Source organism: Rana temporaria, chromosome 10 (assembly GCF_905171775.1).
Source record: "Rana temporaria chromosome 10, aRanTem1.1, whole genome shotgun sequence".
Classification (NCBI taxonomy): Eukaryota; Metazoa; Chordata; class Amphibia; order Anura; family Ranidae; genus Rana; species Rana temporaria.
In genome coordinates this window covers 81,344,222-81,416,310 of record NC_053498.1, presented here as the reverse complement: position 1 = coordinate 81,416,310, position 72,089 = coordinate 81,344,222, and the positions used below count along the sequence as shown (strand labels likewise).

The 72,089-nt window shown below is 42.7% G+C and overlaps 1 protein-coding gene across 1 annotated transcript; it reads left to right on the top strand.

Annotated features, from left to right (window-relative positions):
• The first annotated feature begins 43,222 nt into the window (after window positions 1–43,222).
• Window positions 43,223–62,029, top strand: LOC120915242 (germ cell-specific gene 1-like protein). Its single transcript, XM_040325590.1, has 5 exons — window positions 43,223–43,634; window positions 48,623–48,670; window positions 49,154–49,306; window positions 53,335–53,446; window positions 61,644–62,029. Exons 1-5 carry the CDS (start codon window positions 43,310–43,312, stop codon window positions 61,972–61,974), a joined length of 969 nt encoding a protein of 322 aa, XP_040181524.1. The 5' UTR covers window positions 43,223–43,309; the 3' UTR covers window positions 61,975–62,029.
• The last annotated feature ends 10,060 nt before the right edge of the window (window positions 62,030–72,089 follow it).

The window sequence follows — 72,089 nt, the reverse complement described above, 5'->3', positions numbered from 1 at the left end:
GGAAAGGTTATATCCCTGTCAGTTTTTTTTTTGCCATCTCTGTCCCATTGCGGAGATTTTCCTTAACTTCCTGTCCCATAGACAAACAGGAAGTGAAAGGAAATCCCTACAAATTAAAGGAAATCATTGGGGACCCCCAGGTCACCAGAACTAGTATCCCCATTTTTTTTTTTTTTTATGGAGACAGCCCATTTTGGGATTTTCTTTTACTTTCACTTATAATAACAATGGTAAAGAGGACAAATAGAAAACAGGAAACATTTTAAATTTTTTATTGAGTTTTAGAAAATTACAAACAGTTAAGAGCAGCATAACAGTTATGCTTCATAAAACTAAAAAAAACAACAATCACCAGTACATATGAAGGTACAGTGAGGGATAAAAAGTATTTGATCCCCTGCTGGTTTTGTACATTTGCCCACTGACTGAAAGAAATGATCAGTCTATCATTTTAATGTTAGGTTTATTTTAACAGTGAGAGACAGAATAACAGCAAAAATATCCAGAAAAACACATTAAAAAAAAGTTATTAATTGATTTGCATTTTAATGAGTGAAATAAGTGTTCCTTATCAATCAGCAATATTTCTGGCTCCCATGTGTCTTCTAAGCAGATAAGGAGCTGAGATTAGGAGCACTCTCTTAAAGGGAGTCCTCCTAATCTCAGATTGTTACCTGTATAAAAGACACCTGTCCACAGAAGCAATTAATCAGATTCCAATCTCTACACCATGTCCAAGACCAAAGAGCTGTCCAAGCATGTCAGGGACAAGATTGTAGACCTACACAAGGCTGGAATGGGCTTCAAGACCATCGCCAAACAGCTTGGTGACAGGTTGACAATGGTTGTTATGATTTTTCGCGAATGGAAGAAACGCAAAATAACTGTCAATCTCCCTCGGTCTGGGGCTCCATGCAAGATCTCACCTCATGGAGTTTCATTGATCACGAGAACAGTGAGAAATCAGCCCATAACTACACAGGAGAATTTTGTCAATGATCTCAAGGCAGCTGGGACCAAAGCCCTGAAGAAAACAATTGGTAACACACTACGTCACGAAGGACTGAAATCCGGAAGCACCCTTAAGGTCCCCCTGCTCAAGAAAGCACAAGTACAGGCCCATCTGAAGCTTGCTAATCTGAATGATTCAGAGGAGAACTAGGTAAAAGTGTTGTGGGCAGGTGAGACCAAAATTGAGCTTTTTCGCATCAACTCGCTGTGTTTGGAGGAGGAGTACTGCTGCCTATTACCCCAAGAACACTGTCCTCTACCGTCAAACATGGAGGTGGAAACATTATGCTTTGGGGGTATTTTTCTGCTAAGGGGACAAGACAACTTCATTGCATCAAAGGGACGATGGACAGGCCATGTACCATCAAATCTTGGGTGAGAACCTCCTTCCCTTAAGCAGGGCATTACAAATGGGTCGTGGATGGATATTCCAGCATGAAAATGACCAAAAACACACGACCAAGGCAACAAAGGAGTAGCTAAAAAAGACGCACATTGAAGTCCTGGAGTGGCCTAGCCAGTCTCCAGAACTTAATCGCATTAAAAATATGTGGAGGGAGCTGAAAGTTCGAGTTACCAAACATCAGCCTCAAAACCTTAAGGACTTAAGGAGAGGATCTGCAAGGAGTTGGACAAAATCCCTCCTGAGATGTGTACAAACCTAGTGGCCAACTACAAGAAACGTCTGACCTCTGTGATTGCCACCAAGTACTAAGTCATGTTTTGCGAAGGGTTTAAATACATATTTCACTCATTAAAATTCATTAAAATTCAAATCAATCTTATAACTTTTTTTAAATGCTTTTTTCTTGATATTTTTGTTGTTTTTCTGTCTCTCTGTTAACTGTTTCCGAACCGCCAACCGCATATATACTGTGTCAGTGCGACCAGGCTGCGCAAAATCACGTACCTGTGCGTGATTTTGTGCAACGCGATCTAGGGCTGGAACTCTGCTTTTGCTGCGATTGGACACAGCGGGAGCCAATCAGGGGGTCCGGCAGACACGATGGCCGCTGGGACCCACCGATCGTTTATGGGAAAGGCAGAACGGCGGTTTGCCTGTCAGAGAGTAAATGCAAGATCTTGTGTTTCAGCTAAGCTGAAACACAAATCTCTCTTTTCCACCAGTGCATCCAATCCCCCCCACAGTTAGAATGCACTCATAGGGAACACACTTAACCCTTTGATCGCCCCTGGTGTCAGTGCATTTTTTTAGCACTGATCACAGTATTGGTTTCACTGGTCCCCAAAAAGTGTCACTTAGTGTCAGACTTGTCCGATGCAATGTCGCAGTCCCGCTAAAAATCACTGCCATTACTAGTTAAAAACATAAAAAAAAGGTCAGTAAATCTATATCATAGTTTGTAGACGCTATAACTTTTTCGCAAACCAGTCAATATACGCTTATTGGGATTTTTTTACCCAAAAATATGTAGCAGAATACATATTGGCCTAAAATTATGAAGAAATACAATTTTAGATTTTTTTTTTATTGGGAATGTTTTATAGCAAAAAGTAAACTTTTTTTTTTTTTTCAAAATTGTCATATTTTTTGTGCTTATAGCACAAAAAAAAAAAAAACGCAGAGGTGATCAAATACCCCTCATGTTATTAAGAATACTGTATATGTTGTCCGAATAACCACAGCAAGGCTATCAAGTCTAGAAGTACATTTGTAACAGATCAACTTGTGGTGATGGGGCTTTCCAACCATACAGACTAAATTTAATCAAATTTGGACCGACACCTAGGGTTGCCACCTCATCCCTTTAAAACAGAACACATATGAATTACACAGGTTCTGTGGCTGATTAAGCTGGTAATTGAACTCAAGTGGAGCCTTATCTAAATTAAATTAGCCTCAGAACCTGTGTAATTCATATGTGTTCTGTTTTAAAGGGATGAGGTGGCAACCCTACTGACACCCCTTCTGCTGTAAGCAGCCTTGTATAAAAGATGAACAAAACAGAGGTGGGGTTAACTGAATTTACCAAAGATTTCCAAACAGCTAGTGTAGCGCTACAAAAGCAATTTGTTGACCGCACGCCAAAGTGTAAAAGAAATTATGTGGTTAAGGTAACAACGATGCAGACATATATACCAGCAGAGATTGACGCGTTTCACAAATGATTTTTTTTAATCATAATCCAAGATACATCACTGAACGTAACATTTAAAACAGTACATACACAGCTGAAATAAGTGAGTGCTTGATTATGCTGATTTAACCTCATCTGGGGCTCCTACAATGAATCATGCCAGGTCCAAAGAAGACTTGTTTAAAAACAATATACAAAATAGAAAAAAATTAAAAAAGAAAGGAGAAGAAAAACATTCTTTTAATTTCTGCAGAAATTTGGCACTGATATAAGAACGTTAATAGTAACAAACATTTAATAGTTAGAGCTGCCCCTGGAGGAGCCGCTTGAGTATATTTGGTTCCGTACTCTGCCTCTCAACCCCAATAACAGTCTCAGCCCCCGTTGACACACCTGACAATAGTGTAAGTGCAAGGACCAAATGAGAAACACACACGTTATAATAAAACACAGAAATTGTTTTTGCTGCAATATTTCTGTGAAGAGTAACCGACAGTAACAGTAAATATACAAGGTTTGTAGAAAAGGAGAGTTGTGGGACTTTAAATGAGGCAGCATTCACAAGTAATCCAACTGGAGAGCAATAACTGAGATTAAGAGCAATATGGCTCAACCCTAAATTCAATTTGCTTTCAGGGGATTCCAAACCTGAGAATAACCCCAAGAGCAGAGGAAAAATACTCCAACAATAACAAAATCAGACCAGTTACCATTACATAAATTGGCTCTATGAGTCGAGGCCGGAGGAGAGCAGAGGAATGACCCTCTCTTATGTCAGACCTCTCTCTCCTATCCCCTGACACCACAGGCCCAATTACCAACCCTGTACCCAAATTAACATTCAATAGATCAGTTCCCAAGGTAGACTATCCCGCACACCTGCTACATATACAGAGCCCTGACTGTAGGGCACTAGTAAATTCAGTTCCTTGAAAGAAGGATGAGGCCTTGGATCTTCAGCTAGCCACTTTCGTTGGTGCAATTAAACTCCTGAATTGCAGAGTAAAGCAATACAACTGGCCCGGACTATCAAACAAAGAATTCAGGATCTTCCTCAGCAAGGGGAAAGGGCAATGGTGTCTGTATACAGTGTCTCTGTATCTGGATGGCTTTGTGTCCTGTTGCACTACAGATGTCAGCAAGGTGACTAAGAGCAATTATGTCTGTATACAGTGTTCATAAAGCTGGAAAGGCAAAGTGAAGTAACTCTGTCTGTGTGCAGTATCATTGTTTCCTACAAATGGGCAAGTGCCCTCTCACCAATCCTGCGGCCAAGGGCCAAACGAACATCCTGGAACAGGCAGGGACGTCCAGTGACCCAACTGAACAGAACAATGGGGTACTTTGACGCAGTAAGTGGGCTTAAAGCGGATGTTCCACCCCAAAAAAATATTAAAAGCCAGCAGCTACAAATACTGCAGCTGCTGACTTTTAATATAAGGACACTTACCTGTCCTGGAGTCCAGCGTCGTCCGCAGCAGAGCACGAGCGATCGCTCGTCACCCTGCTGCTCCCCCCTCCATCCACGCTGAGGGAACCAGGAAGTGAAGCGCTGCGGCTTCACTGCCCGGTTCCCTACGGCGCATGCGCGAGTCGCGCCGCGCCCGCCGATTGGCTCCCGCTGTAGGCTGGGAGCCGAGTGTTCCCAGCACACAACGGGGGGGGCGACGGGATGTGACGCAATGCCCGTCTTTTGCCCGTGAATGCCGGGCCGGAAGTGGGTGCAAATACCTGTCTTTAGACAGGTATCTGCACCCCCCTCCCCCCTGAAAGGTGTCAAATGTGACACCGGAGGGGGGGAGGGTTCCGATCAGCGGGACTCCACTTTAGGGTGGAGAACCACTTTAAGCACCATATACAGTAGCCATATGGTGTGACCAAATCCCCATTTTTTTTAAATGTTCAGGTGTTTTAAATAGCCTTGCAGGAGTTAAATGTAATTTTTGTATGTGTGCGCTGTAATATTTTGTTCTGTTTGAATGGTCTTATGGCTGCACCATCTTTAATGCATTTTTAGGGTCTACCCCCCAAGTATTTGTTTGTCCAGTGACCCAACTGGTCATCTCGCACTGGAACACTTCAAACCGTCGGTGCAGGTGCGCCTGGCTGTTCACCTGGAATCTCCCTCTCTCAGGCTGGATGTCCCAACTGGCTGTAGACATTTGGAACATTGTGGTGGACCGACCTGGGAGGCAGCATCTCTCCATTGCGTCCAGTCTTTCCCTCTACCTCGTTGTAACTAACTTCTCTCAGGAGACAAGATGGAGCCCTCAGCAACTCCCTTCAGTGCCATGCGGATCCCAGATTCCAGCGGATTGATTTCTTAGCATGTTAAGAAATTTTGATCCGCTGGAAATCCATCGCCGGGAAAAATATCCGCGGAAAAATATCCGCTGGATCGTACACACCAGGGGATCTATCCGCTGAAACCGGTCCGCGGATAAATTTCAGCGGATCGATCCTCTCGTGTGTATGGGGCCTAAGGGAATTCTCCCCAATTGGACACAGATAGCAAAAAATAAACTGACAATGGTTATGACCCTCTATTACTCTATATATTACCCTATAGTTCTACTTTAACTTTGAGTTAATTAAAAAAGAAAATTTGCCAGTAAAAAAACAAATCCTTTAAGGTTCTAATACCTTTGGTCACACAGATTTCAGGGTCAGGGATCTGAAGGAGATTCAGATTATTCTATAGCAGGGTGTGAAGGGACCAGCGGTTTGAGCAGGCCAAGGGAAGCACCTGGGTTTTATCCCATGCCTTAGAGTGATACTAAAGGTTCTTTTTTTTTTTTTTTTTAAATAACAAACTTGTCATACTTACCTCCACTGTGCATTTCGTTTCGCACAGAGTGGCCCCAATCGCCGTCTTCTGGGGTCCCCGGCGGCTTTTGCGACTCCTCCCGCATCAGATACCTTGCGGGTGCGCTGCTGTGTCCAGCTTTTGGTGTCAATAGCCGCTGAATGCAGCCCCCAGCGCCCGTGTCATTTAATTTGATTGACAGCAGCGAGAGCCAATGGCTGTGCTGCTATCAATCTATACAATCAAGAACCATGGAAAATTCTAGGGCTCAGGTAAGTAAAACGGGGGGGCTGGGGTGGGCGGTGACTGACAGAAGTTTTTTCACCTTAATGCATAGGATGCATTAAGGTGAAAAAACAGGAGGGTTAACAACCCCTTTAATGGTTGCTCTTATAGTTCAAGTGAATGGATGGATATAGGGCCCATGCCATGATACAAAAGGGATTGTAGTGCTTCATATAAGCCCATAACCATAGTCTCCGTCACAACCGATACTTTGTCTTTGTGTAATGTGAGTCAATCATTTGTGTGTATTGGTTTTCCAGCTCAGCGGTCTAACTAGAAACAAAGAGCACAGACTGGGGTTTGCCTAAAAGACTTAAAATACTGAAGTGGTTACAGCAGTGTAAAATTGATTGCAGCAGCACAGTTTAATCAGGCATAACGAGCCTAAATGGTGCATGCCTAACTTTTATTTTATCTTTGGGGATAGCGGGCTTCAGAGGATGTGAATGATATAATGTGAGGTGGTTTATGTGTACACCGTTCTTGCATTTGTCTTTTTCCTTTTTAAACGATGCAGAGACGTGCTGCAAACAAAAGACAACTCCAAGAACAGATGGTGTGTAATAAGTGAATGCTCTGCTTTGAGCACCATAAACTTAAAAAATGTCCCTATCCATATAAAATAAAAACCAACAAAAAAAATAAAATCCCTAGAATACCATCCTTTGAACAAAATCCTACTTTTTTTTTAAAGGGGAGACTTACAGAAAAAATATCAGTTCAAACTACCGTATATACTTGAGTATAAGCCGTCCCAAATATAAGCAGAGGCACCTAATTTTACTACAAAAAAATGGGAAAACGTATTGACTCGAGTATAAGCCTAGGGTGTCCATCTGCATGCCTCACTGTGCCTCACTTTGCCTCACTGTGTCCGTGTGCATGCCTCACTGTGCCCATGCCTCACTGTGCCCATGCCTCACTGTGCCCATACCTTACTGTGCCCATGACTAGACTGACATTTAACATTGGAGTCTATGGAAGGGGTGCCCGGGTTTAAAAAAGTTCCGGGTCCAGGGGACCTACGACTGGCCAGTACCGGGTACCCAAAGTCACCGGAGAAATAACCATTTAACATGGGAGTCTATGGAAGGGGTGCCCGGCTTTGAAAAATTGGTTCTCCCCGGTCCCTCAGACAACAAACTTTGCACACTTGTAGAGGAAGAGTGGGGCTACATGTGTGCTAATAAGTGTTTGGGGTCCAGGGGACCTACAAAAGGCCGGTACAGGATCCCCAAAGTCTGGGAGATCAGGCGTTAAAAGGTGACTTGAGTAAAAGCCGAGGGGGGCATTTTCAGCACACAAAAAATGTGCTGAAAAACTTGGCTTACACTCGAGTATATACGGTAACATAAAATCAAAAGCAATATATCCTTCCCAAAACACCAACCCTGAAACAGTTTTGCAGCAAAAAAAAAAGAACAAGAAGCTTGCTATAAATGAGACAGCAGCTAAAAGTGACTGTTGACCTCAAATCAAACGCAAAATAAAATGAAAGACAATGAAGCACACATTAATAACCAAAAAGGGTTGATTACCAAAAAGCTAGCAATCAGAATGAACGTAGTTTCATATCATAATTGATCCTAATCATTTGCACTTTGTCAACTTTCCTTACAGCAACTTCCAATTTACTGGCATTACAGCTGGCCATACACTGATTAGCTGATACGCTGGTTCAGCAGGGACCAAACTAATTTCGATTAGTGTGTGGGCGTCCCCACTCAACATAAGTTAACCGTTCTGTTGAAGGAACATGCTGGAGAACTTTTGTCAATCCTGTTGTCAGAATTTAATTTCTCCTTCACCTACTTTATTTGTGTGGGTGGAGGAATGGAGGAATCTGCCCGCCTGCTTACTGCTTTAAAGCCCAATTGGAATATCAGTTTAAATCAACTAAATGCATTCTTTGTGTGTATACCATCTCAGGCCGCGTACACACGACCGGTCCAAACCGATGAAAACGGACTGAAGTTCAGTTTCATCAGTCCAAACCGTCCCTGTGTACACCCCATCGGTCTGTTGTCCTTCGGACAAAAATTAGAGAACTTGCTTTAAAATCGAACCGATGGACGGCTGACCGATATGTCAAAACCGATGGTTAGTACACAAAAGCATTGGTTCAAAACCCGCGCATGCTCAGAATCAAGTCGACGCATGCTTGGAAGCATTGAACTTCGTTTTTTTCAGCACGTCGTGTTTTACGTCACCGCGTTTTGACCCGATCATTTTTTAAACAATGGTGTGTACGCACATCAGACCATCGGTCTGCTTCAGCGGTGAACCGATAAAAACGGTCCGTCGGACCATTCTCATTGGATGGACTGGTCGTGTGTATACGGCCTTACACTTTTTTTTTTGGAAAGCACTCACAACCTGAAACCCACAAGGGTCCTTGTTCCCTGATGTAGACAAGGACCCTTTCTGTAGAAATAGTTGTCTCTCTGCAGAGGTCCAATACATTTGCTGCTTCGTTATGGCTAGAGCTCTTCAATCAGAAGGTACCCCAACTTTGAGGAGTCTGAGGCCCTATGGCAGGTATAGAAATTCCACTATACAACAAACAAGTGAGTCTGTGGTACGATCAGCTTCCTTGGATGGCAGAGGAGGGATCAGGGGTCTAATAGACTCCTGATCTTACCATAAAGAGTACCTGTCCCTGCCCAAAGCTATGTCACAAGGGGTCTTGTCCATCCCTGGTGATAGCAATAAAGCTAAATGGGGGGAAAAAAACTGTCAGGTGTCCCTTCTCTACTCCGAAACTGCCTCTGGGAGCCAATCACATGACTGGAAGTGTCCTGAGAATAGTTAATTATAGGCATTTTGCTTCTACAGGGTAGTTAGTATAGGAGTTAGAAGGGGGAGGGAGTCGGGTTTAAGCTTAATTACATTTAGCTAGATTCACAAAGAGTTAGGCAGTAGATACGCCGTCGTAACTCTGAATCTAAGCCGTCTTACATTTAAGTGTATTCTCAAATTGAGATAAACTTAAATGTAGCTAAGATACGACTGCCTGCGCCGTCGTATCTTAGCTGTCTAGTTCCGCCGGCCGCTAGGGGCGTCAATGCTGATTTACGCCTAGAATGCGTAAATCAGCGAGATACGCCTATTCACGAACGTACGCTTGCCCATCGCAGTAAAGATACGCTGTTTACGTAAGTCGTTTTCAGGCGTAAAGTTAGTCGAACAAAAAGCATTGTTTGCGTAAGTCGTCCGTGAATGGGGCTGGATGTAAATTTACATTCACGTTGAAACCAATAAGTCCTTGCGGCGTACTTTGGAGCAATGCACACTGGGATATGTCCACGGATGGCGCATGCGCCGTTCGTTAAAAACGTCAATCACGGCGGGTCATGGTTTATTTACATAAAACACGCCCACCTCATCACAATTTGAATTAGGCGCGCTTACGCCGGCCCATTTACGATACGCCGCCGTAACTTAGGAGGCAAGTGCTTTGTGAATACAGCACTTGCCTCTCTGACTTACGGCGGCGTAGCGTAAATACGATACGCTACGCCGGCTCAAAAATACGCCGCCCTACGTGAATCCAGCTATTAGAGCCTAAAATTTGACTTCAAATATACCATAGAATAATTGGTTTTCACAAAAAATGGCCCTAATAAATGTATGTATCTGCATGACTGTAATGTGAGAGGACCGGTGCTCATGGTTTAGGACATTGCAGAATATGATGGCACTACATAAATGTATATAATAAAAATGGATTTCCGTTTTCCTGGAAATCCCCTTTAAAGCGACGGTCTCAGCAGAATAAGGAGAATCCAGCAGCTGAGGTTATCTAATTACTTTTCCACTCTTGCAGTTTACAGTTGATGTATGTGAGACAAGGCTTGATCTGTAGCTCCAACTAGACTATTCATTATGAAGAGTGAAAGCTAATTAAAATGCTAACCAAACATCAATTTTATGAGAGATTACCAAAGGATTTTAAAAATATTAGCAGTGTGTCACAGTATGGGCAGACTTAATAGAAACCACAAGTAGACTTCCTTGGAGATTGCATTAAAAGAACACTATAGCAAAAAGAAGAGAAAAAAATAATATTGACATAATAAAATACAATCTGGACAAGTGTTTATTTTATATATTAATTTAGTTCTCCTCCAACATTTTACTGTAGCAGCCTACATTCAGAACGTTAAGGCTGTGGTAAAACAATTACAATGCCTCTATTTTGTATAATTATTTAGAATATAGGAGAAAATAATCAGTTCAGCAAAGGAGGTTTATAATGCTTCCTGCCTAGATACAAAAATGCCCTCCTGCCCAATCCTTTACAGGGAAGAGGTAAAGAAAGTCTAGTCCTCTTAAATCAGTTTGTTGCAGTGCATTAATGCATGGAAGTTAAAGTAGAACTAAAACTCAAACTTATTTTTTTACAATAAAAGGTCAGTTTATTTGTCATCTGTGTCCCTATTAAGGAGATTTCCCTTCACTTCCTGTCCCATAGCCTGAGGGTCCTTTCACACGTGCGGACCTTTTTTTAGATCAGTTTTTTATAATCAGTTGATACGTTTTTTCATCCGTTTTTCATCAGTTGTCATCCGTTTTTCATCCGTTTTTCATTAGTTTTTTCATCCGTTTTTTCATCCGTTTTTTTTTTTTTGTTAGAACTTTATTTTTATTACATATTTTGATGAAAAACGGATGTTAGCGGATCGGATGTTAAACGGATCGTCCGCTAACATCCGTTTTTCGTCCGTTCCGTTTTTTTGACGGAAGAAAAATAGGGTTTTCTTCCGTTCAAAAAAACGGAGCTTAACGGAGACGGATGTTAACGGACGTTAGCGGATGCTCATCCGCTAACGTACGCTATCCCATTGGAAAGCATTGCAGTCCGTAAACGGACGTATGAAAAAACGGACGAATGATCCGCACGTGTGAAAGGACCCAAAAGAGGAAGTGAGAGGAAGTCCCACCAAAGCATCACATGCCTGACAGTGTGATAATTTTTCAGTAAAATCTTTGGCCGATGATTGGAGATCCGTGGTGTGCTGTCGGATATGTAAACTGATCTGTGATGCTTCCAGTCTCCAGCTGTTCTTTTTCACAGGACCTGCTACCTTTTAGCTATTTCCAGGAACATGTGTGATGTGAATATTGATACCTTTTTCTATACAGGTCATATCATGTGCCAAAATTAAAACTTTTTTATTTAGTTTAGGCACACTGCATTGCATTGACATGCATTGTTGTGCATATTTGTGTATTGTGTAAAAATGCAGACATGCTGCATCGATATGTAACATTCAGCAATACACCCATATAGTGTGAATAGTAGGGATGAGCCGATGTTCGAGTCAAGCCTAAGTTCGGCTCGAACATTGGGTGTTCACCTGTTTGCCGAATAGCGAACCATTGGGGTGTTTGCGGTAAATTCGAAAGCCGCGGAACACCCTTTAAAAGTCTAAGGGAGAAATCAAAAGTGCTAATTTTAAAGATTATTATGCAAGTTATTGTCATAAAAAGTGTTTGGGGACCTGAGTCCTGCCCTAGGGGACATGTATCAATGCAAAAAAAGTTTTAAAATGTCAGTTTTTTCGGGAGCAGTGATTTTAATAATGCTTAAAAGTGAAACAATAGAAGTGAAATATTACTTAAAATTTCGTACCTGGGGGGTGTCTATAGTATGCCTGTAAAGTGGCACATTTTCCCCGTGTTTAACCCCTGCACAAAATTAAATTTCTAAAGGAAAAAAATGTATTTAAAACTACTAGCGGCTATAATGAATTGTCGTGTCCCGGCAATACAGATAAAAGTCATTGAAAAAACCGGCATGGGTCCCTCCCCAGTCCATTACCAGACCGTTTGGGTCTGGTATGGATTTTAAGGGGAACCCCACGCGAAAATAAAAAAAATGGTGTGGGGTCCCCCCAAAAATCCATACCAGACCCTTATCCGAGCACGCAACCTGGCAGGCTGCAGGAAAAGAGGGGGGACGAAAGAGCGCCCCCTCCTATACCGTACCAGGCCACATGCCCTCAATATGGGGAGGGTGTCCCCATGTTGCTGAGGACTAGGGCCTCATCTCCACAACCCTTGCCCAGGGGTTGTGGGGGTTTTGCAGGCGGGGGGCATTGTACCCCTACCATTTCACAAAAAAAGTGTAAAAAAATGTAAAAAATGCGCAGACACAGCTTGGGACAAGTCCTTTATTAAAAAAGAAAAAAAATTCCAGCGATGTAATCCTTCCACGACCCGACGATACGGAAAAACACGCCGCCACGATCTGATCCACCTCCATTGGAGGCGCCCGCCGAATGACGTGAAACCTGCTGTGACAGGTCTTAAATAGCTGAGGGCGGGGCCACCCGTGACGTGTGCGAGTGACCCCACCCCTCTGACGCAACGGGATCTATATTGTTTCAGCATTATTAAAATCACTGCTCCCGAAAAAACTTCAGTTTTTAAAGCTTTTTTTTTTGCATTAAGACATGTCCCCTGGGGCAGGACCCAGGTCCACAAACACTTTTTATCACAATAACTTGCATATTAACCTTTAAAATTAGCACTTTTGATTTTTCACGTTCATGTCCCATAGCCTTTAATGGTGTTTGCGTGTTTGAACAAATTTTTTGCCTGTTTGCTTTTTCTGCTGCAAACCGAACCGGGGGGGGGGGGGTCGGGGGGGGTTGGGGGCAACACATCACTAGTGAATAGCACCAATAGAAAACAATTGTTTTTTTATGTGTCCTTGCATTGAGTTTGTGTTGATCAATACAGTTCAATGAACATGGTGTAAAGGAGCCATAAGTATAACTGTGTAGTATCACACCTTCATGTTTGATCATCCACAATTAAACTCTGATACTGATGGAGTACTTCACAGAACCTTCAGTGCCACTCAAGCAGGACTTCAGACTTCACGAGCCAGCGCAGATCTTGTCCACAGCGAGGAGAATGCCTTTGGCTCTGGGTCTCTTGTAGAGTTGAAAGAAAGTTACCGCTCCAGGTGGATTGTGTTAGGATGATCAGTATGGTCTCAGGAGATCAAGGGTGCTGGCAATGCACAAGGCAACAAATGGAAAAAGAAAATATGGACAGCCGCACTCCAAAAAACCTTGATGATTTTGCTAGCTATGATTAAGCACTAATTTATAGTGCGAAACGCGTCAACTGTTTTACTCCTGTGTAGTGTGCTGTGACTTGTAGTGCATTTTTCCTTTTTTAAATAAAGACAACCATCAAGGTTTTTTGGAGTGCGGCTGTCCATATTTTCTTTTTCCATTTGTTCTCTTGTAGAGTTCAGGACTTCTTAGCTTATAAAAACTCAATACCAAAAAAAATTGTCTTTGGGTTCTGTGAATTTATTTCCACACTCCTGTTTCTGGGGTGCCAAATGAAATAAATATGGGGTGGTTTTGCTTCCCCCTACTTAAATTATAAATATGTATTATCTTGTCTGTTCCTATAGTTAGCTAGTCTATCAAAGCTCGATAATATATTAACAATATTAGCTATAAAAATAAACACAATGCTGGAATAGTAATATAGAGCATATACATTTTAGGGCAGAAAGTATACTTCTTCAGTGTTCTGTGTCTTTCACCTGGGCTCAATAAATAAGAGGGGCGGCCCTCATCATTGACCCTCACATTTTAAAACTTCCACAGACACAACCCACACAAACACCCTCTGCCTGCCCATGTAGTCCTCTGTCCAAGGAGCTACAATTCATAAGCCATACAGTGTTGTCCTTCCTAATCACCAGGAAGTATGGGCCAAATCCACAGCCAGCGGCGCAAAATAAGTTTTTTCTAACTTATGTCATTTAAGTTACGGCGCCCTAAGTTGGTGTCGTAATTGCCGTATCCACAGCGCATTTGCGCCCAAAAGTGCGCCTGCCGTAACGTAAATTCGGAGGCGTAAGGCGGGGTTATGGCAAGTGGGAAGGAAGTGGGCATGCTTCATTGTAATGAGCCGTGACCCCATGCAAATGAAGGTCCGGCCGTACTGCGCATGCGCGCACGAATCTGCTGCTCACTGCGCATGTGCAGAACTTTGCTTGGCGCAATCAGTGAGATAGGTAAAAGGCCAAGTGTACTTAGTTTGAGGATCGCACTGTGCTTAACTAGCTCCAGTCAAACACACTTCATTTGCAAAAGTATTTCCCTGTGTTCCCTTCCATGAGCAATTTGCTTCTGCTCTTAGTTTGTCAGTGTTTGTTGGTAAGTTGTGTTTGATAGAGAAGTGTTGGAGGAGTAGTAGATAGTAGTTGTTGTTTGTTTGTGATAAGTGTAATTTTTGTTTGATTGTTTCTGCTAATTTTTTTTTTTTTTTTTTTTTCTGCTTGGATTTTGTGTTTGGTTTTTGTGTGTTTGTATTTGACTTTGTAGTAGCTGTCTGCGTCTGTGTGTATTTTTGTGTATTTGTTTGGTGTGTATTTTTGTGTGTTTGTATTTGACTTTGTAGTAGCTGACTGCTTGTGTGTGTATTTTTGTGTGTTTGTCCTGTTTGGCTTCTTGTTGCTGGGTGGTGTCTGTGATGGCCCCCAAACGCAGGAAGCTGAATTTTTCACATGTTGAAAAGCAAATCCTAGCCAGGTATGTCATACAATATGGAAGATATCTACATGGGCCTGATAGCCGGAACACCTCCCCGGCCCAAAGGAAGAGGATCTATGCCAAAATAACAGATCACATAAATGCGGCGGGGGGAGGGGAGACGAGAACCCCCGCTGGCATTAAGAAAAAGATCAATGATCTGAGGAGCGTGGTCCGCAATAAGGTGGCCAAGCTCACTGCGCATAGGAGGGGCACTGGAGGAGGGGGACCATGCCCCATCCGGCTGACTGAGGAGGAATGGGCAGTGGCCGGGTGTTTCGAGCCAGAGCAGGTGGTGGGCCTGCCTGGTTATCAGTCTGATGTTCCTGTGAGGCCAGGTAAGGTTTATTTTTTATTTTATTTGGTGATTAGCATGTGTGGGTGGGGGAAGGGAACATGTGCCAAGTGTGTGGATCCTCAAACCTGTGATTGTTTGGTGTCTTCCACAGATGACCAGGAGATTGCTGGGCCATCAGGCCAGGCTGCTGCACCACCCCAAAGACAGGAGGCTGCTGAGGAGTCCCCAGGGGAGGGGAGTGGCCAAACCTCCCCTCATGAGGAGGCTGAGGGGGAGGAGGATGAGGGGGAGGAGGATGAGGGGGAGGAGGAAGAAGATCTCCAGATTGGCCGGGAAATCATTATTGCCACAGATCTGATGACCTTTGACGATACCCTTGAGGCTAGCCTTGAGGCTCCCCTTGAGGCTACCCCAGAGGCTCCCCTTGAGGCTACCCCAGAGGCTAGCACCAGTCAGGCCACCATCAGGGGTAGCCCCTCCCACTCCTCCCACAACATGCCACAACCCACAAGGGTCACTCTATCCCCTCCTACCTGGCCACAAGCCTCAGGGGCAGGCAGGATGGCGACCCAGGACACCAGGGTGGGGTCTGAGCATATGCCGGCCAGTCTGCTGAGGGACAATGCCAAGCAGACCCGCAGTCTGGGTGACATCAAAAAAACTATGGCCAAGATGGAGCACAGCCTGGATGTAATGAGGGAGTCACTCAGTGATGTGGCCACCAATTCATTGGGTGTCATCACCTGTTTGTGGTCCCTGCATACCGCCACAACAGGCGTGGGCCAGGAGGTGACTGCCCTCACCCGGGCTGTGCAGGACAACACCCGGGCTGTGCAGGAGAACACACGGGCTGGCCAGGCCAATACGGCTGCCATCACTGCCTGCCTGACCAGGATAGCAGTGGCCTTGGAGGGCAGGCCAGCCGGAGGTCAGACACCAGGGGAGGCTCCTCCCTCCCCTGCTCCCCCCCCAATGAAGATACTCCCTCCCCTGCTCCCCCCCCCAATGAAGATACTCCCTCCCCTGCTCCCCCCCCCAATGAAGATACTCCCTCCCCTGCTCCCCCCCCCGTGAAGATCCTCCAGGTGGCCGTGCCCGTGGCCGTGCCCGTGCCCCTGCCCGTGGGCAGCCTAGACGGAGCACTCGCCGCCGGACTTAAATACCAGGGGTACTTTTTTTTTTTTTTTTTTGCTTTAAAAATTTTGGTTATTATACTGTACTTATGATTTGGTTTATGTGTGTGAATGATGTGTGAATGTGGGGGGGTGGCATTCCTGACAAAATAAGGGTGTCACCCTCAGTTTTGGTGGAGAAGGGATCCCCAGGACCAGGGAGAAGTCATCCTAGGTTCCTGAATGGTGTATGAATGCACAGTGACATAATTGGAGCCGTGGCGGGGCGTTACTGCTCCCAAGTACCAAAGGGGGGGGTACTTGGATCTAATCCAATTCGATGTGCATGTGATGTGTTTGTGCTAGGGACCACAGTGGTGTGCATTCATGCATTCTCATTGTGACATAAATCATGTGCGTTTCCAGAGACAAAAACATTCTCAATGTGTCATTAAACATGTGCGTTTACTGTGCAAAGCAACATTCTCATTGTCACATAATTCATGTGCGTTTGCAGTGAAAACAAATAATAACATTGTCACATAATTCATGTGCGTTTGCATTGAAAAGAAATAATAACATTGTGACATGATTTCTGGCCATTTACTGAGAAAAGATGCCTTCTGCCAGGCGTCTCCTGGCTACTGTGCCCTCAGTAGACCGGGTAGAGTGGGCTAGGGGGGGATTGCCTGGGTGGGGGGTCAGGTCAGCACGTAAGTTAATCTCCAGTCCCCTTCTCGTTGCAAAGTTATGAAGAATGCAACAAGCCCCTATTATTTGGCACACAAAGTCTGGGGAATACAGCAGTGTACCCCCAGTCTTGTCCAGGCATCTGAAGCGGGACTTCAGCAGGCCAAAAGTACGCTCCACTACTGCCCGGGTGCGAATATGAGCCTCGTTGTAGCGTTGCTCTCCTGGGGTTTGGGGGTTCCTGAATGGGGTCATCATGTGAGGGCCCAGGGCATATCCAGAGTCACCTGGAAGGCAAAAGACAGGAGGATATTAGTCATGCATGTGCCCCATGTGATGTCTGCATCATGGGGGGGGACAGTCATACCTGACACACATGTCACTCACCAACCAGCCAGCTGTCTCCATACACGTTCTGCTCCAATTCACGTGCTATGTTGGTCTGCCTAAAGATGTAGCTGTCATGGCACGAACCTGGAAATTTGGCACACACATGCCAGATGAGGCCATGGGCATCCACGATTACCTGGACATTGATGGAATGCCAGTTTTTGCGATTCCTGAACAGGTGCTCTGTATCATGGGGGGGCTGTAGTGCCACATGGGTACAGTCAATGGCCCCGATGGTCCGTGGGAATCGTGCAATCTGATAGAAATCAGCCATGCTCTTCATTCGCTGGTCCTCCTGGGTGGGCTTTTCAAATTGACTGCCCATGCGTCTCAGTATTGCAGGGACAACCTGGTGCACACACCTGCTCATCGAGGACTGTACCATCCCAGCCAGACCTCCACATGTTCTCTGAAAAGACCCAGTGGCCAGAAAATGCAGGGTGGCCATAACTTTAATGTGAGCTGGCAGGGCATGGGATCGTTGGGTTGGGGTGTTCAGATCATCCTGCAGGATCCTGGTTAAGTCCAGGATGGCTTCCTGGTTAAATCTGAAGTTGCCAATGACCTCAGACGCAGTCATGCCAAAGAGATCTTGGCGTGGGCGGTATATCCTCTCCTGTGCCCTCCTCCTCCTCCTCTGTGCCCTCCTCCTTCTCTGCGCCTGTAAAGTGGTGAGTGCCGTTATAATCATTGATGGCCCAGGCATTTTGGCAGTCACAATGAAGTCAAGCAAAGAAGTGTTGGCAGCTCTTCCTAAATGGTGTTGCTTCAGCAGACCTTTACAGGGCTGGTGTAAAATTAGGGCTGCTTTTATAAAGTCTAATTTTGCTCCAGAAAACTAACAGGTGCGCACAGGGCGTTATCTACGGCGCACAGGGCGTAATCTACGGCGCACACACTTAATTTTGAGGATCGCCCTATCTCCCTCATTTGCATCTTTGCCTATCAAATAAAGCGGCGTGACTAGCGTAATTTGCGTCAGAGGATGCGCCAGAGTAATTATTTTAAGTAGGACGGAAAAACCGGATTTTTTGTTTTGAGGATCGGGCGCAAAGATACGCGCGGAGTAAAATTAGAAATCTCGAGTTAAGTCGGCGCATCTGCTTTGTGGATTTGCCCCTATGTTTTTACCTCAAACATCCTCCAGGAAGTTTGTTGCTGTCTTCCACAGGGGAGTACGCGCACGGGTCCGGCAGACTCTATGTCCGCGATCGCTCCACAGAGATGCAGAGCGGGGATCTGCCTATGTAAACAAGGTGGATCCCCATTATGACAGGGGACAACATGGAGATCGGCTGTTCCTAGTAATCAGGAACAGCAATCTCTGTGTTGTCCCAGTGAGCCCATCCCCCACACAGTTAGAACACACTGAGTTAACAGAGTTAACCCTTTGATCCTAGTGTTAACCCCTTCCCTGCCAGTGTCATTTATACATTGATCAGTGCATTTTTTTGCACTGATCATTGTATTGGTGTCACTGGTCCTCAAAAAGTGTCACTTGGGGTCAGATTTGTCTGCCATAATGTCACAGTCCCACTAAAAAAAAGAATTGCAGATCACCACCATTACCAGTAAAAAGAGTAAACAAATATAAAAGTCCCAAAATCTATCCCCTATTTTGTAGACGCTATAACTTTTGTGCAAACCATTCTATATACGCTTATTGGGATGTTTTTACCAAAAATATGTAGGAGAATACATATTGGCCTAAACTGATGAATAAATTTGTTTCTTTACATTTTTTGGGGATATGTATTATAGCAAAAAGTAAACTTTTTTTTTTTTTTAATTGTCCCTTTTTTTTATATAGTGCAAAAAATAAAAACCGCAGAGTTGATCAAATACCACCAAAAGAAAGCTCTATTTGTGGTAAAAAAAAAAGACATAGGTATAACTGTGTAGTATGTAAGGGGTTAGCTCGGTAGCGGGGGGGTGTGACCCTCTGGATGGGTTCACTACACACTGAACTATACAGAGAGGCAGCCGAGGGTGGTTAAAAAACAAGGGTTATGGTTTATTCTTCCATATTGCTGGAAACAAGTGCAAGCATCCAAACAGCATAAACAAAATAAAACATAAAATAAACCCTGGCCATTTGGGCCGTCTACCTTCACAACACAGGAACCTACCTATGGAGTCTGGCACAGCCTACTGCTGGGCAGACACTGCTGGTCTTCCAGCAGAAAACAATAGTCTTTTTGATTTTTTTATCACACAGCAAAAATATCAACCACCACTTCACCTTCAGAAGTCTTCCTCAGCTCACTGCTCTCCTTAACTCAACAAGCCTCAGGATGCAGCATTGAGCAGTAATCCTCTGGACAACTTATAGAGGCCTTAATTTGCTCATTCTGAACAGCTGAAGCTATCCAACGTCCTTAAACCTTTCTGGCTACCTCTGCAGCCGACACCTGATAGTAATTGTTGAATTTTCTAAACAAGGCAGAAATGTATCTCCCATCTGTGACAACACCCCCAGATTTACCTGACTTCCTGTCACAAGTATCACATCTTCATGTCTGGTCATCCACATTGTACTCTGATAATAGAAAAAGCTGTACAGCAAGGATTTTCTGCTGTTTTCTTGTGAAAAAAAAGGATTTTCTGCTGTGCCAAAAGAGACTGTCTGAGAAACCTGGATAAACGGAAACCTTCACAGAAATACATCAAATTAACTGCCATAAGCAACAACGTTTTTGCCTCTTTGAACAGTTTGAACAAACCAGCCTCATTAGCCATTAAAAAGAACCAGCAACCAAGGCTACATTCACACCTCTGTGTTGTGGGAACGCACACAAAGTCATGCTATTTCCCACAATACACAGATATGTTTTGACTTTTTGCAGACACGTGGCAGTGTCGTTAATTCCTACTAGAACCTCCTCACATCTGTGAATGTGCATTTTCATGTGTTTTGGTGTGGCTCGATTTCTCAAAAGGGTCAGGGACTTCTTTTGAGCATTTCTCCCACATAGGACAACCCATTCAAATGAGTGGGGTGCCCTACACGTGGCGTGCAGAAGTGTTGTGATGGTGTGAATGGGGCCAAACTACAAAATGTGAGACCTACCAAATTCTATGGCCGCGATTCAGATACATTGTAGTATCTTTGAGCGGGCGTAACGCATCTCCTATGCGCTACGCCGACGTAACATTGAGAGGCAAGTACTGTATTCAGAAAGCACTTGCTCCCAAAGTTACGTCGGCGTATCGTAAATGGGCCGGCGTAAGCCCGCGTAATTCAAAGTAGCAAGGCAGTGGGCGTGTTGTATTGTAATGAAGCGTGACCCAATGTAAATGCATGTCCGATCGAACGGCGCATGCGCGCGCATGCTCAGAATCACATCGCAAATACTCCCCAAGATACGTCGGCTCAATGCTTTGTCGACGTGAACGTAACCTACGCCCAGCCCCATTCATGTACGACTTACGCAAACAACGTAAAATACGACGCTGTTCCGACGTTTCCGACATCCATACCTTAACATGACTTACCCCTGCTTTATGAGGGGTAAACTTACGCAGGACATACGCCTTTCGTAAACGGCATAGCTAAATCCGACGGGCGCAAGTACGTTTGTTATTCGGCGTATCTAGGTCATTTGCATATTCGAAGCGTAAATCTACGGAAGCGCCCCTAGCGGCCAGCGTAAATATGCATCCAAGATACGACGGCGTAGGAGACTTACGTTGGTCGTATTAAGCCAAAATTCAGGCGTATCTGGTTACCAGAATACGCTTAAAGATACGACAGCACAGATGCGCGCGCATGCTCAGAATCACATCGCAAATACTCCCCAAGATACGTCGGCTCAATGCTTTGTCGACGTGAACGTAACCTACGCCCAGCCCCATTCATGTACGACTTACGCAAACAACGTAAAATACGACGCTGTTCCGACGTTTCCGACATCCATACCTTAACATGACTTACCCCTGCTTTATGAGGGGTAAACTTACGCAGGACATACGCCTTTCGTAAACGGCATAGCTAAATCCGACGGGCGCAAGTACGTTTGTTATTCGGCGTATCTAGGTCATTTGCATATTCGAAGCGTAAATCTACGGAAGCGCCCCTAGCGGCCAGCGTAAATATGCATCCAAGATACGACGGCGTAGGAGACTTACGTTGGTCGTATTAAGCCAAAATTCAGGCGTATCTGGTTACCAGAATACGCTTAAAGATACGACAGCACAGATTTGGACTTACGACGGCGTATCTCCAGATACGGCGTCGTAAGTCCTTTCTGAATCCGGGCCTAAAGGTTTAGGTAATTGGCCATTTATGGCTGAACTTCAGACAGACATAAAAGACACAAATAATGCAGCTCTGTTTTCATAATTACACCATTAATTGTATGTGAATTCAATGTGGTATCAGCCTTTTGTAATTTCTTGTGCAGCACACTCTGGGCAGGAGGGCAGAACTAGGAGCCAATCAGGTGCATGCAAAATGTACTGACCAGGAACATGCTGATAGGAGTAGCGTGAACTAGGATGACCGCATCAGGCTCCTGCTGCTCCTCACAGTCTGATCAGCAGGATGGTGGTGTAGAGAAGACACCACTGTATATGTGCTGTGTGATGGGGCTATGTATATCTCAAGAATAGTAGATGGACAGAAATCCTTTGTCAGGTAAAACAGCTTCTCCCTTTCAGCTGGTGATTTCCTCTTGTCAGTGCTCCGTCTCGAGAATGGGCATTTGGCATCCTCACTTAGAATGCACAACAGCTTAATTGTGAATGATGACATCAGAGCGCAACCAATGGATAAAGCGTTTAGAGAAGCGGTTTGTGGGGGACCAGCCTAAGGTAAGTAAAAGGGCTTTTAATGGTTAACCTAGGCAAAAACAAGCATCTAACCATTGCAGTGATTGGGTAGCTGGGACAACGTCATCCAGAGCCCAGGGCAAATATTCCAAATTGCGCCCCCCAGGCACTTAGGGTTAGAGTCAGGGCACCCCCATCCCTGCAATAAACCATTGCGCCCAGGGCAGCCAACCCTCCTGCCCACCCCTTGTCCCGGCCCAGGGAGATTTTTTTTTAAATTTCCCTGGAGTTCAGCTTTAAAGGGTTGTAACGAAACGTCCCACACTCCGCTTGAGTGCTTTAGTTATATACCACTTCCTTCCAGTCTGGATATAGATATCAGATATTCCAACTGCTCACAAGCATCCGAGACGATACTTGTTCGTCTACTGAACATGGACTCTTTATTAGAACCATAATCATTTTTTGAGAGAGAGAAAGAGACTGAAGACAGTCCCTTTCTCTGCAGCCTGAACTGCACTGTGGATGAATGAGGTAGGAGTCTGTATAGAGACTCCTACTCATTCATAAAATTAAATACAGTAAACATTATTTACTCTATTTAATTCACAAACTGTCAATTTGTCTGAATTTCTCACTTCCTGTTTCTCCTCAGTAAGCTTGCCCCTATCATCTGGCCGGGGGTTAGTCAGCCAGAACATCTTACTGAGGAGGAACAGGAAGTGAGAAATTCAGACAAAGAAAACAAAGAAAAAAAACATTTAGAAGGGAAATGGAAGGAAAAGGTTAGTGAACAAACAATGCACTAGCTTAAAGGAACCTATTTAGAAAATAAAAAACAAACCTTTACAACCCCTAAAAAGTGCATTTTATATACAGATCAGACCAAAATGAGGAGGAATGAGGGACAGAGGGACATTACTATAATTAGGGACAGTCCCTCGAAATCAGGGACAGTTGGGAGGTATGTTGTGAGTGATGTCAGAAAAACATAGCTGCACCTAAACTGTATGGTCAATTGAGTATGCGGCAGACATTTTAGAATGCAACATCAACTTGCTCACTACACCACCTGTGGGTGAGAGATATTATTACACATGTATGGGGACATTTAAATTATATCCACAACTGATACAGCATACTTCTTCTGTTCTTCTACAGTTAATTACAACAAATGAAGTGTTTGTGGAAAACAAGGTCAGCATTTTGTACAGTCACAGTTACCTCTTCTGAAGGCAGTGGTGAATCATCTTCATCTGCCATAAGTGACACATGGTGTGTATCAGCAATATCGCACATTATTTGTTTTCATACACAGGCAGCTTTCATTATCCCATATGACACATTGGAGCATAATATTAGTAGGAGGTGAAATAAAGTAATTATAAAAATGTTTTATTTTGCATTTATTGGTAGATTTCATGATCTATGTGGTAGACCATAATGCATGAAAATAAATCAGAGATTGCTTACACTGATGTGTTACAGCTGTAGAATTATTTCTGTGACATAACAGATTCTTTTAGGGGTGTACTTATAATATGTGTAAATATCATTATAATTAGTTGGTGCAATTACGTATTAATAAACATATAAATATCATGACTACAATAGAAATAAAAATAAAAAGGAACATCAGAGGGAAAAAGAGAGGGACAGTGTTGTCACATGAAAATATATAATAAAATATTTACAAAAATGTGAGGGGTGTATTTCATTTTTGTGAGATACTGTATATACCTGATGCGGTGCACAGCTGCCACCCTGTATCAGTAAAACTGCTATAGGGCAGTCAGCAAATGGTTAAAACCACATATAATTCCATTACAGGTAGGTCAGCGGATCAAAAACCCTTGGTGTTCCTCCTCTTGGTAGATCTCAAAATAAAAATTACTCAAAATAGTGTAATGTTGAAAAGATTAACACTGCAAAACCATATGAATAAACATATAATACTCACATTTAAATCAATAATATATGGTAGACCTGTGATTCCCACACCACATGCCAGCTTAATATGTACTAACCCCTTACCAGTGGTAGGTCCTTTAAGGCACAAAATCTGTTAATCTTAGATCTCTCTTCCAATCTTCACAGTGCTCAACGTTAATACTGTAACGGAACGTCCCACACTCCGCTTGAGTGCTTCCGTCATATACCGCTTCCTATCAGTCTGGATATAGATATCAGATATTCCAGCTGCTCACAGGCACACAACAAGACAAGACTTGTTTGTCTGCTGAACATGGAGTGTTTAATAGAACCAAGAATACAACCTTATATACAGTTTAAAGAGGAGGTAACCAGAACATAAATTAACATGAGCTAATTAACTAATCATTTACCTAGACTAGGCGACTCATAGATATGACCTTTCAGGGTAGACGTCACGTCTCCTCGCTCACCTGCTATACAATACACATCATAAGTGTAAACACAGGACATCTTCACACAATAGCAATTAGCACAGAGAACGGACAGATGGCTGGAGGGGATGGCATTAGCATCTCCTTACACTGTATGTCCCAACAGTATGAATCAGCCACTCTAATATGGCATATACAGGGTCCCCAGGCATACAGCTCACAAAGAGCACCATTTCCCCAAATGCCAGGGCCCATGATCGCAAGGCAAGAGGCTAGCATTCAGTCCCCTCCAAAAGCCTCTGTTCCAGGTGAGTCTGTCACAAATACCAACCATAAATGGCAAATTCATAATTTCCAACACGCCTGCCACCTTTATATGTGCTAACCACCTTACCAAAATTTATCTTTTAAGGCACAGAGTATGGAAACTAAGCCTCTCTCCCGATCTTCTCAGTATTCAGCCTCCCCATAGATCAATAGTTAAAGGACAAAAAAAAGCAAAAGAGCTTATAGTACAGAAAATCTTATAAAAACAGCTTTATTTACCATCAATTTGCTTACATGTAAGAAAGTATACAAATGTCAAAGACACTCAAAATGGCTGCCTGGGTGCGTCAGGAAGTGACTATATTTCTTTAACAAAGTCTATGGATGAAACACGTCAGGAAGTGACTTCAGATGCAAAAGCACCCAGGCGGCCATTTTGAGTGTTGGTTTTACACCGCTACTCCAGTGATCTCCAATAGCTTCCAGGTTCTGTGCTCAGCATCTTCCCTGCTACATCCTAAGACAGGCATTTGGCTGCTTGGCTCAGGAGCCATTCAGAGAATGCATTGCATTTTCTGAAAGAATGCAAGGTGTTCTCTGATGGGATGAGGTGGAGAAGCAAGGCGGTGGTGTTGTAGCACTATTAAAAACCAAAATGTGTAGAAAAGCTGCCAAAACTGTCAGCAGAGAGTTTTGAATCTGGTGCAGGACCTTTTAAAGGGCCCTACTACCAGACAAGTGGTGTTATGGCTTTAAAGATTTCCCCTAAATGCATGCAGGCAGCATTTAGAACCAAAATCGAGCATCTGCTGATGCCCACCGTCTCGGCCGCTTTTGTGCACCAGTGTGAATGTAGCCTAAAGTCTCGTACACACGATCAGTCCTTCAGATCGTTATCATCGGTTAACCGATGAAGCTGACTGATGGTCCGTCGCGCCCACACACCATCGGTTAAATAACCGATCGTGTCAGAACGCGGTGACGTAAAACACAACGACGTGCTGAAAAAATTAAGTTCAATGCTTCCAAGCATGCGTCGACTTGATTCTGAGCATGCCTAGATTTTTAACCGATGGTCGTGCCTACTAACGATCGGTTTTGACCTATCGGTTAGGAATCCATCGGTTAAATTTAAAGCAAGTTGGCTTTTTTTAACCGATGGTTAAATAACCTATGGGGCCCACACACGATCGGTTTTGACCGATGAAAACGGTCCATCAGACCGTTATCCTCTGGTTAACCTATCGTGTGTACGAGGCCTTAGGAATTGCTGTTGTATTGCATGGATTGTCTGTGTTCCAGGCCCTATTCCTGTGTATCTTCTAATCCTGATTGTTATTATGCTGGCCTGTTCCCTGTTGTTTGATGCCTACCTTAACATTCTGCATTTTGCTTTTGCCTGAATATCTCCCGTCTAAACCTGTCGTTTGGAACTCTGCCTGAATTTTACCTGTCATGTCCCTTGTCTCTTTATGGGATTCTTTCCTGCATGACAATTTTTAACAATGACAGTGTTTTCTTTGGGGGCCTATCTCTGCCAGCTGTTTTCTGTCTTTCATCCATCTCACAAACAAGTTACTTACACATCTGGTGCAGTTTGTGGACATTCACAGAGGCAGGCTCAGTTTGTGCCAAGGTCAGTTGTATAGCGAAGGCATAATTCCTTCGAACCAGTAAAATTCTAAAATCTTTCAGTATAAGAGCTTGAAACTTTAGCTATGCTAAAGCAATGTACAGTAAAACCTTGAATTGCGAGCATAATTCGTTCCGTAAGCATGTTTGAAATCCAAAGCACTTGTATATCAAAGCAAATGTTCCCATAAGAAATAATGTAAACTCAGATGATTCATTCCACAACCATTTATTCATGAATTCTTTAGTTTATAGTCCATATGAAATGATTATAGCAATGTTTGTGTAATCATAAAATGTCCATCCACAAATGGAAGCCTCCACAAGGGGATTAGAAGCAAAATCCAGCAGGAGCTACAGAGTATAAAAAAGAAGCGAGGCGCCTCTAAGTGTAGCAATATGGTTACATTTAATGAAGGTACAGCATTTAGCAACTCATATGGTTGATGATGATTAAAAGAGGCACATCTAAGTATGCAGGCATCCGGGGGAAAAGCTGTCCACATAGATCATCCTCTGCACTGCCGGCTCTCATCGCTGTCAGTCTGCAATCATGACCGGGAAGACTACCCTGCAGTAGAGCGATCTGAAAGCAAGACTTGAAGGGCTATTGGAGCGCAGCGTGGGGATGACATTGATGGTGGTGCGGAGGATGGTCTATGTGGACAGCTTTACCCAAGATGCCTGCATACTTAGATGTGACTATTTTAATCAATGTTGTACCTTCATTAAATGTAACCATATTGCTACACTTAGAGGCACCTCTCTTCTTTTTTTATACTCAGTTGTGACTTGACGCTACTCTTATATTAAGACATTGCTTGCATATCATGGCAACATTTATTACAAAATTTTGCTTGTGTCGCACCACCCCCGAAAGAGCTGCTGGTTTGATTTGGGTGGCACGTTACCTCTGTATCCCCGCCGTCTAGGGTACTGGATGAGAGCTGTAATAAAGTCAATGTCCACAAGTCCAATGTCTTTTCTGTGATTTTATTACCCAGCCGGGTAAAAAACGATAGAAGGAGAAATGGGTGAAGGGATAGAAGAAATGTAAATGGTGGATTCAGGGTTAACTGGTACTGGAAACAGTCCTGCTCCCAGAGACAAACTTCTTCACCACTCTAGCCAGAGTGGGTATAGTGCATCTGGATAGACCTCTCTCACCAGCCTAGCAGCCAGAGTGTCACTTGGAAACTTTAGGTTGAAGTCTCTGCCACAGACCCTCCTAAAGGTGGAGATAATCTCGGTCCAAAATCCTTCTCAACTGGATTCAGCACCCGGATCTCTGTCAAACAGCTTTATTTATATCAGGAAACTGATAGGCGACCATCATCCAGCCCCTCAGATACGAAGTGTCCTTCGATGAGGAGATAGGCCTCTCCTGTAACACCAGCCTCGTGCTCTGTGTTCCCCAGACAGGTTCTCCATCGATCGGCTTCCGATCGATGGAGAACTTTGGACGGACAGCACAGGACCACTTGCAAATTGTAGAGAATTGTAGTCTGCCTACCGAGTCTACGAGATAGCTTAATGCTCCGGACCAACGCGGTCCCGGAGCCAGGAACACTACGACACACGCACCCCGGCCAGGAGGGCCACACACGGGGGTGGTGACGACCCAGAACCAATGGCGTCTGCCCCCTAAATACCCCTCCCAGCATGCTCCTGTAACACCAGCCTCGTGCTCTGTGTTCCCCAGACAGGTTCTCCATCGATCGGCTTCCGATCGATGGAGAACTTTGGACGGACAGCACAGGACCACTTGCAAATTGTAGAGAATTGTAGTCTGCCTACCGAGTCTACGAGATAGCTTAATGCTCAGGACCAACGCGGTCCCGGAGCCAGGAACACTACGACACACGCACCCCGGCCAGGAGGGCCACACACGGGGGTGGTGACGACCCAGAACCAATGGCGTCTGCCCCCTAAATACCCCTCCCAGCATGCACAGCGAGGCGACCAACCCTCCTGATTGGCTGCCGAAGAGAAGTATCCACACGACCCTGATTCCACTGCTGCCACCTACCGTCCGGGGGCCTGAAGTCCCTAGACAGGAGGATATGCACACAGTATAACCAGAGCTGGAACAGAGGCCTTAAACCTAGCCAAACAAACCTGGTCAGAGTCAATTAACTCTCTGACCCCCTTCTAAATTTACAAGAGCACCTGCTATGAAAGTAGCCAGGCGCTACACTTGTCTTTAGTGAATCTTTAGTGAAATTTTTTTTTCGCAAAACAGTACTAAAAAAATTTCGCTGTGACAACGATTAAATATAACATACAATTAACACATATATATTTAACCACCAAGTGAAAGTGAATTAAAAGTGCATATAAATGATCCATAAACATACATAAAAAAAAAAACACAAAAAGTGAGGTTCATACAAAAGTGTCCATAAATAACACAGATCTCCAAGTGATTAAATAATAGTTTATCAATGAATGGTGTCTTTCTTGAAAAAGTCTTGATACGTACTTCACTATTGGAAGCATTTCATTTATTTTTCATGTGGATTTTGATTAATTTGTGATCACCGTTGGAATTGCCTATTAACCCTGGTGGGTTATCAAGCTATTATGCCGAACATGTGATTGTGAGGCATATGGTTTTGGTGAGTTTTTTTCCTTTGGGAGTGGATTCACAAGCACATGAGGTGTGGTGGAAAGTTTGTATCAAGACTTTTTCAAGAAAGATACCATTCATTGATCAACTATTATTTAATCACTTGGAGATCTGTGTTATTTATGGACACTTTTGTATGAACCTCACTTTTTATGTTTTTTTTACTTTTTTGATGTACGTTTATGGATCATTTATATGCACTATTAATTCACTTTCACTTGGTGGTTTAATATATATGTGTTAATTGTATGTTATATTTAATTGTTGTCACAACTCAATTTTTTTAGTACTGTTTTGCGAAACAGAGCGCTACTATTTTTTTCACTAAAGATTCACTATTTACATTTACATTTAAGTAGCAGCTGTAGGTATTTAAGTTTATCCTGGGCGCAGTGGTGGTTTAGAAAGTTACTAGGGGGTGTTGAATAGCTTTTTTTTACCAGGGTTTATTCAATTGCTACACTACAAAACGCTCTCAAACCAAGTTACTCTGAAACCAAGGTTTTACTGTACATGCTTTGCAACACAGTGCAATGCATGGTGGAAACACACCATAGTGAACACGTGTTGTGACATGTCCAATATTGGAATGTTTTAGTGTGTCAGAAGCCCATTGATTTTAACTTAGCTACATAAATGTAAAGCACAGTAACGTGTAACATAATGTGCATTTATGCACCACACAAATGTAAATGGGCCCTCACACATTTTCCATTATAAATGAATAAATAGAATTGTGTTCTTGCTAATAATTAGGAGCTTACACTATTACCCACTGTAGAACATATTTAGCAATTTCTGGAAATAGCAGAGTTTTCTGAAGGTGAAAATTGCTGATAAAATGGTGAGTAATATGGATCTAATCCTTTTACACAGCCCTGTTTTTTCATCAGTAGAACCCAATTTCCTGAGGTGACAGAGATGGCAGGCTACATGTTTGCTATGTGCACAATGACAAAGGCATTGATGCTTCACTGCCCCAGCCAGGACCATCAACAATGTGAGTGAAAGAAGGAAAATGATGAGTTTGACACTGCTGGTTATGGTGTTTTTCCTAATGAATGGTGTGATAGTGTTTTATTTACTAGATGACAGCTAAAAAGCCTAAATGTAAGCCTTGATGGGTATTATTATTATTATTATACAGAATTTATATATCGCCAACAGTTTGCGCAGCCAAACTGTCAGAGGGCTCTGCTTGTTTGAACTTACAATCTAAAGAAGAGGGTCAAATGATACAAAAGGTAATAACTGTGGGGGATGAGCTGATGAAGAAAATGAAAGTGCAGTTGTTAGGTGGAACAGGATAGTATGGCTTTGGCTACATGTGTTGCACACAGCGATTACGTTTTAATCAAGTGCTGCTGACAAAAAGACCCAGACTGGAGATGTTCATATATGTAGGGACCCTTCCTTAAAGCGACACTCCACCCAAAAGGGGAAGCTCCACTTGTCTGCCTCCCCCCCCCTCCGCTGCCACATTTGGCACATTTTGGGGGGGGGGTGCGGGTACCTGGTTTTGACAGGTACCCGCTCCCACGTCTGTCTCAGTGCAGCGAAGTGAGCCAGAAGTTCGCCCCCCTCCTTTTCTCCACAGCCGGCCCATTCACAAAGCATAGCGTGATTCACGCAAGTGCAATAGGTAACCGGCTGTGAAGCCGCGTGGCTGCACTGTTGGTTTCCCTTATTCACGACGCAAACACCAGAGAAGCGATTCAAGAATTAGCTTGGGTGAGGACACCGCTGAATACCTGGACAGGTAAGTGCTCTAATAGTAAAACTCAGCAGCTACAGTATTTGTAGCTGCTTACTTTTAATTTGGGGGGGGGGAATTTCCTCTTTAAGCTGAAGTGTCCCTAGTTAAAATTTAGTGGGCAGTTAAGCTCTAATTATTGTTGTTTTTTTGTTCATTGGGTTTCCCTTAAGGGCTCTTTCACACGTCCGTTCCGTTCGTCCGTTTTTTGGACGTCCGTTGACGGACCGCAATGCTTCCCTATGGGTTAACGTCCGTTAGCATCCGTCTGCGTTAAGTTCCGTTTTTTTGAACGGAAGAAAACCCTATTTTGCTTCCGTCAAAAAAACGGAACGGACGAAAAACGGACGTTAGCGGACGATCCGTTTACAATCCGTTCCGCTAACATCCGTTTTTCATCAAAATATGTAAAAAGCCCAAAAAAAAAAAAAAAAAAAAACGGATGGAAAAACAGACGAAAAACGGACGAAAAACGGATGTAAACGGACAAAAAACGGACGAAAAACGGACGAAAAAACGGATCAACTGATGAAAAAAAAAATGATCTAAAAAACTGAGCGGACGTGTGAAAGAGCCCTAAGTTCAGGATATTGGTTGGGTCTGCCTACTGCTGGATAGTGAAAATGGAGAAATACCTCAAAGGGTGGGACTAAAGCGGCACTGGTAGATTAAAGTCAAAAAGGTAGTAAGAATTGTAAAAATATAAAATTTTATTACAAACTGTACATATGCAAAACATCAAGTTAAAATGGTGTATGACAACCATACATGAATATTGGAACAATTAGATACAGACGTTTCAGAAGTGTCTTCAATATAGAGTACATACAACTTTCTGAAAGATACAATTACATACTGATATCCAAATATACAGTATATATGTATATATATATATATATATATATATATATATATATATATATATATATAACAGCATATACATGAGCAGACCCATAATGCCACTCATATCGTGAAGCTTAAAACATGCATTAGCAGGCTATGCGTTGTTATTCCCTGACACGCAGCCCGATGTGAACACTCGGAACAGGTCTGCAGAGATTCCCCCAGGATGTGGTCTGAAGAGATGGGGATTGTGTGATGATAGAAGATGGATATAACCCCAAATGCAAATGGAATACTGCTGGGTGTTGTTCTCCGGTAGACATAGCAAAAAGGAACAAGTCTTAAGTTATAAATATTTATTTTCTCTCAGGCCAATCACCAGGTTTAATGTCAGGAACACGTTCTGAAGAAGGAGATAAGTATTTGGGGTGACCTTCTAGAAGGGCCTTTGCCTGAAGAGGATGTCAGTGTGAAAAGTTGTCTTTGCCTCCTTGGATCCTGTGAGAAGAGGAGGTCATTGCCTTCCAGGCCTGTTGCCTGGGGAAGGTGTTGGTGGAAGAAAGGCCTGAGCCTTAGCCTAAGGAAGCAGAAGTTGGGATGTGTCTTGGGGCCTGAAGTATTTTTGCTGTCCTGCTTGAGGGTACATCCAGGAAGCAGAAATCAGGAAGATGGCTCCATGTGTGGAGCATCTTAGGAGGAAGCTTTTGTACTGAAGAGTGTCCTGGAGAGCTGGGTAAGGGCTAGAGCTGCTCTTAGACCCCTTTCACACTGGAGCAGCCCGTGGGTTAACGCTAAAACGCTGCTCATTTTAGCAGCACTTTAAGCAGCGTTTTCTGGCCGCTAGCTAGGGTTAAAAGCACCCATGTTGCGGCGCTTCTGAAGCGCTTTTCAGGCACCTCAGAGCGCTCCCAAAACGCCCCAGAGATGCTGTTTGCAGCACTTTTTCTAACAACCCGCAAGTGCACCGCCCTTGTGTGAAAGCATTCAGGCTTTCACATTCAGCCAGCAGTTTTCTAGCGCTAAAACGCCTGAAAACTGCCTCAATGTGAAAGGGGTCTTAAAGAGCAAGTTACCTGCTTTAGCCTAGGTTCACACTGACTGTGTAATGAAATCGTGCGAGTTCTCCTGAACTCACACAATTTTATTCCCGCATGTCAGTCCCGACTTCGGGGACAATTTCAGAAACATCTGTGCATGTTTCTGTACAGATGTCAATGGAAATCGCACCCCCAAATCACCTAAAAAAGTACAGAAACTACTTTTGGGAATCAGTGCGGCGCCGACAAATTTAATGTCGCACCGACTCGGATTCTGCCATTGCTGTAAATTGCTGCCTATTTGGCACGCGATTTGACATGTCAAATCGCATTAATGTGAACCAAGGCTTACTAGAGGAGAATTCTGGAGCTATTTTTGCTGGTTTTGTGTATCATGTGCCGTAAGCCTGACTCCTGAGTTGTTTATGCTATATAAAACTTTGAACACAATTTTCTTTTGCCGCACAATAGTCAAGAATTCAGCCCTGAGAGTTAAAAAGCTAGTCAAGCCACATGGCGGTCCTCCTGGCGGTATGTGCGAGGGGGGCAGGTTTGTTTGCCGCCACGACCCCAAAACTTTGAGTAGCAGCCGCCACTGCTATAATGTGTTTTTGGTATGTAGATAATAGAAACATGACACCCAGAACAGACTAGATATTCAGTCTTTTCCTATGTCAGTTGATTACCAGTAGTTTTAAATGACAAAGCAAACCGTACACAAAGTAATGCCAATAATTACTTTTCATTTTTGAATTCATCATTGACCAGAAAATAAGATATACAATAACCACATACAGAAGTCTTTCAGGTTGCCTTGTGGATAACACCAGCCATTATTCTTATCTCTGTGAGCTGTATCTAGACACACCCAGATGCTAATATCACAAATCAACACAGGTGCTTGGTACTTGTTTTAAGCTTCAAGTATTTCTGGAGGGCACTTCAGCTAAAAGCAATTCCAGGTGCACATAAAAAATAGAGTATTTTACAAGTTTACTGTCGATTTTTCCTCACTGGAAAAATCCTTCAATTTGTCTTCATAAAGACAAGTCTTTTGATCTAACTAGATTTTTTACACATATGTGATTCAGCCACCTGGTGCAGGGGATTGTACAGGAGGTGTAAATCTTTCATTATTCAGAAGCTGAGACAACAGTGTGGCGGCAGGATTGGAAGAAGAGAGTGAGTGGGTTGTTGGCGTCCCTAAAATTTCTGCTGCAATAGTGACTTGTGAGAGAATACTAGAAAAGTCGCCTGCCTTCCGCAGTGTATGTGATGCTCCGTTGCCACGTTAGAGAAGACCTGGCTGGTGGTGAGTACCATAGCAAACTGGTATAAAGTCAGCTACCTGCATATTTTTTATATATATATATATATATATATATATATATATATATATATATATATATATATATAGATTCAAATTCATGTATTTATCTTAGCTACATGTTGTTTTTATCATTTATTTCTGGCTAGCCTTTTGGGGAAATTGACCTGCAAAGAAAGGCAGTACAGGTGTTGCTAAGCGGAGACTCTTTGTAGCTTTAGACACATCCAGCCATTTCCTCATGTTCTACATTAGCGTCCTGGTGTTCAATCTAAAATAATTAAAATAGTCGGCATGCTTTGCAGAAAGAAATCAGTGTTCATTTATGCCTGGAAAGAATAAATTGTAAATACAGTACAGTTCTCGGCTACAAATACAGTTTTTTGCTTGCTTTTTCTGTGTCTATGCCTTAAAGGAGAAGTAGGGCCAAAGCTCTTTTGACCATTCTTCTACTGTGGATCAGAGGAGTGCACTCAGTTCTGCACTCCTGTGACCCAGATGTCATTCATGCCTTGTACACACAATCGGAATTTCCGTTGGAATAAACTCAGACGGAATTCCATTCAAACTGTCTTGCATACACACTGTCACACCAAATTCCGACCGTCAAGAACGCGGTGACGCACAACACTATGACGAGCCGAGAAAAATTAAGTTCAATGGTTCCGAGCATGCGTTGACTCTGAGCATGTGTGTTTTTTTCTCTGTTGGAATTCCACACAGACGAACGGAATTTTTTCCGATAGAATTTTTTTCCATCAGAAAAAAAGTGAACATGTTCTTTTTCTAAGTTCGTCGGAATTTCCGAAGAAAAAACTCAGATGGGGCACACACATGGTCAGAATATCCGATGAAAAAATTCCGTCTGACTGTTTTCATCGGAAATTCCAATCGTGTGTACGCGGCATTAGTTGATCCATGCTCTGGAGGGATCCTGATTTTAATCTTGGGATCCACGACAATGTCTGAGTGTAAGCTATGAGTTTGTATGTTTGGTATTTTGAAATCCCGCACTCCTCTTTTAATAGCACTTCAGTAACAAACTGTAAATGAACTACGCCTGATTCCTAGTGTAACCTAATTATTAAGCTTGATTTATTTACGTTGATACTGACAAATCCAAGGCAACCAGTTACTTACTTGTCAATTGTTTAACGGAAAGGAAGTGTTCAGATCTGCAAGAGCTGAAATTTCATTGCACAACTGTTTGGCTTCAGCTCTGGTTAACAAAGCATACTAGGGTGACCAGATGTCCCCGGTTTCAGGGGACAGTCCTCGAAAAGTGTCCCCAGTTAAAATAAAGTGTCCCTGACTTCTGTGCAGCTTTAATAATAGTGTCCCCAGCGTGCACAGCTGTGGGGTAATCCTTCTTAGCAACATTTCTGTGATTGGCCTCGGGCAGGAGGTGGGAGGGGAGGAGACGCCAATGGCACTTTGTTACATTACAACGCTGAACAGGTTTGTGACTAGGGAGCCCTCTGTTGGCACTCACCTCTAAATGCAGCCTGGGACATTGGGAAGTACTTTGTGTTTTACTTACTTTTGATCTCTACACTCTGCCTGTTATGTACTCAGGACCCAGACCAAAGTAGGCATAAGTGCTATTATACCATACCCTTTTAGGGCCAGTCAACTGTTTGCACAATTTAACCACACCCCTAGTGTGCTTGTCGTGCGGCTATCACCCTGCATCCCCTGCTGTGCCCCCAGGGCCACCACCAGGGGGGTACAGCCCACATTCATGTAAGGTATCAGCTTTTGCTACTATTATTTTCTGCTGATTTATCACTTTCTTTCTGCTGCCGGGGCTCTTAAAAACAATAATAAAATAATGACTGACACAGTTCACTGACCTACTGACATGGGATGGAGGAGGAGGAGATGACATGGGATGAAGGAGGAGGAGACGACATGGGATGGAGGAGGAGGAGACGACATGGGATGAAGGAGGAGGAGACGACATGGGATGGAGGAGAAGGAGATGACATGGGATGGAGGAGATGAGACTGGCTGTACCACCGAATCTGCTCACTGATATCCCATACCAAGTCCCACTCCTCCTTCTTCACATGTCCTTTTCCTCCTCCTCCTTCTTCAGTCCCATTTTCCCAAATCATGTCTTCCTCTTACTGTAAAAATGACACTGGCAGTGAAGGGGTTAAACTGTAGGGGCTGAAGGGGTTAAGTGTGTCCTAGGGAGTGCTTGTAATGTTAGGAGCGTGGCTTGTCGTGACACGTCACTGATCGTTGTTCTCGATGACAGGGAACACGATCAGGGACAGTGTCAGCTAGGCAGAACGGGGAGATGTTGTATTTACACTAACATCTCCCCGTTCTTCAGTTCTGTGACCTGATCGCGGGACACCGGCAGCGATCGGGTCCTGCAGACGCGGTCACGGAGCTCACGGCATGCAACCCCACAGCTCGTACGCCCATTTGCGCAGTTGTGCCATTCTGTCGATGTACATTGCCGTGCGCCGGTCGGGAACCGATTAACAAACTTTGTTGCAGATTCCTACCTTTTTGTTATTCCGAAGAAATAGCTGTTTGTTTGTATGGGAGTGGTTTTATATTTAACTGTCAGCTGCCGCACTTGCAGTGTTCTAATATGAAAACTGGCAGGGTCTGCTTCCCTTTTAGAATGACATTTTTGTTGCAGGGGATACTCAAAATGTAATTGGTATCTTAGTGCAGACCTCTGTAAGCCAATCGCACAAGCAGAAAATTACATTTTCAGGGGGTATTTTGTACATCATCTATGTACGGAATGCCTTCAGGTAGCCATATTGCACTGCATTTTACAGAAAACCACAGAGCTGCAGATTGAAAGGCAAAGCTAATTATTTTAATAACATTCAATTACAATAAGACTTGCGTTGCAATTGTGTACTGCATATTATTATTTTATTTGCTAATTTTTTTTGTTCAAAAAAGTAGAGTCACCCTTTAAAACAGTCATGCAAATAAGAGAAGGGACTTTTAAACAAATCTAATTAAAAAACATACTTTTTTTTTTATTTTGATTATAGTGTTTCTTTAATGTAATCCATAAAAAGTCTTCTGGTGGATTCTGATAAGACTGCCCACACCCAGACAGACTGCTATTATTTTTAAATCTGATAATAATCTCCCATTAAACTGGTGTTTGGTAACTCAAGCAGATAATCAAGGCATTTTTAATCAGCTTTATTTGGTCACACATCATTATAAAAAGCCAGGCTGGCCCAACAGATCAAGCCTTTTGCTTCTTGTTTCATAAATCTGCAGGGGGAAAGCAGTTTGATTACCTCATCTGTGGTGCGATCCTTCTTAGGTTCTCTTCAGCATGTAAGTACTATAGAGTTCATGCTTCAACTGTGTTTTCTTTCTATATGCTTTATTAGGTGTCTTTATATGCTGCAAGGGCACTTTTTACTAGTTTTTCCCTAAAATTACTTTATTACAATGGTTATCATAGTATCTAAAAGAGTTTGTGTTGGCTTTGCCTACTAGTTAGTTCCTTTCGTTTTCTAGCTTTTTACGGCTTGTACTAACCTCTTACCAGCAGCCATTGTTTACAGACATGTTCCTGAAATCTCGCCACTTCCTGCGCCTGTACAGTTAATCCCCACAGACTTAAAAGGCCACATTCCAAAGATTTAGGTATGGTTTTATTCAAGGCCAGGAAGAACAATATTTATTGACAAACAGCAATTCAAATGGTATTAGAATTTATAGTACAGCCTGACGACCATGCCATCTTTAGGTATATAGCTAACTGACAAATACATTTAATTTCTAATAATCTGATTAACAATGGCTTCCTGACTTTGATGCCCAGGTTGTTGTTGCAAGCTCAGATTGAGAACATATCTCTGCTTCAGGGCCATATATTGGACAATATATTTTTCATTTGAAATGCCAAAGGAGAATAAAGTGTATAACTAGCAGTACTATGTTTAAATGCCAATATGTAGCCATTGCTAATGATCACCTTACTGTATCATTCAGAAGTTAAACACAGATTTTAGAAGACATTGCACTATAAGGGAATTTTTAGGGTTTTACACAAAAACGGGCTTACAAATTTGTCAGGAACCATAAACCAGACGGAGACAGAAAATGCAGTTAACAATCACACCTTTAATGAAATAACAAAAATAATACAGTTCAGGAAGGTTGTCAAAAACAGAAGCCAGAGCGGGTAATCAGACGAACCAGGAATAGGAAGCCAAGTAAGCCAGGAGTCAGCGAAGTGAGGAGCATAATTAGAAACAGGTTGCGGAAGAGAAGTCAGCCAGGCCGAGTCATTACACAAGCAGGAACACACTGGAGGAATTGACCACACAAGGGCATGGAGGGAATGAGCAAAGCTGTTTAAATAGCAAAAAGGGTCTGACTGTAGGCTGGACTAATGAGGTAGGTAATGGTAACCAGGTGAGTCACTGTGGTAACAACGAGTGGCTGGTAATTAACCAACAGCTGAGCAGCCTCTGTGCACTGAATAAAGAGAGCTGCTAGTAAACAGCAGGAACCCAGCCCTGTCATAATAAAAAAAGGAGTCTTTTAGCCTCATTAAATAGCATGTACCAAAGGAACACATATAAAGTATTACAGATGCCACAGTATATAAACAATCAAAATACACCACCACAGAGTAAGAGATGGGGCAGATGTAATGCCCTGGATCTAGAGAGGTTAACATAAGTGAGTTCAAATGTTAGTCTATGCAAATGTAAGGTACCATTCATTTGTTTTAGCTAGGAAGGGTTGTCCCTTTAGAGGATAATAAAATAGTTTTTCGTTGTCAAAAAATATAAAATGCATATCAACCGTTTAGCATATTTAGGAATCACCAGATCACCAGGAGGACATTTTTTTGGATGCAGAATATTAGGAAAGCCCAAAGCCAATGAAATAAAGGAACCACATCTCCCCAAAATTTTTGGACTACAGGGCAAAACCAAAAACAGTGTAAGAAATCACCAATATGCCCTTAGCCTCTAAAACACTCACCAGTGGCACGAAGGCCCATTATATGCAACCGGGCAGGGGTCACATGAGTATTATGAAATACTTTCAATTGAATGATTTCATCTTTGGAGGAAATCACAAGGTCTTATAAGTATCACTGAATTCGGACCAGACTCCTCAAAATGTCCAAGTAAGACCACTTGGCCTGAGCAATGGAGAGCCTAAAATTGAAATCTACCATCAGGACAGAATAACTCAGAGATAAGGTTTGTTGGTTCAGGGCATCTCGGCAATTTCTCAAGAGGGGTGATCATCAAAGAAATATCTAGTGACCCAAATTGTGCCTTTACAGCATGACAAAGCTGATAATAATAAAACAAGTAGGTCGAAGGGAGGCCAAATTCTTCTCGTAGTTGGGGAAATGTTTTAAATTCCTGCATTGGGAAGAGATGACAAAGATATTATTCGCCCTAGACAACTATCTTTTGTCTGGCAAACAGTACATCTCTCTCAAAGTGGGATTGAACCATAGGTGATTGTTGGGTGAGGTTGAGCAAGTGGCCATATAGATACGGGTCACTACAGTAAGGAAAGGTGAGAGAGATGTCTGCAGCATGTTAATGCCACTAACGAGGAAGCAATAGCTGCCTCAGTGGTCATGTACGCATTAGTCGAGGTAGGGTGTAGCCAATTATGAGTATAGACTAATTGCAAGGCTAAGTAATATAAATATAAATGAGGAAAAGCAAACCCTACTAAATGCGCTGGCAATTTCAAAATATCCAATGCATTTCTGGGGGGTTTTCACTGCCAAAGGAATGTCAGGCAAATAGAGTCTAACCATAAGGGATTTTGACAATATTTCAAAGGTATGTCTTTTGAGTTCCACAAAATCCTTTAACTCTTTGCTCTTGTCAGACAAGTAGACTGTACTTGAACTCATTGGCATTCCAGCACAGCTTTATCAGCTGGAAAACAATCCTGGTCTTTTGTATGTGTTCTCGTTGTCACTGTTAAAACTTGGAAAAATCAAAGAATGGACACCACTTGTACCATTATGTGTATGAAGACCTTCAGCTTCTGAGAGGTCAAAGCGTAATTCCAGGAGATAAAGATGTACAAATAAGGGGCAGATAAAGATTGCCACTCTAAGTATATCTGGACATGTGAGTTTCAATTTTTTGATTGTATTGATAGCAAATTAAATGAATTCACTCTTGGAAATTTTGTAAACCAATAATGTTTGTGATATGGTAATGAAGACATTTTTTTCCTCTATAAAGAGAATGAATAAAAACCTCTTTCCCTCTAGTTTTTCTTCCCTAGTAAAATAACTTTTGATTACTTGTTGTTAAAAGAGGGAAAGAATTGAATTTTCCAATCATTATTGACATTTTATAAGACTGTGCTGGATTAATTTGGTATATGTGAAGAGGTGTTCTACTTTGTATCCCTTCATGATCAGCATGCAAATTCAAAGCTATCTGATCTCATCAAGGGGAAAACTTGGCTAGTTGACATCCCACTGAGCATTTGATGTAATTGCAAGAATTTGGATGATCGTAGGCAGACTCTAGATCAAAGAGAAACCGCTGGCTCTCTTTCCCTCTTGAAGCTGCTACTTCGTATCCACTTCTTTCTTATCACCATCTCTCTCTTCATGGGCCATAAAAAAAAATACTCTGAAAGGCTTCTTCCTGGAAGGAGGGAAGATCTATTGATCTTTAGGAGCTTTACATAAAATGTCATCAAGGTCAGCCACAGAGAGAAGGTGCCATGAAACAGTAAAGAGAATGTAGATCTTTAGAAATGATACTTGTGTGGATCATTCAGAGGAACTATGGCGGTACACTGTGTAGGAATTGATTCCAAAGTCTGTGTCCATTGGGGTGCCATCATAAAAGTGGTGGTCATTGTCTGCATAAGCCAGATATGGTTGACCCAGCCATATATGTAACACTATGATAAATGCGAATTATATTGTGTAGGCTTTTCAGGATCTTGAGGGAACTTCTAATCTTTTATACAATTGGGTTGATTTACTAATGGTGCATACATTGTTCACTTAGCAAAGTGAGTTTTCTCCTGGCAAGTGAATTTTTCCCTAGTTTAGTGAATGGGGTTGAGTTGTATTGGCATCAGTCATCTAATTGTGCAAGAAAAAATCCTGTTTCAATTGATGTTCCTTGTATTCTTTGCAAAGTGAATTTTTACCACATTTACTAAGCTAAGTGAAAATTACCTTTGCAAATCAAAACTCATGTTGCAAAATGAACATGCTCTACTCCTTTAGCAAATCAACACCACTGGATCTTTAGGCACTCTACTGATTTCAAATAGTAAATCTGAGTGCTTGGATCATTTGAGTACAGCCACATCTTATTTTGGAGATGTGGTTCATTTTTTTACTTTTAGATCATTAAAAGAGTATCTTCTTTTTGAAGATTTGGGAACTCTAAAATTCAAACTCGATAGGAGAATGCACGGGTTACAAATATGAAATACGATTTCCTTTCATATTTGAGCATAACTCTTAAGTAGCTTTTACAGGTTTTGCTACCTCTAAATTGAATGCTATTGTGGTAGTCCAAAGTAATATAGTCTCCTCTGGTGTCAGTATAATGTGCCTTTTCCAAAGTGCAAAGTGCCTGGAGCATTACCAATAATCTTTGCTTTCTCTTGTTCTTCCTTGAGAACTAAACTCTCACAAAATAATTCTTAGTTTTGTCTAGAACAGCAAGTGAAACAGAATTGCATTTCATTTTTTGGTTACAAAATTACATTTACTGTTTACAGTGTATAATTTATACCTCCATGCTGTGCACATCCTGTAGACCCCTTCCTAATGCAGAGGAACTCCTGAAGTAACTTTCAGTTATCTGGGGAACCTGGGATGTAAACATGTTTTGTGACATTAATAGGTGGCGATAGGTACTCTTTATGGAGAAATCTGGGGTCACAAAGACCCCAAATCCCTCCTTTGCACTTAATCTGCGATTGTGAATACTGTCTTTTTTTTAAACCGGCACTTCCGGGATTTTACATCGGAGACTTGTTCAGAGCCGAATCCGGCTTTTTTCGGGACTCAGCCTAGCCGGCCAATGCGCCGGCTGGTGGCTCGGGTCTCTCGGTGGGACAGGAGGCCCGAAAAGAGCGGCAGAAGGTGGTGGGTAGGTGGTATCGCTTTAGGATAACAGCGGAGCGGTTTTTAGCCACATCGGTTGTTATCACTAAAGATCCAACCAGCCATTCTAAAAAACAGTTCCGGCTTGATGCCTGCAGCTGCAGGCATCATCCCAGTATAACCCCTTTAAGTCATGAACACAAATTTGCATACAGTCGGCGTGAAGGCGTGAAGGGGATAATGTGATGCTTAGTGGATGTAACATGTAAGATGTAACACGTTCAAAAAGGTTAACATATTCTTTAAACTTAAACGTGAAGAGAAAAAAAACAATTACCGAGCTTTTGTTTACATCACGTGATCAGCTGTCATTGGCTGACTGCTGATCAAGTGGTAAGGGGCTGGGATCGGCCCCTTACTCGGATCTGTAATCCCCGGAGTCTCAGTGACTAGGGTGATCACGGCGCGCGGGGAGCGTGCAAAGGGGACGTCCTCCCGGCAATTGGGGTCCGCGCTGTGGCCGTCATTCAGCTATCACACAGACCCCTAGTAGTTAAAATATGATCTTAAAAAGCTAATAATAAAACCTAAAAAGACACGTTCCAAACCATTTTAAATAAAAATAACAAACTAGACAGGGTTTAACTATTCTCTGCTCTTTTCAAAACTAAACAACCTTTTGGCTTTATATACACATTAACATTCCTTCACTGATTTGGGGGAAATTTAATATGGGCCACCAGAACTTGGGTCTGTTTTGGCAAATCTAGGACTGCTTACTAAATTTACTTAATAAATCTGGCCTGTGCCTATTAATGGATATTTATGATTAAAATAAACTGTATTTATATAACATATTTTGTTTAAAACACAATTTTTTATATATGACTCTATTTCAGGAAGATAATATAGGAGCCAGGAGTTTCACCACCTATACCCACTGAATACCTGCACTTGTAAAGCACAGAATGATCGTGGCTTCAAGTCAAGCTGTTTAACATTGATGCGTGACGTGAAACATTTTTTTACATCAAGATAAAAATTGCCTTTTTTTATTCTCTATACTTTTTGTATTTTTAATACCTTACAGCAAATGAATATACAGCATAATTTTTCAATTATGATCAAAATATTATTGCAGAATATATATTAATCAAACTAACAGATTACTAATACAAGAAAAAGCAATTCTTAAAAGAAACATGACAATCATGGCGATCTTACAAAAAAAAAACAAGTAACTAACAAAGTAAAAACTGGTAACATATGATAAAGGAAGACAACCCATCTGCATACTTTTTAATGGTCAAAGTAACTTTGGACATAAAGTGAACCACTTTCAAAATCAATATGGAACTAAGCAGGAGAAACCGATCTTTACTTTCTGTGATCCTGAATCTGCTGGCTCTCAGCTTCTCAGTGACGGCCTTTTTTACCAGTTACTGGTGCGAAGGGACACACAAAGTGGTGAAGCCACCATGTCTATCAGCTATGAAGAAAAAGAACTGCCAAGTGCTGACAATAAACAGCACCACCACCAACAGCGATGTAACTGATGTCAATGGAACGATGGATCAGAATGTTGTTCACTATAACTGGGAAACAGGAGACGACAAGTTTGCCTTTAAGTACTTTCACACTGGTTTCTGGTTGTCTTGTGAAAAACACCAGGGGGGTAAGTAAAGAACCGTTTCACGTTATAATATTTAAAGCTAGACTCCAGGAAATGAACTAAACACGCAGTTGAAATATATGAATGAGAACTGTATACTGTAACCTATAAAAGGGTTGGAAGTTCTGTGCAGCTAGACAGCATAGCCACATACCAAACTCCACTGCAGTAGAAGCCCAACTAGGTCAAAATCATTGGGTCAAAACACACCCCAAACCTGTAGATTGGACAGTAAGTGAGAGTTTACACTGATGTCGCCCTCTGAAGAGAGTATTAACCACTTCCATACCGTGCCTATTCTGGCACTTCTCTCCTTCATGTAAGAATATTTTTTTTGCTAGAAAATTACTCAGAACCCCCAAACATTATATATATATATATATATATATATATATATATATATATATATATATATATATATATCTATTAGCAGACACCCTAGGGAATAAAGTGGCGGTCATTGCAACCTTTTATCTTGCACGGTATTTGCGCAATCATTTTTCAAACGCCTTTTTTTGGAAAAAAAAAAAACGGTTTCATGAATTAAAAAAATAACAAAACAGTAAAGTTTGCCCATTTTTTTTGTATAATGTAAAAGATGTTACGCCGAGTAAATAGATACCTAACTTGTCACGCTTTAAAATTGCGCACACTCATGGAATGGCGCCAAACTTCGGTACTTAAAAATCTTCATAGGCGATGCTTACATTTTTTTTTACAGGTTACCAGTTTAAAGTTACAGAGTAGATCTAGTGCAAGAATTATTGCTCTCACTCTAACGCATGCAGCGATACCTCACATGTGTGGTTTCAACGGCGTTTACATATGTGGGCGGGACTTTTACGTGCGTGTTGGCTTCTAAGCGCGAGCTACTGGGGACAGGGGCGTTTTTTTTTTTTCTACTTAATTTTTTTAATTTTTATACTTTTTTTTACTTAATTTTTTTGATCACTTTTATTCCTATTACAAGGAATGTGTGTGACAGGTCCTCTTTATGGAGAGATGCGGGGTCAATAAGACCCCACATCTCTCCTCCAGGCTGGAAAGCATGAGATCGGGAAAAAAATTCACCGATCTCATGCTTTCAGCTGCAATTGCGGCTTTGTTTACTTCCGGGTACTTGGGCATGACGTCATAACGTCGCACCCGAGCCTGCGACGTTCATAGAGATAACCGGTGACCATCTGGTCACTGGAAGTGACCCCTGTCAGAACACAATATCTCAGCAGGGGAGATTACTGTTCTAACATCGGATTGCTAGTACAGCGACTCTGACCTGAGCTGTCAGTTTTTTCTTGAACAAATAAGAACTAGTGGTATGTACTAGGCTTTACAGAGGAAGCACTTCCTCTGCAGACATTTACCTATAGGTAAGCTTATATTGAGGCTCACTTCTGCATAGAGACCAATACGTTTCTAACCCAAGCTTGTTCAATTAAGCCTGGTAATAAAACCTGGAAGCTCATTGGTTTCTGTGCACAAGTGAGCCTGATTTTGCACTCTCCAGTGATAGTAAATAGACCCCATTGTATACTTAAAAGTGGGGTATGCCTGTATTTATTACACTGTAAGGCTGGATTCACACTTATGTGAATTGGATGCAGTTTTCCCCGTATTCCAATTCGCATGACAGGAGAGTGTGACCGGCTCTCAATGGTACAACAATGTTGAGTTACATAGTTACATAGTTGGTCAGGTTAAAAAAAAAGTCCATCTCATTTGACCAATAAAAGAGAAAGGGCAAATGATTCATGTAGCATTTACTTCCTGGAATCCACCTGTCCTTAGCTCAGGCATGACGGCAGGAGGATGAGCTTAGCTGAAAATGCCCTTCTTCCCCTCCTGAAGTCTCCTGGGATGTATGACATAATTTGCCTGGGCATGGAAACCAGGAAGTAACTAAAGAAATGTTTAAAAAATGGTTAAAATATGATATTAAGGATGCAAGCATTGCTTCCTCTGTTCCTGGCTGAGATATCTGACTGAAAATAATAGACTCTGTAGTCTATAATGATAGGTAGGCAGATATAATGTGATCCAGGCTGCCCTTCCTATTAGATTGGTGGCAGTAGTTTGTGTTCATGGTAGGCAAAAATAATGTTATTTCTTAACGCTGACATGGTACCCTATGGATATAAAGTGTGGATTTTTATGATTCACCTAAATATTAAAGTCTGAAACAGACTACTTTGCATTGCTAATGTCACACATACCTCTTATGATATTTGCCAGCTGTGAGATTCTCTCCTTAACATGGTGTGAAGTATATCAATGAGCTATCCATAACCAGAGGCATTACTAAATACGGCTTTGGTGGAAATATGATCAGGGTTCCTGTGTATCTAATACAGAACTCTTTGATGGTCCCAGTGAAACCTTTAATCAAATGTGGATTAGTTTGTCAAATTTAATGTAAAACCCTAAAAAATAAAAAAAATACATATTATATCCACACAGTTCAAACTGTCTGAATACAGATATGTCCAAAATAAGGCTACTAGAGACTTGCAGAGCAGATGATATCATGGATTCAAATGAGACATTTTGATTAATTTTGCCCAGGATTCAGTATGATCACAAATTAAACCTGGAATGAGAATACAGAAAATTAGATCAGAGTTCCTGAGCTGCATATTTTTCCATCTCAGAGGCTCAGAAAGGATTGGAGTCGCCATCACAGCCATGCAAATAGCATTTGTAAAGATCGAAACAGGTTTATTTAAACAAACTCTTCCTGGCTCACCCCATGTCAGCGTAGGTCTGCTCAGGCCTTTTGACCCCTTAGGATAGCCCCACAGTAAAGTATAAATGTCCCCTCTTTGGAGGGACATCGCTTTGGACATCGCTCGCTTATAGATACCTTTTTCAAAAACTTCCAGAAATGACCCTACCTTTCCATCCAGGTTTACACTGTCCTGAAGGCTCCCTTGTTGGTGGTAAATGTACTTAATGAATACTATTGAGAAGAGAGCAGTGTAGTGCTTTCCCTAAATGTTTAGCTTGGTGGCTCTTGGTGTAGCGCAGCTTCCTTACCCATTTCTTTTGGCCTTGGAGTCAGTCCTTCCAGTATTCAACCTGCAAGAGTCTTCTTCAGTAGAACTGCCTTTGACAACAATGGATTTGGTCCAACTTATATCAATGTAATTGGCAAGGACAAGGAACTCTAGGAAGTTGGACAGACACGTCATCCAGCATAGGGGGCCAAAAAAAGAGAGGCAGCCTCACCCAGAACAAACTCATATTGGATTCAGCTGGCAAATGTACCCTCAGACTATCCACCATCTTAAGAAAATATGTCTATTACAAAGAGAGGTGAAGCAGCATTTTAGGCCTTCACTTTCAAGGTTTTGGCAAACGTGGCATGCAGAGCAGCTAGTTTAGGTGCACCCAACACCTTTATTTGCCATTTCAAGGTAGATGGGGAAGTAGACCTGTTTCAGTCCTTTGGTTCTTCTGTTCTCTTTGTGCCTTTGTCTCAGAACCAAACCTTTTGCATCATTGGCATGTTCCCCTTAAGTATGCTGACATGGGATAAGCCAGAAATGTGGAAAATTGTTGTCTAATACTTATTGTCATTTTCCTTTTCTGTCTGTCTCTCTCATGTTAGCATACATTTACCTCCATAAGCTGGCTATACACTGCATTGCTGATACACTTGATTACTTCAGTGGAGATGAGCCGAGCCAGCACCTGAGATGTGAATATGGAGTGTGGAGCCTGATCTTGCCTGGAGCAGCATGTGATGCCCCGTACACACGTGCAGGATTTCAGACGGGAAATGTTCCCGTCGGAAATCCCACGGGGAAAGCCGAGAACCTGCTCGATTCAGTCTTTCCCCTACACACAGCCGGTTTTCCCAACAGGAAAACTGTGATGGAGCTTTGGCCGGGAATCCCGGCCGTGTGTATGCTCCATCGCAGTTTTTCCCATAGGAAAACTGCCAAAAACCGCCGGGCAATATTCCGCTGCTTTTCCCGGCGGGAAAAAAGAGAACTGGTTCTCTTTTTTGTCCAGTGGTTTTTGGGCAGTTTTTACGTCGGAAAAACTGCGAGGAGCATGCGCACGGCCGGGATTCCCAGCCAAAAGCATTCCTCACAGTTTTCCCGTCGGGAAAATTGATCGTGTGTACGAGGCATGAAACATTTGACAAAAAGGAAAATGGTCAGCAAATCTATTGTTGGACATAAATTCTTAAATTACACAGAAAATTGGAGAAGGAATAGAACTTCTGTAGGGTTTTTTGTAAGTTTATTGCTTCCTGTTCCAATGACAGGAAGTGAGGTGAAATATCCCAACTGGGGTAACAGATAGCAAATAAACCTGATCTGGATTCAATGACGTGCATGAGAGCCAAGGCTCTCTTGGCCCTCTCGGCTCTCTCGGCTATCTCACTCCTCATTGGCTCAGATACAAGGCCAAGGGCTCCTACTGCTGTCAATCAGAGTCAGTGATGAGGGAGTCCTATGGACACCCAGAGCAGGACTCAGGAGCAAGCAGCTTGCTATGGGGGCTGTCAGTAGGGGGCATGAAGCCAGGAGCGCCGGCATGGGACCACAGAATAGGAGGATTTAGGCTGCTCTGTGCAAAACAATTGCACGGAGCAGGTACGTACAACATGTTTGTTATTTGTAAAACCTTGTTTGTTTTTTAATCAACCCATTTAAAGTATACTGTAAGGACCCAGCATTCTGTATACCAATTAATCTCCTGCATTGCCACCCTGTCACATGGGCATCTGATGGAGGATACGATTGGCCTTTTCAATACACATTACGCAGACATTGGGCACCATTGTCAACACCAGGAAACCCACCCTGAGACATGCAATGCAGCCAGTGATAGAGTGCATGTGGACAGAAAGTGAAAGGATAAAAAGGTGATAAGTATTTTGCTAGAAAAAAATTGCAATGTTTTTATTTTGACATTTTTTCTAAATGTATCATCACATGTTATATATTTTGTGTTCACTCTGTTTTGTATTTTACTTTTAGAGGAGTCATGCCGTAGCTTCATCGAATTATCACCAGAGTCGGAAAAAGGTACTCAATACTTCTGGAAGGATTCAATCATGCAATCAGTGCTTTGGGACTTACTGGAAATACATATGTATAATAAATTGGTAATAAATAAGTCATTTCGACATGACTCTACAATCTAGCTTATCGCCATGGCTAATTCGGGGGACACAAGGACCCTCAATAGACTAGACATTGTTCAGGCCGTTATACTGTCGATCCATGCAATCCATATACAAAACCCAGTTAGCGTCTGCTTGTTACAATTTCCACGCTCACTGGCAGTGGAGTGGAGGCAATGCTCAGTAACACATGAACGTAGCAGAGAGTCCCCCAGTGTGACAAAGCCCTTAGACTGAGCAGCTGCAAATGAAGAACAAAAAATCACTTCAAAACAGACTTGGATGTGTTGGGTCCCTTTCATGCATATTGATAGTGGCAGATGAGGTAAGACTGCAGGCTTCTCCAGAGTATTTAGAAATGATTCATCCTTTTCTTCTGATGCAGGTGTCCTGTGGTTGTCGGTGATCTCAGAGTTTCTCTACATTATCCTGTTAAGTCTTGGCTTTCTACTCATGTGCTTAGAACTTTTCACCTCCAGTAATTTCATAGATGGTCTCAAGATTAACGCATTTGCTGCCGTCATTACAGTGCTGTCAGGTAAGATGGCATTAGTAGCAGAAAAATACTTTGTTATTACATGTCATTTTTTACTTTATTATACATTTTTTATTTTAGTTTCTTTGTGATCCTCTTTCCCTAGGATCTCCTCCTGACTTCCAATGAAATATGAATGTATCATCTATTATTGTTAATGGCATATATTGTGAATGATACCCAACATACATACAGTATATAGTAATAGCAAAGACACTTTCTCTAAAGCACACCACAACATTTATATGTAGATACAGTGCGGGATATTTATCAAAACTGGAACAGACAGAATGTGGAGCCGCCATGCATGGCAACCAATCAGCTTCTAACTCTAGCTCTCACTGTGGCACATATCCTAGAAAGTAATGCAGGTACATTTTTTCCCAATGCTGTAGTTTGATAGGGGCCTATTCAAGATGAATTGGCTGCCTTAGCACAATGTGCGTCATTGTGCGTCAGATTTATAGCAAACAAAAATTGATTCAGCTCTACCTTGAATGTATTGTTCAGTTTTTGATGGGATCTGTCAGATTACATCACGTGGAGTTTCTTATACCCTGTCAATAAATCTGTTTGCCTCTACCCTCTCACAAGCCTGTATTGAAAGTGTTTTTCCATGTATCTTTTTAGTCTTTGTTCTGGACAATACACCTCTAGTGTGGAACTTAATTTTGGCTTTGTAATGACCACAATAGTTGCTGGGGGTCTCACTAAAAAGGAAACATGGTAAAACTCAAATATAGTGTGTGGGCCCCATCGGTTTGTTTTCCATCGGTGAAAAAAAATGGAACATGTTTTAAATTTTTCCTATGGATACAAAAACAATAGAAAAAACGATCGTCTGTGTGGAAGTTCATCGGTCAAAAATCCACGCATGCTCAGAATCAAGTCGACGCATGCTCGGCAGCATTGAACTTAATTTTTCTCAGCACGTCGTAGTGTTTTACGTCACCGCGTTTTGGCACGACTGATGGTGTGTAGGCAAGACTGATGAAAGTCAGCTTCATCGGATATCCGACGAAAAAATCCATCGGATTAGATTCCATCAGATATCCGATCGTGTGTACGAGGCTTAACCATCCAGCCTTTCTTGATGTGGTATCGCTGCCTCTTCTGCTGTGTATAAATCCATCAATCTCTGATTTTTACAAACAAAGCGGATGGTTCTGGATCACAGTGGCCAATCCCACAAAAATTGACTACTCTACAAACACACACCAGGGTATTTACCTGCAAAATACCTCAGTGAATTTGTAAGCCCCTACAGATACCGTTTCCAATATATTGAAGTAGGGTGATGGAGCAAAAAGCTCAGAAATAGGTCACAAATTTAATACTAACAATACCGTAGTTTGGCTGACCCATTTCATTTTTGCTGACATTAGATTTAGTGTATCACAGGTGTTGGGCAGTTTAATATTTGGGTTAGGTAAAAGAGTCAGTCTACCTCAAAACTGATATTTCAGTTTTTGATAAATGCTGATGAGGAAAACCACCTTGAAATTTCCTATAACTTTCCAATCTTGTTTAGATATCTCTGCTTGAGTTTATGGGTCAGCATGCCTGCTGCGGCCATTACATGAAGGGGTCCCTATTCCTGTAGATTTTTTTATTTGCTATTATAAAGAATGCAACATTCCTACTGCTTCCCCGGTGCCCTCTCATGAGTAGCGTGATGTCCCTTCTCCCTACTTTCCCCCCTTTTTTTTTTTTTCCTTCCTATTCTCCTCCTCCTCCTGTACCTTTTATCAGTCTGTAGTAATCTTACCAGTAGATTTACCGCATGTTCAGATCATATGTGTTGAGCCTTGTTTTTTGTTTTTTTTGGTCGTTTTCTACGCCATTGTTTACAGTGGTCTACTGGTTTGGTTTATTTCATCTATTTCTATGTTCATTATGGTTATCTACCTGACTATGCATATGTGATACATGTTCTTTTGGTGTCCTTCCGATCCTAATGTGGACTTGTACACTCAATAGGCAGATATTATTCCTGACCTTTGTTTAGTCTAAATGTTTTACAGTTGCCTGTAACTCAATAAAAAAGATTCAACATAAAGAATGCAACATGAGGCAGCTTAACATGCAAAGGTGTACAGAAATACCTAATGCCTCGTACACACCATCGGAATTTCCGATGAAAAACGTCAGACAGGCTTTTTCCATCAGAAATTCCGACCGTGTGTATGCCCATCTGAGTTTTTACATCAGGTATTCCAAGGAATTCAGTCGGAGTTTACATAGAGAACATGTTCTCTTTTACTCCGATGGAATTCCGTTGGAATTCTGATGTGAGTTTGGCAAAAGCCTGATCGTGTGTACGGGGGATAAAACTTCCAGGTAGACATATACTGAGTTGGGGGGTATGGTAGAAAAGCTTTGGAGTATCCAAAACAAAAAAAAACAGGTGCTCCAACTTTGACAATAGCCAGCCTGCCCTTTGCTTATAATCACTCTTTACCCCTACACTCTTTTACAGTAAAAAATGTCTGTATGCAATAATGAGTGCAGTTTGATGCCCCTTAGCATGTATTGTCTTATGAAACTCAGATTTCTACTTATATACCCCTTTTTGGACTGATGTTGGTCCCCTTGATCGACAACTATCTGCATAGCAGGGCCCCCTTTCCTAATCTGTTTTTCTAAGTTTTGCCTAAAGTTATGTATATGTATATGTGTTCCTAAATACCTGGCCAGATCAAGTTGGCATAGACCAATATGGTGCCACTAGTCATAATATTAAAGGAAAGAGAGGCATAAACGGGTTGAATCTACGCTGTATGCTATATAGGAATGATGTGTGGCATTGGTCTTGTAATTGTTATGCAGACGGTCCTGTAAATATAATACAAAAAAACGCGCTAACCTTAACAAATAAACACAGGCAATGATAAACCAGAAGGCTGCAATTAGGTGGTATAAACACAAATAATATAGATAAAGAAAAAACTGCGCCAGAAAAAATATATTAGCAACCAAAGGCTATATATAAATAAAAAAATGAATGTGGGTATCAAACACATAAATAAATAAATAGTGTCCAAAATTGTGCTGAAAAAATTGCGTTGGTGTCCGCAATCGAGACAAACAACACCACCACAGTGAGCTTCAAAACATCTGTGAGGGACCGCCACCACATGGAAAGTCCCTTACCGAAATGGCAGGTTTAAACAGCAATGAAAAGTGCAGTCTCCGTCCACAAGTAGAACCGCTGGATGACAGGAGCCCCAACAGTGTAACCTCAGATCGTATAGTTGCTATAATCTCTCCAAGCATGTGGTCCATAGCTCATAAATAACAAGAAAATGGACCATAGCGTGATACCGTTTAGGCCAATTTATAAAAAAAAAATAATATTGTACTTACAAACAGAGATTTGAAAAAAGCATAAAAACAAATGCCGGCCGGCACTATAGGAGCCCTTCCTCCTTCACATCGAGCGCGGTGACGTCACTGTCCTGTATATGGCTCACTTGTTATATATCTGTGTTTTCTCAGTACATACTCTTCTCAGTATATTAACAAAGAACCCAAGATAGAGCAGGTGACCACACTGCTTGCTTTTTATGTTAGGGATGTTTGGTGTAAGGAGGGGAGACAAGACTACTGTCTCTGGAATACTATATTCCTCAGTGTTTGCTTTGTTTTATAGTTGCCCACACATTGAACACGTGCTGAAATTACTCAACCCCATGCTTCCATTTTTCTGATTTAACCATACTGAAGGTCTTAACTTGCAGCTCCTTGTGTTCTGCATCCTCATCTACATTCAGCATTTAGAAAGAGTTATTTTGTCCAAAATGTATTGCAGACAGAGCTACCTGAAGCAGGGCTGGCTCCTGGAGCAGATGCCACAAGGACTTTACACAGGCAGGACATCGAAAGGCTTTATTTTACTATTTCACATCCTACTTAACAGCTCAAAGCCATTAGGGATTTTCTGTAAAATTGTCTTACATTTACTATGCTGATTATTATGTTTCATGATTTATACCTGCAAAAAATAATGGTAAATTACCTCTGTTTATTAGGTCTCCTTGGCATGGTCGCCCATATGATGTACATGACTGTGTTCCAGGTGACTGTAAATCTTGGTCCCAAGGACTGGAGACCCCAGACATGGTATTATGGCTGGTCATTTGGGTAAGTAAAATTAATGTTGCCGTTTAAGTTTCTAGTTATGAGAATCTATGTGGGTCATTTATATGTGGATTGAATATAAAATTGCAAATAAAGAATATCTCGTCAAAGCGAATCTAATTTTCAGTATCTTAGAAAAAAGGTTTTTCTCTTAAGATCCTGCTATTTCTTTTTAGTGAGGTCTCATACAGCCTTGTGTACTTGAAAAACATGATAATTTTGCTTGTCCAGCCCCATGTGCATATTATTGGGTATTATTGGGTATATAAAGCAGGACCCTCTCTCCTTGGATTTCCAGAGTGTCATGGATAGCTTCAAGAAAGTCAATAACATTTTCTAAGGCTAACTTGTATTTGGAGGCTTTCTTTGTTTCTTATTCCTCAGTGGAGCCTGACTGTGAGGAACCAGAACCACTGTCATCTTCATCCTCAACCTTCTCACCTGCCTAACACCTGCCTAACACCAGGCATTTTAAACTGGGAGGTAAAGGCTAATGTACAGATGTACGTAAAGTATTCAGACTCCCTTAAATTTTTCACTTTTTGTTATATTGCAGCCATTTGATAAAATCATTTAAGTTCATTTTTTCCCTCATTGATGTACACACAGCACCCCATATTGACAAAAAAACACAGAACTGTTGACATTTTTGCAGATTTATTAAAAAAGAAAAACTGAAATATCACATGGTCCTAAGTATTCAGACCCTTTGCTCAGTATTTAATAGAAGCCCCCTTTTGATCTAATACAGCCATGAGTCTTTTTGGGAAAGATGAAACAAGTTTTTCACACCTGGATTTGGGGATCCTCTACCATTCCTAATTGCAGATCCTCTCCCGTTCTGTCAGGATGGATGGTAAACGTTGTTGGACAGCCATTTTTAGGTTTCTCCAGAGATGCTCAATTGGGTTTAAGTCAGGGCTCTGGCTGGGCCATTCAAGAACAGTCACGGAGTTGTTGTGAAGCCACTCCTTCATTATTTTAGCTGTGTGCTTAGGGTCATTGTCTTGTTGGAAGGTAAACCTTCGGCCCAGTCTGAGGTCCTGAGCACTCTGCAGAAGGTTTTTGTCCAGGATATCCCTGTACTTGGCCGCATTCATCTTTGCCTCGATTGCAACCAGTCATCCTGTCCCTCCAGCTGAAAAACACCCCCACAGCATGATGCTGCCACCACCATGCTTCACTGTTGGGACTGTATTGGACAGGTGATGAGCAGTGCCTGGCTTTCTCCACAAATACCGCTTAGAATTAAGGCCAAAAAGTTCTATCCTAGTCTCATCAGACCAGAGAATCTTATTTCTCACCATTTAGGAGTCCTTCAGTTTTTTTTTAGCAGACTCCATGCAGGCTTTCATGTGTCTTGCACTGAGGAGAGGCTTCCGTTGGGCCACTCAGCCGTAAAAAAGCCCCGACTGGTGGAGGGCTGCAGTGATGGTTGACTTTCTACAACTTTCTCCCATCTCCCGACTGCATCTCTGGAGCTCAGCCACAGTGATCTTTGGGTTCTTCTTTACCTCTCTCACCAAGGCTCTTCTCCCCCGATAGCTCAGTTTGACCGGACGACCAGCTCTAGGAAGGGTTCTGGTTGTCCCAAACGTCTTCCATTTAAGGATTATGGGGGCCATTGTGCTCTTAAGAACCTTAAGTGCAGCAGAATTTTTTTGTAACCTTGGTCAGATCTATGCCTTGCCACAATTCTGTCTCTGAGCTCTTCAGGCAGTTCCTTTGACCCCATGATTCTCATTTGCTCTGACATACACTGTTAGCTATAAGGTCTTATATAGACAGGTGTGTGGCTTTCCTAAACCTGCTGAAGAAGAGGAAACCGGGGTTATGGCAGCTAGCTGCTGCCATAACAACAATATCCCTCTTCAAAGTGCTGATGTATAACGACAGCGGGGGGGGGGGGGGGTTGCTTTGACTGGGGGAAGACAGAGACCCTTGTCCTTGTTCCTGATTAGCAGAAACACAAGATCTCCATCTTCCCCCTGACAGAATGCTGATCAGCCTTGTTTACTTAGGCAGACTGCCGTTCTGCCTGCCTCAGGAACGATCGATAAGTTCCGGCGGACATCGAGACATTGGCGCGTGCCCCACACCTGGTAATCGAAATCACAAGTACATGAGTGTTGGGCTGATGATGTCACGCTCTCCAACTCAGCCATTCAGAGGAAGCTTTGTATTTATTCATTAATTTGTTTAAATAACAAACAGGTTTTAAAATTACCTCCTCTCCTAGGGTCCTCCGCTGGTGCTTCTGGCTCCTCCCCTTTGCTGAGTGCCCCCATAGAAAGACACTTTCTATGGGGGCACTCATGCGGGCTCGCTCCCAAGTCTTGCGGTCTACATCTTTTGGCACAGACAGCAGGACTCTGCCCCACCCCCTGCTTCCTCGTCACTTTGATAGGCAGTAGTGGGAGTTATTGACTCTCAGTGCCTCAGCAAAGCCAGCAAGACCACGAAGTGAGAGGAGAGAAGAGCTGCAGACGTGCACAATGCTGGATCAAATAAGCGCTCAGGTAAGTAAAAGGACATGTAAGGGGAATACTAATGCCTAAACATTTTTTTACCTTAAAGTGGATGTAAACCCACTCTCATACTTTCTAAACTACTGCCATAGTGGCGATCTATAAGGATATACATGCCTCCTGCATGTATCCTTACCTGTCAAATGTTTCCCCTCTCTCTGTTATGAGACCCGAAAAATTGCAGATTCTGTGGGTGGATCTGTTGTCCGGAGCTCGGTGGGTGGAGTCGTGATGTCAGTAGACTCCTCGCCCACCTCCCCTTGTCAATATGCATTTTTTCCTGTGTATTTCTTACACCACTAAATTCTGCTGTGATCACTGACATCCAGTCAAAATCCAGAAAAGTAACCACATAAGATATGTAAATAACCTGTCATTCACAGCAAGGGGAAAGAACGGACACAAGTTTTCTCCTGTTTGTCCGTTTATCTCACTGAAAAAAGAAAAGAGGATTGCTCAGAGCTGGATTAACTCTGTGTGGCAAGGCTGGGCACAGATGATAGGAAATCTTATACTCTACATCGTGACAGCAAAAAAAATAAAATTGGGGTTTAAATCTACTTTAATGCAAGGAGTGCATTAAGGTAAAAAATGTTTAGGCATTATAACCACTGACTTGTATCACTCTGGTTAAACCTACAGCAAATGTTGGACTGACAAAGCCTGTGTAATCAGCAGTATTCCTCACCATAAACATAATTGCAGAGCCAGGGCTTGCCACATTGACATCAAAGGCTGCTGTCTCTGCATAGAGCAGCAGTTCTCCTATGCCGGCTTTTATTGTTTTTTCTATTTTTAAGCTTTGATTTTAATAAAAGATGCTGCATTATGAGATTGCTCCTTTTGTTTTCATATTCATTTAATGGAGAGCGCGTTTCCAACTTCTGACTGAGCCAGACAGATTGGAAATGGATGATCTCATCCCTATATCAGGGCATTTGGCTCGGAGTGGAGAGGAGATAGTGGCTGCAGCTGCTTGTATTGGAGTTCATAAAACACATATACCTCATTGTTTTGAGGTTCTTCTTGTGGTGGGTGCGTATTTCACTGGTGATGGGATCAGCAACAGAAGGACTTTTCACTTGATGGATTGTTTTCCTGCTTTATGAAGATTTCTTGGTTACAATTTTACGAATTAAAGTGAAAGCTCAGCTAAAACCTATCTAACGATAAATCTACTTTCTGCCACATTCTAAACTAATATATCTAATCCTGTAAAGAAAAAAAAAACGCTTTTCTGAAGCCGATCTGGTTTCGGTCTGCTGTGTACAGGAGAGAACCCACAATGGCTGGGAAATGCCTGGGAAGTGACGTCACCCATAGAGTTACTATGGGGCTTCTGTTGTCGGCTGCCTGTTGTCGGCTTCTGTTGTCGGCTGCACGCTTTCACACACAGAAGCCACCGTTGACAGTTTAGCGTGGAACTGGACCAGAGTGGCTGCAGAATAGGTAAGTATAGAGATTCAGGGGCAGATCCACAGAGCAAGTACGCCGGCGTATCTACTGATACGCCGGCGTACTTTCAAATTTCCTGCGTCGTATCTTTAGTTTGAATCCTCAAACCAAGATACGACGGCATCTGGGTAAGATCCGACAGGCCTACGGCTTTGTACGCCTTCGGATCGCAGATGCAATACTTCGGCGTCCGCTGAGTGGAGTTCGCGTAGTTTTCCGCGTCGGGTATGCAAATGAGCTTTTTCCGACGATCCACGAACGTACGCGCGGTCGTTGCATTCTCTTACGTCGTCTGTAGTCGGCTTTTTCCGGCGTATAGTTAAAGCTGCTATTTTGTGGCGTATAGATAGACTTGCCATGTTAAAGTATGGCCGTCGTTCCCGCGTCGAAATTTGAATTTTTTTTTTTTTTTTGCGTAAGTCGTCCGTGAATAGGTCACGTCTAAGTTAAAAAAATGACGCGCTTCAGGGACGCGCTTCATTTAAATGAAACCCGCCCCCAACCTGCCCAATTTCAAATACGCCGTCAGGAAAACACTACGCCGCCGTAACTTACGGCGCGAATTCTTCCTGGATTCGAATTTACGCCAGGTAAGATACGGCGGCGTAGCGTATCTCCGATACGCTGCGCCTGTCCAATTGTATGTGAATCTGCCCCTCATTCTTTACAGGGCTAGATAGGCTTAGAATGTAGCTGAGAGTAGGTTTATCTTTAGATAAACTTCCCCTTTAAAGACATTTATTTCACTAATGCCGCATACACATGATCGGAATTTCCGACAACAAATGTTCGATGTGAGCTTTTGGTCGGATATTCCGACCGTGTGTATGCTCCATCGGACATTTGCTGTTGGAATTTCCCACAACAAATGTTTGAGAGCTGGTTCTCAATTTTTCCGACGTCAAAAACCCTACGCATGCTCAGAATTATTGAACTTAATTTTTCTTGGCTCTTCGTAGTATTGTACGTCACCGCGTTCTTGACGTTCGGAATTTCAGACAACATTTGTGTAACCGTGTGTATGCAACACAAGCTTGAGCCAAAATTCAGTCGGAAAAAAATCCATGGTTTTGTTGTCGGGAAATCTGATCGTGTGTACGTGGCGGTACAGGTCTATTTTTCTCAATTGCACTGTTTAACAGTTTTTTATTTATATACACCAAACAGCCATAACTTTATGTCCACTCAGAGTTTAAGTCAGAGGTCTCCAAACTGCGGCCCAGGGGCCACATGTAGCCCTTTGCGTGCTTTTATCAGGCCCTTGGTGCACTATTTCATCCAATGATACCAACAATGGGGCATAATTTCCCCCACACACACACACACTGACCAGTGAAGGGACACCATTCCTCCCAATTACATCAACAACTGGGCAAAATGACACCAATGATGGAGCACAATTTCTCCCACTGACACTAACGATGGGCAACAATTCCTCCCACTGCCACCAAAGATGGGGAATTGTTTATTCCCACTGACGTTAGGACCTTTTCTGCTCCTAATGGCCACAGCCCAGCCCCCCTAAAGTCTGAGGGACAGTAAACTGACCCCCTGTTTGGAAACCCCTGGTTTAAGTGAATAACATTATTTATTACAATGGCATCTGAAAATTGGTGGGATATATTAGGCAGGATGTTGTCCCTGAAGCTGAATGTGTTAAAAGCAGAAAAATGGGCATCATAGATTGTTATTCATGGGGCTGCGTAGATGTAGATTGGGCAGGGTGCCCATGCTAACCCATGTCCACAGACAAAAGTGTCTACAATGGGCACGTGAGCATCAAAACTGGACCTCAGAGCAATGGAAGAAGGTGGCCTGGTTTGATGAATCATGTTTTCTTTCACATCGTGGCTGCATGATTGATGATGGTGCCTGAGCCACCTGATATCAGCCTGGGGTGAGTGAGCACTGCTCTATGACTCATGACTTTATGCACACCGCAACTGCATGAATTACACAGAGCTATGATGTGCTTGCTGAGCAGCCCCATTCTCTTGAATTGGATGCATTCAGCAAGCACTGTGCCCTCAGAAAGCAGCAGAGGGTATAATTACTGCCATGAAACAAAACATAGTGGCAGCATGTGTAAGGGGTGGTTCTGTTGTAAAGGGGGGATTCTGTGGACTCTGATGTAAGGTGGTAGCCCTCTGGGGACACTGATGTGAGAGGCTGGACTTTGGAGACACGGATGTAAGGGGGGGATTTTGTGGACTCTGGTTTAAGGTGGTATCCCTCCGGGGACACTGATGTGAGAGGATGGACTTTGAAGACACGGATGTAAGGGGGACTCTGATGAAGGGGGGATTCTGTGGACTCTGATTTAAGGTGGTATTCCTCCGGGGACACTGATGTGAGAGGCTGGACTTTGAAGACACGGATGTAAGGGGGACTCTGATGAAGGGGGGATTCTGTGGACTCTGATTTAAGGTGGTATCCCTCCGGGGACACTGATGTGAGAGGATGGACTTTGGAGACACGGATGTAAGGGGGGACTCTGATGTTTAGGGGGAATGCCAGAGACTTTGAGGTAAGGGAAGACTCTGATGTGGACATGGCGCTCATCATAACTGCTGCACTCTATATGTGGTCTTTTTTTTTTTACTTACTCCTGACCCCTGTACATAGACCTGATCAAGATGTTCATTGTCTCAACTGTTGATGGTTTTAATAAAGCAGCCCATTCATCAATTTTTAGTTTTTTTGTTCAACCAGCGTGTTGAACAAAAAAAAAAAAAAATCTCCTTTCCCTAGCCACAGATGTGACAGTGCCCTGCTAACCAATTGTACTCTGCCCTACTGATTCCTTTTTCTGTATACCGTCCTGCTGGCCTCCCATCCTCTGCCCCCCTGATATTTTCTACTGCACCCCCACATCAGACCAGCTAGATTCAGCCTTGACCAGGGTGAATAGTTTGGTATGAAGATGAGGACTTAAAAACAACATTTTGACCCAAAAAATATGAAATTTGCCAAAAACTACAGGGTGGGAGGAGAGCTTCAGATACAAGAGCAATCAACCTGCACAAGAAGAGAGCAGCACTGGCGGGTTTTGTTACAGGAAACTCCCTTAGAGAGTATATGATGAATTACCGTATAGATCGAAAAGAAATACACTGCATCACTAAGATTTAACGAAGAATACCATGGCTCATGTCTTTATGCCTCTAGCAACCAGGTACATGAATAGAAAATAGAGGGTTTTTTTCCCCATTTGCAACCATTCTCCTTTCTCATGTCATACATTGAGAGGTCTTAACCAAAATAAAAAATCTAACCTTAACCACTTGAGACCCGCGCTGTAGACAAAAGGCGTCCACAGCGCGGCTCTCAAGTGCCGGTTGGACGTCCCTGGACGTCCTGCTATTAACATTCCCCGCGCGCGCAGCCGAGGGCACGCAGCGGGGAAAAACTGTGCCCGGCGTGTCACGTGATGCCGATGCGCGTGCCTGGTGGCCGCGATGTCCGCCAGGTACCCGCGATCGGCAGTAACAGAGCAAGGATGTGGAGCTCTGTGTGTAAATACAGAGCTCCACGTTCTGTCAGGGAGAGAGGAGACCGATGCTGTGTCCCTTGTACATAGGGACACAGATCGGTCACCTCCCCCAGTCAGTCCCCTCCCCCCACAGTAAGAATCACTCACAGGGAATACATTCAACCACTTCCTCGCCCCCTAGTATTAACCTCTTCCCTGCCAGTCACATTTATACAGTATCAGTGCATATTTATAGCACTGTTCGCTGTATGTGAATGGTCCCATAGTGTCAAAAATGTCCGATATTTTCGCCGCAATATCGCAGGCCTGACAAAAATCGCAAATCGCCGCCATTACTAGTAAAAAAAAAAAAAAAAATCAATATACGCTTATTGCGATTATTTTTTTTTACCAAAAATATGTCGAAGAATATGTATCGGCCTAAACTGAGAGAAAAAAAACATGTTTTTTTTTTTTAAATCAAATACCACCAAAAGAAAGCTCTATTTGTGGGAAAAAAATTATAAAAATATAATTTGGGGACAGTGTTGTATGACCGCGCAATTATCATTCAAAATGCATCAGCGCTGAAAGCTGAAAATTGGTCTGGGCAGGAAGGGGGTTTAAGTGCCCAGTAAGGAAGTGGTTAAGTTATTAATTTCAGCATAATGTTTTGTTTTTAAAAATTGTATTTCTGCTAATTAGAATGGAGCTAATTTTTTAATTGTTTTCTTCTTTTTAACAGTCTGGCTTGGCTGTCCTTCACTCTGTGCATGTCAGCTTCTGTCCTTACACTTAACACTTATACAAAAACAATCCTGGAGTTCAAGTATCGAAGGAGAATCTTTGAGAAAAATGTGCGAGAATGCAACCCATTCCTGGACTCTGAGATGGTGCGGTTCCTCTGGGAGAAGTACATCTTCTCTGTTAGCGGCACCCTCGAAGATCCACTGAACTGGCACAAGGGATTTGGAAGTCCTTTCCTTGTGGATATTGGCAGCATCACTGATTTGCCTGGTGCAACGAAGGGCGAGGAAAGAAACATTGAAGTAGAAGATGATGGTGAACAGTGTTAACAGAGTATATATGTTTATAAATCACAATAAAATAAAAGCATAATCATATCTTAAATGGTGTGTTTCCACACAACACGCAAGTAAATATGTGTGTGTGTATGTATATATATATATATATATATATATATAATATATATATATATGTGTGTATGTATATATATATATATATATATATATATATATACACATTTACACACACACATATACACTGTATACACGCACATGTGCAGGAACTCACCCCCCTTTCCCTAGGCCACCCCTGTCTCCGCCGCTACCCACCCCTAGGACCGACCCTTGTCTCCACCCCTACACATCAACTAGCACCGCCCCATTTAGAGCAGTGTTTCTCAACCTTTTATGGTGAAGTACCCCTGCAGGTCTAAAAACCTGTCTCGAGAAAGGCACTGATAGGCGGCACTGATGAGGCTGCACTGATAGGCGGCACTGATAGGTGGGCATGCTGGGATTTGTAGTTCCTGAGCAGACACAGGGAGAGGGGAAAGAAACGGGTAGGACTCATCTTTTTTTCCTGTCTGTAGTGTGCTGGCTATGTGTAGAATTGCAGAGTGTAGAGGAGATCAGGGAGCCACAGCAGGCATCATCTGCATGGGTTCTTTACACATGGCAGGAGACAGGGGCATATCATGAAATAAGTAAGCAAGATAAAACAAAGGCCCTAGGGACTGACATAAATAAAATTGGCGTCCATAGCGCTCTGCGTCAAAATGTGCGCTTGACCTTAATTGTGCTCAATATTGGGCATGGTTTAAAGGGGTGTGGTTTAATAGAGTCTGAGATGACTTACAGAATACAGTGCAGAATACAGTAATGTTAAATAGGGAATGTACAAATGAATTCTTAAAGCGGAGTTCCGGCTACAATTTCACTTTTTAAATATAAATACCCCTGTAATACACAAGCTTAATGTATTCTAGTAAAGTTAGTCTGTAAACTAAGGTCCGTTTTGTTAGGTTGTTACAGCATTTAGACACTTTATAAAATAGAAATTGACTGGGGCCATCTTATGTGTGGGCATCATGAAGCCAGACTGTATGACTTCCTGGATTTCAGCCATTACAAGCAGTGTAATAGGTTTCAGATCAGGTTTCAGCACCTGTACTGTCCAAGTCACATGATTCTTCGAGACTGGGGAGTGCACAGACTCCTGGAAAGTTACACCCACTACATTCCCAGGAGTCTGTGCGGTGTAGGTTAGGAAGCTTAAGCACCTAGGTGCAGGAAGTGGGAAGATTAACTATTCTGCCTAGCAACAACACTTTGAAGGCATCTAAAAAAAAAAAAGTTTTTCTTAAAGGACTAATGACATTTTTTTAAAACTACTGATGTAATGTTATATTTATGGGTGGAACTCCACTTTAAGGAGTAGAGGGCTGCTGTGTTCCAGATTCAATCTAGCCTAGAGATATTTACAGAGCTGTGCCATATACCACACAGGTACAAATTTGTAAGGGAGTGCATTGCACCACTTATGTGCAGTTATCATAAGGTGGATCTCCCCTCCAAGGGCACCAACATTACTCAGCAGAACCAATAGCACTGGCACTATTATATAGGGGCTCTGCACTCCCTTAGAGCTATGTAATCATTGACATAAATTGTATTCATACTGCCTGCATTCTTCTCGCACATCATCAATGTAGGAGAGGATTTCTCCACTGACCACCAAAGTAAGGGGCATTTCTCTCCACTGGATACCAGAGCAAGGGCCGGTTCACACCTGTGGTCCGCATTCCTGTGTGGTTCCTGCATGTCTCCATGGGGTGCAGTTTTGCAGCCCATTCATTTGACTGGCCTGCAAATCGCACCAGAGAGCACCAAAGGTAGCGCAGGCACTACTTTAAAAAACACGCCACACCAAATCGCATGTTACTACAGAACCATGCAATTTGGTAGTCGCAAATGCATTGTGTTTGGGGAGTTGTTAAGAATATACTGGCACCCGCAGCAGATCACAAAGGCATTGTGTTTTGAGCTCAGTGTGGTACGTCTTTGCCACACCGTGCTCTGCTGTGAACCAGCCTTAACAAAACTTTACACTGATCATCACCAAAGTAAAGGGGCACTTAAGTAAAGGAGCATTTCTATATCAGCAAACTACGTACTTCCCATAAGTATTGGGAGACCCTTCTCCACTGGCACCAAAGTAGAAGGACCTTTATCTATTGACCACCAATTAAGGGGTTACTTTTTCACTCACCAGCAACTGTATGGGCACCTCTCTATTGACAACCAATATAAGGGGAACTATACTGACAACTATATGCTAGTTGTGTATCCACAGGTAGACATCGGTTTCATGAATTACCCTTAAGGATGAGCCGAACAACCCCCCTGTTCAATTCACACCAGAACATGTGAACAGGCAAAACATTTGTGCGAACACCATTAAAGTCTATGGGACATGAACATGAATAATCAAAAGTGCTAATTTTAAGGCTTATATGGAAGTTATTGCCATAAAAAGTGTATGGAGACCCTGCTGAATGTTAAAAAATGCGGACCCAGGTACTGCTCCAGGGGACATGTATCAATGAACTTTTTAAAACTACAGTTTTTTCAGGAGCAGTGATTTTTATAATGCTTTAAGTGAAACAATAAAACAATAAAAATTAAATATTCCTTTAAAAAAAATTGTGCATGGGAAGTCCCCTTAGTCTGCCTGTAAAGTAGCGCATCTTTCCCATGTTTATAACAGTACTGCAGCAAAATGACATTTCTAAAGAGAAAACAAAAAGAAAATTGCCTGTAATGTATTGCCTGCTCCCGGCAATATACATAAAAAAACATTGAAAAAAAATGTCCATACCAGGCCTTTGAATCTGGTATGGATATTAAGGGAAACTCCATGCCAAAATAAAACAAATTGCATGGGGGTCCCCCCAAATTCCATACCAGGCCCTTTAGGTCTGGTATGGATTTTAGGAGAACCCCACGCCAAAATAAAAAAATGGTGTGGGGGTCCCCCCCAAAATCCATACCAGGCCCTTATCCGAGCATGCAACCTGGCAGGCCGCAGAAAAAGGGGGGATGATAGAGCGCCCCCCTCCTAAACGGTGTTGATGGGGACAAGAGCCTCATCCCCACAAACCTTGCCCAGTGGCTGTGGGGGTCTTTGGGTGGGGGGCTTATCAAAATCTGGAAACCCCCAGATCTCAGACCCCCTCCCTAAGTGAATGGGTATAGGGTACATTGTCGGACGCCGTGATTGACGATGGATTTACACTGCACTTTTTTTTTCTTAATAAAAGAATTGTCAGAAACTGACATTTTTTCTACACTTTTTTGGGTGAATGGATAGGGGTACAATGTACCAGATACCCATTCACATGGGGGGGATCTGGGGGCAAGGGCTGTGGGGATGAGGCCATTGTCCATATCAACATGGGGACAAGGTGCTTTGAAGGGGACCCCAAAGAACCCTCTCCATGTTGAGTGAATATGGCCTGTTATGGTTAAGGAGGGGGGTGCTCTCTTGTCCCCCTTTTCTTGAGGCCTTCCAGGATGCATGCTCAGATAAGGGTCTGGTATAGATTTTGGGGGGCCCCCACACCATTGTTTTTTTTTTAATTGGTGCAGGGTTCTCCTTAAAATCCATACCAGACCTGAAGGGCCTGGTATGGATTTTGGGAGGGGGGTCCCCACGCCATTTTTCTTTTTATTTTGGAGCAGGGTTCCCCTTAACCACTTCAATACACTGTTATATATACTACACTGCCTGCACTGACTGAATATAGAGTCTACACTAAATATTGAGTCTACACTAAATGCAGAGGTGTTTGAGGCAATGTGGGACATCCTACAGTGTACCCTAGAGAGGGCATCCGCGTTCTGGTGTTGCTTCCCTGGTCTGTGTTCAACTACAAATTTGAACTCTCTCAATGCCAAAAACCACATGGTAACTCTGGCATTTGTGTGTCTATTCTGTCTCATCCAGGTCAATGGGGTATGATCTGACACCAGGCGAAACTTCCTACCGAGGATAAAATCGCGTAGTGAGTTCAGAACCCACTTAATGGCCAGGCACTCCCGCTCCACCACAGCATAATTTCTCTCAGCGGCTGTCAATTTTCTACTCAGGAAAACTATGGGGTGTTCTTCCCCATTGACCTCTTGGGACAGAACAGCTCCCAATCCGTCACTGGAAGCATCTGTTTGAACAACAAATTATTTTGTGAAGTCAGGAGCAACCAGCACTGGGTACTGACACAAAGCTGTTTTAAGCTCCTGGAAGGCCTTTTTCAGCCTTGTCATTCTATTTCACCATAACTGACTTTTTACCCTTTGTCAGGTCTGTGAGAGGTGCAAAATTGGGTACAAATCTTCGGGAGTACCCCACGATGCCCAAAAAGGCTCGCACCTGTTTCTTCGTGACTGGACGGGGCCAGGCTTGGATAGCCTCGACTACTTTGTTCATCTGTGGCTTCACCAACCCTCTACCTACAATGTGCCCCAAGTACTTGGTCTCTTCCATAGCAATGGCACACTTCACAGTAAACCCTTCTTTCTTCAGAAAGTCTAATGCCGCGTCCACACGATCATTTTTCAGCATGAAAAAAAACAAAGTTTTTAAAAACGTCATTTAAAATGATCGTGTGTGGGCTTCACATTGTTTTTCGGCTTCTGAAAAACGACAAAAAAAAAAAAACGAACATGCTGCATTTTTTTTACGTCGTTTTAAAAAAAATCGTTTTTCGGGTACTAAAAAATGATCGTGTGTGGGCTAAAACGACGTTTTAAACCCGCGCATGCTCATAAGCAAGTTATGAGACGGGAGCGCTCATTCAGGTAAAACTACCATTCATAATGGAGTAAGCACATTCATCGCGCTGTAACAGACAGAAAAGCGCAAATCGTCTTTTACTAACACGGAATCAGCTAAAGCAGCTCAAAGGCGAATAGAACTTCCCCTTTAGAGTGCCTTCGTACGTGTTGTACGTCACCGCGCTTTTTTCATCATTTTTTAAAAACGATGGTATCTGGGCAATGTCGTTTTTAAAGATGAAGTTAGAAAAACTTTGTTTTTTGGACATGCTGAAAAACTACGTTTTTTTTTTTCATGCCGAAAAATTATCGTGTGTACGCGGCATAAGACTGCCTGCACTCGGGAAAGATGGGATTGCAGGTAGTGACTGGCCTTTATGGATACCTGGTTGCTAGAGGCACCCACGGTTTGTTCTTGCCCTTGTGCAAGACGCTGCATTGCTTCCTGTAAAGCAGCTACCTGTGTTTGAGTCGTTTCTTGCTGGACTGTGACCAGCAAGCGAGTGGTTTCATGTTGCTGCGCCATTGCTTCCTCATGGTGATGGTTGGCTTCTGCGGTGGCCTGCTGCTGGGCTATCACGCTCTGAACTAGAGCTTTTATCACCTCCTCCATGTCGTCTTGTGAGGTTTTTAGAGCTTGTGCTGTCTTGACCCAGGACATGTAAATGTGGATACTGGCCCTTTAAATGCTTTCAAGTGGCTTTTGCGGCTATACTCTGCCCGCATTCTCCACCAAATGTAACCTGGGGGTAGCTCTGTAATAAACGCCAGCCAGTTTATTGAAAGCAAACAGTTCATTTATTTCAATCACAACTAAACAAAACAACAGCTTACTTCAGCCACAGTAAAAAACAGGCCAAAATCCTGGTGTCAATAATTTAAGCAGGCTTCCCACTAGTTTTTTGTCCCATACAGGGGTTAGGCTTCTCCAGAGCAAGGGTACCAGACAGGCCAGACAGAGGGGGTCATCAGTCTGTGTCTCTGTAGGTCAAAGAGCTCACACTTGCTTCACAGCTTGTGAACACTCTCTCTCTCCCTCCCCGACTCACTTCCTTGACACAGGTGCTGATTTCCCTCTGCTGCCTTTCAAGTCTCCCTCCCCTGGGAGTTATCCCTTTGGGTACCAAAGTCCTAGTAATCAGGGTTTGTAGACTCTGCAACTGCCCCCCTTAAAGGGACCACGACTCAAATATTGGGGGAATTGACCTGCCATCCAGGACACATTCCCGGTGTCCTGTACAATATATATATATATATATATATATATATATATATATATATATTAATATATATATATATATATATATATATATATTTATATATTTATATACGGCTGTATATATCAAATACACTCCCTGCACGCCACTAACTAACCTGCCTAATCTCTCTTCATTCATAATTACACTATATATGGTTGCAGAGTAAGCAGCCTTATATAGTGTGGGGCGTGAACTCAGCCCTCTGAGCCATGATTGGCCAAAGGCACCCTGCCTTTGGCCAATTATGGCTCTCTCAGCAGAGCGCAGGTCAGGTGCATGCTTTGGCCAATCTTTAGACGCCAATGCATTGTGATCTTGCAGTGCATTATGGGGTTCCGATTTTGCCGCGAACGCCCCATAATGTTCAGTTTTTGCCAAACGCTCGATGTTCGAGTCGAACTTACGTTCGACTCGAACATCAGGCTCATCTCTATTTACCAGCCGATATCTACACAGTGATTACCACACGCATATATATGTGTATATTGCAATACTGAATATGAAGAAGAATTTAACGCTTGTGTAAGTTTATGCTTCTTTACGCGCATTTACAGGAGCTCTTTATGGAATATTTGACTCAGGATATTATTCTCAACAAGATTCTGAGTATAAACATCAGTAAATTCTTATGTCTGTGCGCAATTGGCTTTAGCAAACTTTGAGTGTTTGAACATCAGTATTCCTGGCAAAAACAATTCTTGCTGTTATTTTGTGAATTTTTGCCCTGAACACAAGTAAAATAAATTCGAGGTCTCAGAATGCAATTTTAACCTCTTCAAATTAACAAATGAAAATATGTGCATTTATTATTTTTATATGGAGCCTGTAAAGCATTGCACCAGCAGATCGCTGGTGCCATGCAGGTCTCTTGCAGATCTGTCAGTGTATTTGCATACCTCCCAACTTTTTGAGATGGGAATGAGGGACACCTATTTGCAAAAGTATGTAAGTATGATACACCCCCCTGCCACGCCCCCTTAACCTCCCTGGCGGTATGATTCTTTCAGAAAAAAGGTGCTGAAAGCGGTACCATTATTTGCAAGGAAATTTGGCGTTTTATACTGTAGGCCTGTAATTCTTAGGAATAACTCACTTAAATCTGACCAAACCAGAGTCTAATAGGCATCCCGGGTATTTATTTGTTTATGTTTTTTAAAAACAAAATTATAAATTATAATATAATAAATAATTATAAATAATTATAACAAATAATAATATAATTCAAATAAAAATTATTCAATAATGTAATCAACTCAAAATCACTGAAATTTGCTCAGTTGCAGAATTGTTGCTGTCATTATTTTATTTTTTTATGACAAATTTCCCCACAAATCGCTATCGCACAATTCTGCAAGTGATTATAATTTATTATCGCTGTTTTCTAGCTGATCTAAAACCTTTTCACATAAAGGGACACTTTTGGTTGCTATGGACAATCTACAGTTTCCAGGCAGAAAGAACCGTTTTTATTATATAAAAGTACATGTAGGACACTGGGCAGACCACTAGGGACAAAGGGGGTGTGTATTTTTTACATACAGTACTGTAATCTATAAGATTACAGTATACTGTATGTAATGTGTTTGTTTACGTTTTTGAATTTGGCGCCGTTCTCCGCTCCCGTGCGTCGTAACATCGCAGGGAACGGAGATCGGCGGCACAGGAGGACGCTCTGTGAATCGAGCAAGCACCCGCTCGCTCACACAGCGCGGTGGCATCGCTGGATCCAGGGACAAGGTAAGTAACTTTGTCTGTGGCTGCAGCGAGGCAAGCTCGAGTCTGACTCGGGGTTACCGCTTTTGGTATGAAAATATCACCCCGAGTCAGACTCGGGAATACCGCCAGGGGGGTTAAAGGAGAATTATACAAAATGAATCATTAGTTAAACCCACACATGCTTTTTTACCACTACTTTGCCTATATGAATGACACAGCCATGTGGGCGGATTTCAAAAAAGTGACCGCTAGTATCGGGAACTTCTCCCTGTATTGCTGCCTCAGAGAGTATGGCAGTGGCTACAGCAGTGGGAACATGTTGCATGTTTCACCCTTAAAACAAGTGGAACATGTAGCATGTTCCCAAAGGTGAACTCATCCTTTCACTTTACAAAGCATACCCAATCAAATGCAAGGAAAAGGAAAAAAAAATATTTTTGCTTGCACAGTCCATTTACCTTTAGTAAATAAATCCCATGGATCGAAAGATGGTTAAAATTAGACAGCTGTCCATACAAGATTCGTTTTATGTTGCCAATGAAATACAAATCTGAGAAAGGAAATGTTGAATTGCTTAGTGGTGTGGGATAAACACCTTTAGCTAGATTCAGATAGGTTTACGCCGGCGTATCAGTAGATGCGCCGTCGTAACTCTGAATCTACGCCGTCGTAAATTTAAGCGTATTCTGGAAACCAGATACGCTCAAATTGGGCTAAGATATGAGCGGCGTAAGTCTCCTACGCCGTCGTATCTTAGGGTGCATATTTACGCTGGCCGCTAGGTGGCGCTTCCTCTGAGTTTGGCGTAGAATATGCAAATGACTAGATACGCCGTTTCACGAACATACGTGCGCCCGTCGCAATTAGTTACGCCGTTTACGTTAGAGATACGCCGGCGTAAAGATAAAGCTGCTCCCTAGGTGGCGCATCCCACGCAAGGTATGGACGTCGGAACAGGCCTATCTTTTTACGTTGTTTGCATAAGTCGTACACGAATCGGGCTTGACGTAATTTACGTTCACGTTGAAAAGGCGTACTTTTGGAGCAATGCACACTGGGATATGTCCACGGACGGCGCATGCGCCGTTCGTTAAAAACGTCAATCATGCCGGGTCACCAGTCATTTACATAAAACACGCCCCCCTGATCCACATTTGAATTAGGCGCGCTTAGGCCGGCCCATTTACGATACGCCGCCGTAACTTAGGAGGCAAGTGCTTTGTGAATACAGCACTTGCCTCCCTAACTTACGGTGGCGTAGCGTATATGCCATACACTACGCCTGCCTAACGTTGCGCCCGCCTACGTGAATCTAGCTACTTGTTGACAAATGACCTCATCTGAACATTTTACTACGTTAAAAATTCAAGAAGAGGTATCTCCGACATAATGTAGCCCTTACTATTTCCCAAACAGCAGATTCGATTTTTCTATACAATTCTCCATAATGAAGATGCCACACAGCAGCTTTTCAGGCTGATAATTGCTGCACCAACGCCATAAGGAAGTCACCATGAAGTACATTGATGCTGTGACACACACAGTGTTCTTTAGGTAAAGATTCTCACATTTAACAGGATCACAGGCATTAAGAGCTTTGTGTAACCCTAGGTTAAGAACCATCTGTTACAGCCACTGGACTTTGGAATTAGTTGTGTATCTTCAGATCCAGAACAAATCACAAGGAAAAGAAGAAATATCCGAGACACATGAAGCAGAATTTCCTCAGTTCTACACAATTCTAATCTAATACATAGGGCTGATGTCTTCTCGCTTCTTCTGCTGAAGTTATAACAGGAATTGAGAAAAAAATCTCCCTTATTCCTGTTCCAGTGACAGCAGGTCAGGTACAGAGGGTAAACCTCCCAATTGGGGACAAGATAGAAATCTGACAGGGGATTTAACCCTTCCTCATTCTATCCAAAAAAAAAAAAAGAATAGAAAAAAAAATGCTTTGGCAAGAGATACAACCCAAGCAGTTAGATGCTTTTCTCCCTGTTTTACCTTGCTTATGTGTTCACCTAAGCTGACCCTTGAAACAAGTGTGTATATGCATAATGCCACAATTTATTTATTTCAGGTACTTATATGGTACCTGAAGAACACCATCCCTACAGTCAAGCATGTAGGTGGAAACATTATACTTTGGGGTGTTTCTCTGCTAAAAGAAAATGCAGACTTTGCCTCATTGGGGGGGCCAATGGACGGGCGTGACATCATCACATCGCGCCCGGGTCCTCCGACCGTCATAGAGATGACTGGTGACCATCTGGTCACCAGTCATCTCTATGCTTCCTGCCAGCGCCGGACGATTCGTTCTCCGGGCCCCCGATGGCACGGGAGAGCCCGGAGAAGCAC

What these genes read in the sequence shown, in the direction of transcription:
- LOC120915242 (XM_040325590.1), top strand. Translation starts at nt 43,310, where the DNA reads ATGGAACTAAGCAGGAGAAACCGATCTTTACTTTCTGTGATCCTGAAT. An exon ending in ATCACCAGAGTCGGAAAAAG is followed by an intron (nt 48,671 to 49,153) that starts GTACTCAATACT and finishes CTTCTGATGCAG; the next exon opens with GTGTCCTGTGGTTGTCGGTG. An exon ending in TATTATGGCTGGTCATTTGG is followed by an intron (nt 53,447 to 61,643) that starts GTAAGTAAAATT and finishes TCTTTTTAACAG; the next exon opens with TCTGGCTTGGCTGTCCTTCA.